Genomic DNA, 72,089 nt, shown 5'->3' with positions numbered 1-72,089 from the left:
ACTGTGTAGATAATTCCATGTTTATACAGATAACGGTGTAGATATTTCTATGTTTATACATATCGTGATATAGATATTTCTATGTTTACACAGATAGGGTTGTAGATATTTCCATGTTTACAGAGATAGCGGTGTAGGTATTTCCATATTTGCTCTGATTGCGGTGTAGAAATTTCCATCTTTACACAGACAGCGTAGTATATATTTCATGTTTACACTGATAGCAGTGTAGATATTTCCATATTTACATAGATAGTGTTATAGATATTTCCATGTTTATACAGATAGCGATGTAGATATTTCCATGTTTATAAAGATATCGGTGTAGATATTTCCATGTTTATAGAGATAGCGGTCTGGATGTTTCCATGTTTATACAGAAAGCGGTGTAGATATTTCCATGTTTATGCAGATAGCGTTGTAGATATTTCCATGTTTAAACAGATAGCGGTGTAGGTTTTTCCATGTTTATACAGATATCGTTGGAGATATTTTCATGTTTATACAGATAGCGGTGGAGATATTTCCATGTTTATACAGATGGCATTGTAGATATTTCCAAGTTTATACAGATAGCGGTGTAGATATTACCATGTTTATACAGATAGCGGTGTAAATATTTCCTTGTTTATACGGATAGCGGTGAAGGTATTTCCATGTTTACCCAGACAGCGGTGTGGCTATTTCCATGTTTATACAGATAGCAGTGTAGATATTTCCACATTTATAGAGATAGCCGTGTAAAGATTTCCAAGTTTATGTAGACAACGGTGTAGATATTTGCATGTTTATGGATACAGCGGTGTAGATATTTCCATGTTTTTAGAGACAGCGGTGTAGGTATTTCCATATTTATACACATAGCAGTGTAGATATTTCCATGTTTATAGAGACAGCGGTGTAGATATTTGCATGTTTATACAGACAGCGATGTAGATATTTCTATGTTTATAGAGATAGTGGTGTAGATATTTTCAGGTTTATACAGACAGTGGTGTAGATATTTCCATGTTTATAGAGATAGTGGTGTAGATATATCCACGTTTATACAGATAGCAGTGTAAATATTTCCATGTTTGTACAGATAGTCGTGTAAATATTTCCATGTTTATACACATAGCGGTGTAGATATTTCCATGTTTATAGAGATAACGGTGGGGATATTTCCATGTTTATACAGAAAGCGGTGTAGATATTTCCATGTTCATGTAGATAGCGGTGTAGATATTTCCATGTTTAAACAGATATCGGTGAAGATATTTCCATGTTTATACAGATATCGTTGGAGATATTTCAATGTTTATACAGATAGCTCTGTAGATATTTCCTTGTTTATACAGATAACGGTGAAGGTATTTCCATGTTTACACAGACAGTGGTGTGGCTATTTCCATGTTTATACAGATAGCAGTGTAGATATTTCCATGTTTATAGAGATGGCTGTGTAGATATTTCCATGTTTATAGAGATAGCCATGAAGATATTTCCATGTTTACACAGATAGGGGTGTAGACATTTCCATGTTTATAGAGATAGTGGTGGAGATATTTCCATGTTTATACAGATTGCGGTGGAGATATATACATGTTTATACAGACTGTGGTGTATATATTTCCAGGTTTTACAGATAGCGGTACAGATATTTCCATTTTTATACAGATAGGGGTGGAGATATTTCCATGTTTATAGAGATAGTGGTGTAGATATTTCCATGTTTATATAGATAGCGGTGTAGATAATTCCATGTTTATACAGATAGCGGTGTTGATATTTCCATGTTTACACAGAGAGCGGTGTAGCTATTTCCATCTTTGCACAGATTGTGGTGTAGATATTTCCAGGTTTACACAGATAGTCGTGTAGATATTTCCATCTTTGCACAGATTGCGGTGTAGATATTTCCATCTTTTCATAGATAGCGGTGTAGATATTTCTATGTTTATGCAGATGGAGGTGTAGATATTTCCATGTTTATAGAGACGGCTGTGTAGATATTTCCATGATTATCCTGATGGCAGTGTAGATATTTCCATGTTTATACAGATAGTGGTGTAGATATTTCCGTGTTTATACAGATGACTGTGAAGGTATTTCCGTGTTTATACAGATGGCGGTGTAGATAATTCCATGTTTATAGCGATAGCCAAGTAGATATTTCCAAGTTTATGCAGATAACGGTGTAGACATTTCCAAGTTTATAGAGATAGCGGTGTAGATATTTCCGTATTTATGCAGATAGCGCTGTAGATATTTCCATGTTTATACAGATAGCGGTGTAAATATTTCCATGTTTATACAGATAGCGGTGTAGATATTTCCATAATTGCACAGATTGCGGTGTAGATATTTCCAACTTTACACTGATGGTGGTGTACAGATTTCCATGTTTACACAGATAGCTGTGTAGATATTTCCATGTTTACACAGATAGTGTTGTAGATAATTCCATGTTTATACAGATAGAGGTGTAGATATTCCCATGTTTATAAAGATAGCGGTGTAGATATTTCCATGTATATAGAGATAGCGGTGAAGATATTTCCAATGTTTATACAGATAGTGATGTAGATATTTCCATGTTTATACAGATAGCAGTGTAGATATTTCCATGTTTATACAGATAGCAGTGTAGATATTTCCATGTTTATACAGATAGCGGTGTAGATATTTCCATGTTTATAGAGATAGCAGTGGAGATACTTCCATGTTGATACAGATAGCGTTGTAAATATTTCCATGTTCATAGAGATAGCAGTGTAAATATTTCCATGTTTACAAAGAAAACGGTTTAAATGTTTACACATTTACAGAGATAGCGGTGTAGATATTTCCATGTTTATACAGAAATTGGAGTAGATATTTCCACGTTTACAGAGATAGCAGTGTAGATATTTCCACGTTTATACAGATAGCGGTGTAGATATGCCCACATTTATAGAGATAGCGGTGTAGATATTTCCAAGTTTATACATATAGCGGTGTATATATTTCCATGTTTACAGAGACACCGGTGTAGATATTTCCACGTTTATAGAGATAGCGGTGTAGATATTTCCATGTTTATAGAGACAGCGGTGTAGATATTTCCACATTTATAGAGAGCGCCGTGTAGAGATTTCCAAGTTTATGTAGACAACGGTGTAGATATTTGCATGTTTATAGATACAGCGGTGTAGATATTTTCATGTTTTTAGAGACAGCGGTGTAGATATTTCCATGTTTACACACATAGCAGTGTAGATATTTCCATGTTTATAGACACAGCGGTGTAGATATTTGCATGTTTATACAGATATTGCTGTAGATATTTCCATGTTTATACAGACAGCGGTGTAGATATTTCTATGTTTATAGAGATAGCGGTGAAGATATTTTCAGGTTTATACAGACAGTGGTGTAGATATTTCCATGTTTATAGAGATAGCGGTGTAGATATATCCACGTTTATACAGATATTGGTGTAAATATTTCCATGTTTATACAGAAAGTGGTGTAAATATTTCCATGTTTATACATATAGCGGTTTGGATATTTCCATGTTTATAGAGATAGCGGTGGGGATATTCCCATGTTTATACAGAAAGCGGTGTAGATATTTCCATGTTCATGTAGATAGCGGTGTAGATATTTCGATGTTTAAACAGATATCGGTGTAGATATTTCCATGTTTATACAGATATCGTTGGAGATATTTCAATGTTTATACAGATAGCTCTGTAGCTATTTCCTTGTTTATACAGATAACAGTGAAGGTATTTCCATGTTTACACAGACAGTGGTGTGGCTATTTCCATGTTTATACAGATAGCAGTGTAGATATTTCCATGTTTATAGAGATGGCTGTGTAGATATTTCCATGTTTATACAGATGGCTGTGTAGGTATTTCTATGTTTATACAGATGTCTGTGTAGATATTTCCATGTTTATAGAGATAGCCATGAAGATATTTCCATGTTTACACAGATAGCGGTGTAGACATTTCCATGTTTATAGAGATAGTGGTGGAGATATTTCCATGTTTATAAAGATAGCCATGAAGGTATTTCAATTTTAACACATATAGGGGTGAAGAAATTTCCATGTTTATAAAGATAGCCATGAAGGTATTTCAATTTTAACACATATAGGGGTGTAGACATTTCCATGTTTATAGAGATAGTGGTGGAGATATTTCCATGTTTATTCAGATAGCGCTGGAGATATATCCATGTTTATACAGACTGCGGTGTTTATATTTCCAGGTTTTACAGATAGCGGTGCAGATATTTGCATTTTTATACAGATAGCAGGGGAGATATTTCCATGTTTATAGAGATAGAGGTGTAGATATTTCCATATTTATACAGATAGCGGTGTAGATATTTACACGTTTATTCAGATGTAGGTGTAGATATTTCCCTGTTTATACAGATGGCGGCGTAGAGATTTCCATGTTTATACAGATAGCGGTGTAGATATTTCCATGTTGACACAGAGAGCGGTGTAGCTATTTCCATCTTTGCACAGATTGCGGTGTAGATATTTCCAGGTTTACACAGATAGACGTGTAGATATTTCCATCTTTGCACAGATTGCGGTGTAGTTATTTCCATCTTTTCACAGATGGCGGTGTAGATATTTCCATGTTTATACAGATGGAGGTGTAGATATTTCCATGTTTATAGAGACGGCTGTGTAGATATTTCCATGATTATCCTGATGGCAGTGTAGATATTTCCATGTTTATACAGATAGTGGTGTAGATATTTCCGTGTTTATACAGATGACTGTGAAGGTATTTCCGTGTTTATACAGATGGCAGTGTAGATAATTCCATGTTTATAGAGATAGCCAAGTAGATATTTCCAAGTTTATGCAAATAACGGTGTAGACATTTCCAAGTTTTTAGAGATAGCGGTGTAGATATTTCCATATTTATGCCGATAGCGCTGTAGATATTTCCATGTTTATACAGATAGCGGTGTAGATATTTCCATGATTGCACAGATTGCGGTGTAGATATTTCCATCTTTACACGGATGGTGGTGTACAGATATCCATGTGTACACAGATAGCTGTGTAGGTATTTCCATGTTTACACAGATAGTGTTGTAGATAATTCCATGATTATACAGATAGAGGTGTAGAAATTCCCATGTTTATAATGATAGCGGTGTAGATATTTCCATGTTTATAGAGATAGCAGTGGAGATATTTCCATGTTTATACAGATAGCAGTGGAGATACTTAAATGTTTATACAGATAGTGGTGTTGTTATTTCCATGTTTATACAGATACCGGTGTAGATATTTCCATGTTTATACAGATAGCAGTGGAGATACTTCCATGTTTATACAGATAGCGTTGTAAATATTTCCATGTTCATAGAGATAGCAGTGTAAATATTTCCATGTTTACACAGATAACGGTTTAAATGCTTACACATTTACAGAGATAGCGGTGTAGATATTTCCATGTTTATACAGAAATTGGAGTAGATATTTCCACGTTTACAGAGATAGCAGCGTAGATATTTCCACGTTTATACAGATAGCGGGGTAGATATTCCCACGTTTATAGAGATACCGGTGTAGATATTTCCAAGTTTATACATATAGCGGTGTAGATATTTCCATGTTTACACAGACACCGGTGTAGATATTTCCACGTTTATAGAGATAGCGGTGTAGATATTTCCATGTTTATAGAGAGAGCGGTGTAGAAATTTCCACATTTATAGAGATAGCCGTGTAGAGATTTCCATGTTTATGTAGACAACGGTGTAGATATTTGCATGTTTATAGGTACAGCGGTGTAGATATTTCCATGTTTTTAGCGACAGCGGTGTAGATATTTGCATGTTTATACACATAGCAGTGTAGATATTTCCATGTTTATAGAGACAGCGGTGTAGATATTTGCATGTGTATACAGATATTGCTGTAGATATTTCCATGTTTATACAGACAGCGGTGTAGATATTTCTATGTTTATAGAGATAGCGGTGTAGATATTTTCAGGTTTATACAGACAGTGGTGTAGATATTTCCATGTATATAGAGATAGCGGTGTAGATATATCCACGTTTATACAGATAGCGGTGTAAATATTTCCATGTTTATACAGATAGTGGTGTAAATATTTCCATGTTTATACAGATAGCGGTGTAGATATTTCCATGTATATAGAGATAGCGGTGGGGATATTTCCATGTTTATACAGAAAGCGGTGTAGATATTTCCATGTTCATGTAGATAGAGGTATAGATATTTCCATGTTTAAACAGATATCGGTGTAGATAGTTCCATGTTTATACAGATATCGGTGTAGTTATTTCCAGGTTTATACAGATATCGTTGGAAATATTTCAATGTTTATACAGATAGCTCTGTAGATATTTCCTTGTTTATACAGATAATGGTGAAGGTATTTCCATGTTTACACAGACAGTGGTGTGGTTATTTCCATGTTTATACAGATAGCAGTGTAGATATTTCCATGTTTATAGAGATGGCTGTGTAGATATTTCCATGTTTATACAGATGGCTTTGTAGATATTTCCATGTTTATACAGATGACTGTGTAGGTATTTCCATGTTTATACAGATGACTGTGTAGGTATTTCCATGTTTATACAGATGTCTGTGTAGATATTTCCATGTTTATAGAGATAGCCATGAAGATATTTCCATGTTTACACAGATAGGGGTGTAGACATTTCCGTGTTTATAGAGATAGTGGTGGAGATATTTCCATGTTTATACAGATAGCGGTGGAGATATTTCCATGTTTATAGAGATAGCAGTGTAGATATTTACATGTTTATTCAGATGTAGGTGTAGATATCTCCCTGTTTACAGATGGCGGCGTAGATATTTCCATGTTTATACAGATAGCGGTGTAGATATTTCCATGTTTATACAGACAGCGGTGTAGATATTTCCATGTTTACACAGAGAGCCGTGTAGCTATTTCCATCTTTGCACAGATTGCGGTGTAGATATTTCCAGGTTTACACAAATATCGGTGTAGATATTTCCATGTTTATACAGATACCGTTGGAGATATTTCAATGTTTATACAGATAGCTCTGTAGATATTTCCTTGTTTATACAGATAACGGTGAAGGTATTTCCATGTTTACACAGACAGTGGTGTGGCTATTTCCATGTTTATACAGATAGCAGTGTAGATATTTCCATGTTTATAGCGATGGCTGTATAGATATTTCCATGTTGATACAGATGTCTGTGTAGATATTTCCATGTTTATACAGATGTCTGTGTAGATATTTCCACGTTTATAGAGATGACTGTGTAGGTATTTCCATGTTTATACCGATGTCTGTGTAGATATTTCCATGTTTACACAGACAGCTGTGTAGATGTCACCAGGTTTATAGAGATGAATGTGTAGGTATCTCCATGTTTATACAGATTGCGGTGTAGATATTTCCATGTTTTTACAGATGGCGGTGTAGATTTTTCCATGTATATACAGATAGCGGTGTTGATATTTCCATGCTTATAGAGACAGTGGTATAGATATTACCATGTTTACACAGATAGCAGTTTAGTTATTTCCATCTTTGCACAGATTGCGATGTAGATATTTCTATCCTTACAAAGATAGCGGTGTCGAAATTTCCTCTTTCACACACATTGCCGTGTAGATATTTCCATGTTTACACAGATAGTGGTGTAGATGTTTCCATGTTTATACAGATAACTGTGTAGGTATTTCCATATTTATACAGATGACAGTGTAGATATTTGTATGTTTATACAGATGGCGGTGCAGATATTTTCATGTTTGTAAAGATGGCGGTGTAGATATTTCCATGTTTATGCAGGTGGCGGTGTAGATATTTCCATGTTTATGGAGATGGCGGTGTAGATATTTCTGTGTTTATAGAGATAGCGGTGTAGATATTTCCATGTGTATAAAGATGGCGGTGTACGTATTTCCATGTTTATAGAAATAGTGGTGCAGATATTTCCATGTTTATACAGATAGCGGTGTAGAGATTTCCACGTTTATAGAGATAGTGGTGTTGGTATGTCCATTTTTATACGGATAACGTTGTAGATATTTCCAGGTTTACACAGCTCGCGGTGTAGATAATTCCATCTATATACAGATGAAAGTGTAGGTATTTACCTGTTTATGCAGATAGCCGTGTAGATATTTCCATGTTTACACAGATGGATGTGTAGATATTTCCATGTTTATACAGATGACTGTGTAGATATTTCCATGTTTTCACAGATGGTGGTGTAGATATTTCCATGTTTATACAGAGAGCAGTGCAGGTATTTACATCTTTATAGAGATAGCGGTGTAGATATTTCCATTTTTGCACAGATTGCGGTGTAGGTATTTTCATCTTTACATAGATAGCGGTGTAGATATTTCCATGTTTACACAGATAGCTGTCTGGATATTTCCATGATTACACTGATAGCTTTGTAGATATTTCCATGTTTATACAGATAGCGGTGTAGATATTTCCATTTTTATAGAGGTCGCAGTGCAGATATTTCCATGTTTATACAGATAGTGGTGGAGATATTTCCATGTTTATACAGATAGCGGTGGAGATATTTCCATCTTTATACAGATAGCAGTGTAGATATATCTATGTTTATACAGATAGCGGTTTAGATATTTCCATTTTACACAGATGGTGGTGTAGATAGTTCATTGTTTATGGAGATGGCGGTGTAGATATTTCCATGTTTATAAATGTGTCAGTGTAGATATTTCTAGGTTTATAGAGATGGCGGTGTAGATATTTCCATGTTTATAGAGATAGCTGTGTAAATATTTCCATCTGTATAGAGATAGCGGTGTAGTTATTTCCATGTTTATGCAGATGGCTGTGTACATATTCCCATGTTTATACATATGGCGGCATAGATATTTCCATGTTTATATAGATAGCGGTGTATATATTTCCATATTTATAGAAATAGCAGTGTAGATATTTCCATGTTTATTCAGAGGGCGGTATAGGTATTTCCATGTTTATACAGACAGCGGTGTATTTATTTCCATGTTTATACAGAGAGACTTGTAGATATTTGCATGTTTAAACAGATCGTGGTGTTGATATTTCCACGTTTATACAGATAGTGGTGTTGGTATTTCCATGTTTATACAGATAGCAGTGTAGATATTTCCATGTTTATACAGCTCGGGGTGCAGGTATTTCCATCTTTATACAGACGGCAGTGTAGATATTTCCATCTTTACACAGATGGCGGTGTAGATAGTTCCATGTTTATGGAGATGGCGGTGTAGATATTTTCATGTTTATAGAGATGGCAGTGTAGATATTTCCATGTTTATAGAGTTTGTGGTGTAGATATTTCCATGTTTATAGAGATTGCAGTGTAGGTATTTCCATGTGTATAGAGATAGTGGTGCAGATGTTTCCATGTTTATACTGATGGCTATGTAGACATTTCCATGTGTATACAGACGGCAGTGTAGATATTTCCATGTTTATAGAGATGGTGGTGTAGATATTTCCATGTATATACAGATGACTGTGTAGATATTTCCATGTTTACAGATGGCAGTGTAGATATTTCCATGTTTATAGAGATGGTGGTGTATATATTTCCATGTATATACAGTTGACTGTGTAGATATTTCCATTTTTATACAGATAGCGGTGTAGATATTTCCATATATAAACAGAGAGCGGTGGTGATATTTCCATGTTAATACAGAGAGCGATGTAGATATTTCCAAGTTTATACAGATTGCTTTGTATGTATTTCCATGTTTATAGACGTAGCGGTGTAGGTATTTCCATGTTTATACAGATGGCTGTGTAGATATTTCCAAGTGTATACATGGCAGTGTAGATATTTCCATGTTTACGCAGATGGAGGTGTAGATGTTTCCATGTTTATAGAGATAGCGGTGGAGATATTTCCATGTGTATAAAGATGGCGGTGTACGTATTTCCATGTTTATAGAAATAGTGGTGCAGATATTTCCATGTTTATACAGATAGCGGTGTAGAGATTTCCACGTTTATAGAGATAGTGGTGTTGGTATGTCCATTTTTATACGGATAACGTTGTAGATATTTCCAGGTTTACACAGCTCGCGGTGTAGATAATTCCATCTATATACAGATGAAAGTGTAGGTATTTACCTGTTTATGCAGATGGCCGTGTAGATATTTCCATGTTTACACAGATGGATGTGTAGATATTTCCATGTTTATACAGATGACTGTGTAGATATTTCCATGTTTTCACAGATGGTGGTGTAGATATTTCCATGTTTATACAGAGAGCAGTGCAGGTATTTACATCTTTATAGAGATAGCGGTGTAGATATTTCCATTTTTGCACAGATTGCGGTGTAGGTATTTTCATCTTTACATAGATAGCGGTGTAGATATTTCCATGTTTACACAGATAGCTGTCTGGATATTTCCATGATTACACTGATAGCTTTGTAGATATTTCCATGTTTATACAGATAGCGGTGTAGATATTTCCATTTTTATAGAGGTCGCAGTGCAGATATTTCCATGTTTATACAGATAGTGGTGGAGATATTTCCATGTTTATACAGATAGCGGTGGAGATATTTCCATCTTTATACAGATAGCAGTGTAGATATATCTATGTTTATACAGATAGCGGTTTAGATATTTCCATTTTACACAGATGGTGGTGTAGATAGTTCATTGTTTATGGAGATGGCGGTGTAGATATTTCCATGTTTATAAATGTGTCAGTGTAGATATTTCTAGGTTTATAGAGATGGCGGTGTAGATATTTCCATGTTTATAGAGATAGCTGTGTAAATATTTCCATCTGTATAGAGATAGCGGTGTAGTTATTTCCATGTTTATGCAGATGGCTGTGTACATATTCCCATGTTTATACATATGGCGGCATAGATATTTCCATGTTTATATAGATAGCGGTGTATATATTTCCATATTTATAGAAATAGCAGTGTAGATATTTCCATGTTTATTCAGAGGGCGGTATAGGTATTTCCATGTTTATACAGACAGCGGTGTATTTATTTCCATGTTTATACAGAGAGACTTGTAGATATTTGCATGTTTAAACAGATCGTGGTGTTGATATTTCCACGTTTATACAGATAGTGGTGTTGGTATTTCCATGTTTATACAGATAGCAGTGTAGATATTTCCATGTTTATACAGCTCGGGGTGCAGGTATTTCCATCTTTATACAGACGGCAGTGTAGATATTTCCATCTTTACACAGATGGCGGTGTAGATAGTTCCATGTTTATGGAGATGGCGGTGTAGATATTTTCATGTTTATAGAGATGGCAGTGTAGATATTTCCATGTTTATAGAGTTTGTGGTGTAGATATTTCCATGTTTATAGAGATTGCAGTGTAGGTATTTCCATGTGTATAGAGATAGTGGTGCAGATGTTTCCATGTTTATACTGATGGCTATGTAGACATTTCCATGTGTATACAGACGGCAGTGTAGATATTTCCATGTTTATAGAGATGGTGGTGTAGATATTTCCATGTATATACAGATGACTGTGTAGATATTTCCATGTTTACAGATGGCAGTGTAGATATTTCCATGTTTATAGAGATGGTGGTGTATATATTTCCATGTATATACAGTTGACTGTGTAGATATTTCCATTTTTATACAGATAGCGGTGTAGATATTTCCATATATAAACAGAGAGCGGTGGTGATATTTCCATGTTAATACAGAGAGCGATGTAGATATTTCCAAGTTTATACAGATTGCTTTGTATGTATTTCCATGTTTATAGACGTAGCGGTGTAGGTATTTCCATGTTTATACAGATGGCTGTGTAGATATTTCCAAGTGTATACATGGCAGTGTAGATATTTCCATGTTTACGCAGATGGAGGTGTAGATGTTTCCATGTTTATAGAGATAGCGGTGGAGATATTTCCATGTTTATACAGATGGATGTGTAGATGTTTCCATGTGTATACACATGGCAATGTAGATATTTCAATGTTTATAGAGATGGTAGTGTAGATATTTCCATGTTTACAGAGTTAGCAGTGTAGATATTTCCATCTTTAAAAAGATTGCGGTATATATCTTTCCATCATTACACAGATTGCGGGTTAGATATTTCCAAGTTTACACAGATAGCTGTGTAGATATTTCCATGATTACACAGATACCGTTGTAGGTATTTCCACGTTTATACACAGAGCCGTGTAGATATTTCCAGGTTTATAGAGATAGCGGTGTAGATATTTCCATATTTATGGAGATGGCGGTTAAGATATTTCCATATTTTTACTGATAGTGGTGTAGATATTTTCATGTTTATACAGATAGCGATGTTCACATTTCCATGTTTATACAGATAGCGGTGAAGATATTTCCATGTTTATACAGATAGCAGAGTAGTTATGTCCATGTTTACACAGATAGCAGTGTAGATATATCCATGTTTACACAGATAGTGTTGCAGATATTTCCATGTTTATACAGATGCCTTTGTAGATATTTGGATGTTTATACAGATGGCGGAGTAGATGTTTCCATGTTTATATAGATGGTGGTGTAGATATTACCATGTTTATACAGACAGCGGTGGAGATATTTCCATGTTTATACAGATCGTGGTGAAGATATTCCATGTTTATACAGATCACGGTGTAGATATTTCCATGCTTATACAGATCGCAGTGTAGATATTACCATGTTTACACAGATAGCGGTGTAGATATTTCCATGTTTATGCAGATACAGGTGTAGATATTTCCATGTTTATACAGATGGCGGTGTAGATATTTCCATGTTTATAGTGATGGCGGTGTAGATATTTCCATGTTTATAGAGATAGCGGTGTAGATATATCCATGTTCATAGATATAGCAGTGAGGATATTTCCATGTTTATGCAGATAGCGGTGTAGATATTTCCATTTTTATAGAGATAGCAGTTTAGATATTTCACATTTATACAGATAGCGGTGTAGATGTTTCCATGTTTATACAGATTGCGGTGTAGATATTTCCATGTTTATACAGATAGCGGTGTAGATATTTCCACGTTTATACAGATGGTGGTGTAGATATTTCCATCTTTCTACAAATGGCAGTGTAGATATTTCCATGTTTATAGAGATGGCGGTGTAGATATTTCCATGTTTATATAGATGGCTGTGTAGATATTTTCTTGTTTATGTAGATGCTGGTGTAGATATCTCCATGTTTAAAGGGATGGCGGCGTATATATTTCCAAGTTCATGGAGATAGCGGTGTAGATATTTCCATGTTTATAGAGATAGCGGTGAAGTTATTTCCATGTTTATAGAGATAGCGGTGTAGATATTTCCATGTTTCTACAGATGACTGTGTAGATATTTCCATGTTTGTACAGATGGCAGTGAAGATATTTCCATGTTTATAGAGATAGCGGTGTAGATATTTTCATGTTTATACAGATTGCGGTGGAGATATGTCCATGTTTGTAAGGATAGCAATGGGGATATTTCCACGATAATACACATAGCGGTGTAGATATTTCCATGTTTATACAGATAGCGGTGGAGATATTTCCATGTTTATACAGATGGCTGTGCCGATATTTTCATGTTTATACAGAGTTCTCTGTAGATATTTCCATGTTTATATAGATGACAGTGTAGATATTTCCAGGTTTATACAGATGAGTGTTTAGATGTTTCCATGTTAATACAGATGGCGGTGTAGATATTTCCATGTTTATAGAGATACCGGTGTAGATATTCCCATGTTTATAGAGATAGCGGTGTAAATATATCCATATTTATACAGATAGTGGTGTAGATATTTCCATGTTTATACAGATAGCCTTGTAGATATTTCCATCTTTATTCAGAGAGTGCTGTACATATTTCCATGTTTATACAGATCACTGTGTATATATTTCCATGTTTATACAGATAACGTTGTAGTTATTTCCATCTTTATACAAACAGTGGTGTAGTTATTTCCATGTTCCTACAAATGACTGTGTAGTTATTTCCATGTTTATACAGATGGCTGTGTAGATATTTCCATATTTATAGAGATAGCAGTTTAGATATTTCCAAGTTTATACAGATAGCGGTGTAGATATTTCCATGTTTATACAGATTGCGGTGTAGATATTTTCATGTTTATATAGATAGCGGTGTAGATATTTCCACGTTTATACAGATGGTGGTGTAGATATTTCCATGTTTCTACAAATGTCAGTGTAGATATTTCCATGTTTATAGAGATGGCGGTGTAGATATTTCCATGTTTATATAGATGGCAGTGTAGATATTTTCTTGTTTATGTAGATGGTGGTGTAGATATCTCCATGTTTAAAGGGATGGCAGTGTATATATTTCCAAGTTCATGGAGATAGCGGTGTAGATATTTCCATGTTTATAGAGATAGCGGTGAAGTTATTTCCATGTTTATAGAGACGGCGGTGTAGATATTTCCATGTTTCTACAGATGACTGTGTAGATATTTCCATGTTTGTACAGATGGCATTGAAGATATTTCCATGTTTATAGAGATAGCGGTGTAGATATTTTCATGTTTATACAGATTGCGGTGTAGATATTTCCATGTTTATACAGATAGTGGTGTTGTTATTTCCATGTTTATACAGATAGCGGTGTATATATTTCCATGTTTATACAGCTCACGGTGTAGATATTTCCATCTTTATACAGATGGCAGTTGAGATTTTTCCATGTTTATACTAATAGGGGTTTAGATATTTCCAAGTTTATACTGATAGCGGTGTAGCTATATTCAAGTTTATACAGATAGCGGTGTAGATATTTCCATGTTTATACAGATTGCGGTTTAGGTATTTCCATGTTTATAAAAATGGCGGTGCAGATATTTCTATGTTTATGGAGATAGCCGTGTAGATAATTCCATGTTTATAGATATGGCGGTGTTGGTGTTTCCATGATTATAGAGATAGAGGTGTAGATATTTCCATGTTTATACAGATAGCTGTGTAGATATTTCCATATGTATACTGATGGCAGTGTAGATATTTCCATGTTTATACAGATGGAGGTGTAGATATTTCCATGTTTATACAGATGACACTGTAGATATTTTCATGTTTTTAAAGATGGCGGTGTAGATATTTCCATGTTTACACCGATAGCTGTGTGGCCATTTCTATGCTTAAACAGATAGCAGTGTAGATAGTTATATCTTTATAGAAATGTCTGTGTAGGTATTTCTATGTTTATGCAGATGGCAGTGTAGATATTTCCAAGTTTATACAGATAGTGGTGTAGATATTTCCATGTTTATACAGATGACTTTGTAGGTATTTCCATGCTTATATAGACGGCAGTGTAGATATTTCCATGTTTATACATATAGCTGTGTAGATATTTCCATGTTTATACAGATCGTGGTGTAGATATTTCCATGTTTATAGAGATAGCGGTGTAAATATTGCATGTTTACAGACATAGCCATGTAGATATGTCCAAGTTTATACAGATGGTTGTGTAGATATTTCCATGGGTATACAGATGGCAGTGTAGATATTTCCATGTTTATACAGATGGACCTGTAGGTATTTCCATGTTTATACAGATGACTGTGTAGATATTTCCAAGTTTTTACAGATGGCAGTGTAGATATTTCCATGTTTATACAGATAGCGGTGTAGATATTTCCATGTTTATAGAGATGGCTTTGTAAATATTTCCAGGGTTATAGAGATGGCAGTGTAGATATTTCTATGTTTATACAGATGGCAGTGTTGATATTTCCATGTTTATACAGATAGTGCTGTAGGTATTTCCATGTTTATACAGATAGCGGTGTAGATATTTCCATGTTTATACAGATAGCGTTGTTGGTATTTCCATGTTTATACAGATAGCCGTGGCGATATCTCCATGTATATACAGATCGCAGTGTAGATATTTCCATCTTTATACAGATGGCAGTGTAGATATTTCCACGTTTCTACAGATAGAGGTCTAGATATTTCCATGTTTACACAGATGTCCTTGTAAATAGTTACATGTGTATGGAGATGGCGGTATAGATATTTTCATGTTTACAGAGATGGTTACAGAGATGGCGGCGCAGATATTTCTATGGATATGTAGATGGCGGTGTAAATATTTCCATGTTTATACCGATAGCGGTGTTGGTATTTCCACGTTTATACAGATAGCGATGAAGATATTTCCTTGTTTATACAGCTCGCGGTGCAGATATTTATATCTTTATACAGATGGCATTGTAGATATTTCCTTATTCACACAGATGGCGGTGTAGATATTTCCATGCTTATAGAGATAGCAGTGTAGGTATTTACATGTTTATACAGATGGCTGTGTGGATATTTCCATGTGTATTCAGATGGCATTGTAGATATTTCCATGTTTATACAGATGACTGTATAGGTATTTCCATGTTTTTACAGATGGCAGTGCAGATATTTCCATGTTTATAGAGATAGCGATGTAGATATTTCCATGTTTGTACAGATGGCAGTGTTGATATTTCCATCTATACACAGAGGGCCGTGTAGATATTTCCATGTTTATACAGATGGCGGCGTATATACTTCCATGGACATGCAGATGGCGGAGTAGATATTTCCATGTTTATACAGATAGCGGTGTAGATATTTCCACGTTTACACAGATGGTATTGTAGATATTTCCGTGTTTATACACATGGCGGTGTAGATACTTCCATCTTTATGGAGATGGTAGTGTAGATATTTTCATGTTTATAGAGATGGCGGTGTAGATATTTCCATATTTATAGAGATAGCGGTGTAGATATTTCCATCTTTCTACAGATGGCAGTGTAGATATTTCCATGTTTATACAGATGGCGGTGTAGACATTTCCATATTTACAGATGAGTGTGTAGATATTTCCATGTGTATACAGATGGTATTGTAGGTATTTCCATGTTTATACAGATGGTGGTGTAGATATTTCCATGTTTATTCAGATGACTGAGTAGATATTTCCATGTTTTTACAGATGGCAGTGTAGATATTACAATGTTTGTAGAGATGGTGCTGTAGATATTTCCATGTTTATACAGATAACGGTGGAGATATTTCCATGTTTATAGAGACAGCAGTGGAGATATTTCCATGTTTATACACATAGCGGTGTACATATTTCCATGTTTATAGAGACAGCGGTGTAGGTATTTCCATGCTTATACAGATAGCAGTGCAGATATTTCCATGTTTATACAGATGCCTATACAGATAACTCCATATTCATACAGGGTGCTGTGTAGATATTTCTATGTTTATACAGGCGGCAGTGTAGATATTTCCATGTTCCTACACATGACTGTGTAGGTATTTCCATGTTTATACAGATGGCTTTGTAGATATTTCCATGTCTATAGAGATAGCGGTGCAGATACTTCCATGTTTATTCAGATAGCTGTGTATATATTTCCATGTTTATACAGATAGCGGTGTAGTTATTTCCATGTTTATATAGATAGCAGTGTAGATATTTCCATGTATGTACACATGACTGTGTAGATATTTCCATGTTTATACAGACGACGGTGTAGATATTTCCATGTTTAAACAGATAACTTTGTAAGTATTTCCATGTTTATACAGATGGCGGTGTAGATATTTCGATGTTTATAGAGATAGCAGTGGAGATATTTCAATGTTTATACAGATAGCGGTGTAGATATTTCCATGTTTATACAGATCGTGGTGTAGATATTTCCATCTTTGTAGAGATGGCGGTGTAGATATTTCAATGTTCATAGAGATAGCGGTGTTGATTTTTCCATGTTTAGAGAGATAGCGGTGTGGTTATTTCCATGTTTATACAGATAGCTGTGTAGATATTTCCATGTATATACAGATGGCTGTGTAGATATTTCCATGTTTTTACAGATGGCTGTGTAGGTATTTCCATGTTTATTCAGATGACTTTGTAGTTATTTCCATGTTTATACAGATGGCAGTGTAGATATTTCCATGTTTATAGAGATAGCTGTGTACATATTTCCATTTTTATACAGATAGCGGTGTAGATATTTCCATGTTTATACAGATCGTGTTGTAGATATTTCCATGTTTATACAGATCGCGGTGTAGATATTTCCATGTTTATACAGATAGCGGTGTAGGTATTTACATGTTTTTACAGATATCGGTGTAGATATATCCATGTGTACACAGATTGCGGTGTAGATATTTTCATCTTTCTACAGATGGCATTGTATATATTTCCATGTTTATACAAATGGCGGTGTAGATATTTCCATGTTTATACAGATCGCGGTGTAGATATTTCCATGTTTATACAGATCGCGGTGTAGATATTTCCATGTTTATACAGATAGCGGTGTAGATATTTCCATGTTTATATAGATAGCGATTTACATATTTCCATGTTTATAGAGATAGCGGTGTAGGTATTTCCATGTTTATAGAGATAGCGGTATAGGTATTTCCATGTTTATAGACATTGCGGTGTAGGTATTTCCATGCTTATATAGATGGCGTTGAAGATATTTCTATGTTTATACCAATAGCGGTGTTGGTATTTCCACGTTTATACAGATAGCGATGTAGATATTTCCATGTTTATACAGCTCACGGTGCAGATATTTATATCTTTATACAGAAGGCATTGTATTCATTTCCTTATTCACACAGATGGCGGTGTAGATGTTTCCACGTTTATACAGATGGCGGAGTAGTTAGTTCCATATTTATGGAGATGGCAGTGTAGATATTTTCATGTTTATAGAGATGGCAGTGTAGATATTTCCATGTTTATAGAGATAGCAGTGTAGATATTTACATGTTTATACAGATGGCTGTGTTGATATTTCCATGTGTATACAGAAGGCATTGTAGATATTTCCATGTTTATACAGATGACTCTATACTTATTTCCATGTTTTTTCAGATGGCAGTGCAGATATTTCCATGTTTATAGAGATAGCGGTGTAGATATTTCCATGTTTGTTCAGATGGCGGTGTTGATATTTCCATCTATACACAGATGGCCGTGTAGATATTTCCATGTTTATACAGATGGCGGCATAGATATTTCCATGGACATGCTGATGGCTGTGTAGATATTACCATGTTTATGCAGATAGCGGTGTAGATATTTCCATGTTTACACAGAGGGTGGTGTAGATATTTCCGTGTTCATACACATGGCGGAGTAGATACTTCCATCTTTACGGAGATGGCAGTGTAGATATTTTCATGTTTATAGAGATGGAGGTGTAGATATTTCCATATTTATAGAGATAGCCGTGAAGATATTTCCATCTTTCCACAGATGGCAGTGTGGTTATTTCCATGTTTATACAGATGGCGGTGTAGATATTTCCATATTTATACAGATGTCTGTGTAGATATTTCCATGTGTATACAGATGGTATTGTAGGTATCTCCATGTTTATACAGATGGTGGTGCAGATATTTCCATGTTTATTCAGATGACTGCCTAGATATTTCCATGTTTTTACAGACGGCCGTGTAGATATTTCAATGTTTATAGAGATGGCGCTGTAGATATTTCCATGTTTATACAGATAACGGTGGAGATATGTCCATGTTTATACAGACAGCAGTGGAGATATTTCCATGTTTATACACATAGCGGTGTACATATTTCCATGTTTATAGAGACAGCGGTGTAGGTATTTCCATGTTTATAAAGATAGCGGTGCAGATATTTCCATGTTTATACAGATGACTATGCAGATATTTCCATATTTATACAGAGGGCTGTGTAGATATTTCTGTGTTTATACAGATGGCAGTGTAGATATTTAAATGTTCCTACACATGACTGTGTAGGTATTTCCATGTTTATACAGATGGCTTTGTAGTTATTTCCATGTTTATAGAGGTAGCGGTGTAGACATTTCAACGTTTATACAGATAGCGATGAAGATATTTTCATATTAATAAAGATAGCGGTGTAGATATTTCCATGTTTACATAGATACCGGTGTAGATATTTCCATTTTTGCACAGATACGGTGTAGATATTTCCATATTTATACAGATGTCTGTGTAGATATTTCCATGTGTATACAAATGGTATTGTAGGTATTTCCATGTTTATACAGATGGTGGTGCAGATATTTCCATGTTTATTCAGATGAGTGCCTAGATATTTCCATGTTTTTACAGACGGCAGTGTAGATATTTCAATGTTTATAGAGATGGCGCTGTAGATATTTCCATGTTTATACAGATAACGGTGGAGATTTGTCCATGTTTATACAAACAGCAGTGGAGATATTTCCATGTTTATACACATAGCGGTGTACATATTTCCATGTTTATAGAGACAGCGGTGTAGCTATTTCCATGTTTATACAGATAGCGGTGCTGATATTTCCATGTTTATACAGATGACTATGCAGATATTTACATATTGATACAGAGGGCTGTGTAGATATTTCTGTGTTTATAAAGATGGCAGTGTAGATATTTGAATGTTCCTACACATGACTGTGTAGGTATTTCCATGTTTATACAGATGGTGGTGTGGATATTTCCATGTTTACACAGATAGCGGTGTAGATATTTCCGTGTTTATAGAGATATCTTTGTAGATATTTCCATGTGTATACTGATGGCAGTGTAGGTATTTCCATGTTTATTCAGATGGCAGTGTACATATTTCGATGTTTATAAAGAAGGCGGTGTAGTTTTTTCCATGTTTATAGAGATGGCAGTGTGGATATTTTCAAGTTTATAGAGATGGCGGTGCAGATATTTTTCTTATTTATAGAGATGGTGGTGTAGGTATTTCCATGTTTACAGAGATAGCGGTGTAGATATTTCCAAATTTATACAGATAGCGGTGTAGATATTTTTATGTTTATACAGATAGCCGTGTATATATTTACATGTTTATACAGATGGCAGTGTAGATATTTCCATGTTATACAGATCGCAGTGTAGATATTTCCATGTTTATACAGATAGCGGTGTAGATATTTCCAGGTTTTCACATAAGCAGTGTTGAAATTGCCATGTTTATACAGATGGTATTGGAGATATTTCCATGTTTATACAGATGCCAGTGTAGATATTTCCACGTTTATACAGATAACGTTGAAGATATTTCCACGTACATACACATATCGGTGTAGATATTTGCACGTTTATACAGATAGCGGTGTAGATATTTCCTTCTTTATACAGATAGCTGTGTAGATATTTCCATGTTTACATTGATAGCGTTGGAGATATTTCCATGTTCATACAGATAGCGGTGTAGATATTTAGATGTTTATTCAGATATTGGTGTAGATATTTCCATGTTTATGCAGATGGCGGTGTAGATATTTCCATGTTTATGCAGATGGCGGTGTAGATATTTCCAAGTTTATAGAAATGGCGGTGTAGATATTTCCGTGTTTATACAGATAGCGGTGTAGATATTTCAATTTTTATACGGATCGCGGGGTTTTTATTTCCATGTTTATAGGGATAGCGGTGTAGATATTTCCAAGTTTATACAGATAGCTCTGTAGTTATTTCCATGTTTATACAGATAGCAGTGTAGATATTTACATGTTTATAGAGATGGTTTTGTAGATATTTCCATATTTATACAGATAGCATTGTAGATATTTCCATGTTGAAACAGACAGCATTGTAGATATTTCCATGTTTACAGAGATAGCGGTGTAGATATTTCCAGGTTTACACAGATTGCTGTGTAGATATTTCCGTGTTTACTCAGATAGCGTTGTAGATATTTCCATGTGTTTACAGATGGCGGTGTAGATATTTCCATGATTATACAGGTAGCGGTGTGGCTATTTCCGTGTTTATACAGATAGCGGTGTAGGTATTTCCATGTTTATAGATATAGCGGTGGAGATATTTCCATGTTGATACAGATGGCTGTGTAGATAATTTCATGTGTATAAAGATGGCTGTGTAGATATTTCCATGCTTATACAGATGGTAGTGTAGATATTTCCATGTTTATACAGATAGTGGTGTAGATATTTCCATGTTTATACAGATGGCTGTGTATATATTTCCATGTTTATTCAGATGATAGTGTAGATATTTCCATGTTTATACAGATAGTGGTGTAGATATTTCCATGTTTATACAGGTGACAGTGTAGGTATTTCCATGTTTATACAGTTGGCGGTCTAGATATTTCCATGTTTATAGAGATAGCCATGTAGATATTTCCATGTTTGTACAGATAGCGGTGTACACATTTCCATGTTTATAGAGATAGCAGTGTAGTTATTTCCATATTTATACAGATAGCGGTGTAGATATTTCCATGTTTATAAAGATAGCGGTGTAGAAATTTCCATGTTTGTACCGATAGCAGTGTAGATATTTCCATGTTTATACAGATCATGATGTAGATATTTCCATGTTTATACAGATAGTGGTGTAGATATTTCCATGTTTATACAGATAGCGGTGTAGATATTTCCATCTTTACTGAGATAGCGGTGTATATAGTTCCATATTTACACATATTGCGGTGTAGATATTTCCATCTTTACACAGATTGCGGTGTACATATTTCCATGTTTACACGGATAGCTGTGTATATATTTCCATGTTTACACAGAGAGTGTTATAGATATTTATATGTTTATACAGATAGCGGTGTAGATATTTCCATGTTTATAACGATAGCCGTGTAGATATTACGATGTTTACAGAGATGGCGGTGTAGATATTTCCATGTTTATACAGATAGCAGTGTAGATATTTCCATGTTTATACAGATAGCAGTGTAGATATTTCCATGTTTGTACAGATTGCGGTGTATATATTTCCATATTTATAGAGATAGCGGTGTAGATATTTCCATATTCGCAGAGATCGCAGAGTAGATATTTCCATGTTTATACAGATAGCGGTGAAGTTATTTCCATGTTTATAGAGATAGCGGTGAAGGTATTTCCATGTTTATAGAGATAGCGGTGTAGATAATTCCATGTTTATACAGATGGCTGTGTAGATATTTCCATGTGTGTAAAGATGGCAGTGTAGATATTGCCATGTGTATACAGATGGAGGTGTACATATTTCCATGTTTGTACTGATGAATGTGTAGATAATTCCATGTTTTTACAGATAGCGGTGTGGATATTTCCATGTTTATACAGATAGCGTTGTAGAGATTTCCTACTTTAGAAAGATTCCGGAGTAGATATTTCCATGTTTACACAGATAGCGTTGTAGATAATTGCATGTTTATACAGATATCGGTGTAGATATTTCCATGTTTATACAGGTAGCGGTGTAGATGTTTCCATGTTTATACAGAAACCGGTGGAGAGATTTCCATGTTTATACAGATCGTGGTGTAGATATTTCCATGTTTATACAGATACCAGTGGAGATAATTCCATGTTTATACAGATAGCTGTGGAGATATTACCATGTTTATACTGATGGCGGTGTAGTTATTTCCACGTTTTCACAGATGGCGCTGTAGAGATTTCCATGTTTATACAGATGACTCTGTTGTTATTTCCATGTTTATACAGAAGGCGGTTTAGGTATTTCCATATTTATAGAGTTAGCCTTGTAGATATTTCCATGTTTATACAGATAGTGGTGTAGACATTTCCATGTTTATAGAGATAGCGGTGTAGATATTTCCATATTTATACATATCTCGGTGTAGATATTTGCATGTTTATACAGTTAGCGGTGTAGGAATTTCCATGTTTATACAGATAGCAGTGTAGATATTTCCATTTTTATACAGATCGTGGTGTAGATGTTTCCATGATTATACAGATAGCAGTGTAGATATTTCCATGTTTATACAAGTAGCGGTGTAGATATTTCCAAGTTTATAGAGATCGCGGTGTAGACATTTCCATGTTTCCACAGATGGCAGAGTAGATATTTCTATGTTTATACAGACGGCGGCATACTTATTTCGATGTTTATACAGATGGCGGTGTAGATATTTCCATGTTTATGCATATGGCGGTGTAGATATTTCCATGTTTATAGAAATGGCGGTGTAGATATTTATATGTTTGTAGAGATACTGGTGTAGGTATTTCCATGTTTATAGAGATGGCGGTGTAGGTATTTCTTTGTTTATAGAGATACTGGTGTAGATAATTCCTTGTTTATAGAGAAGGCAGTGCAGGTATTTCCATGATTATAGAGATAGTGGTGTAGATATTTCCATGTTTATACAGATAGCGGTATAGGTATTTCCATGTTGATACAGATAGCAGTATTGGTATTTCCATGTTTATACAGATAGCGGTGTAGATATTTCCATGTTTATACTACTCGCGGTGTAGATATTTCCATCTTTATACAGATAGCAGTGTAGATATGTCCATGTTTATACAGATAGCGGTTTAGATATTTCCATTTTAAACAGATGGTGGTGTAGATAGTTCCATGTTTATGGAGATGTCGGTGTAGATATTTCCATGTTTATAAATATGTCAGTGTAGATATTTCCAGGTTTATAGAGATGGCGGTGTAGATATTTCCATGTTTATAGAGATAGCTGTGTAATTATTTCCATCTGTATAGAGATATCGGTGTAGTTATTTCCATGTTTATGCAGATGGCTGTGTAGATATTTCCATGTTTATACAGATGGCAGCATCTGTATATCTATATCCATGTTTATAGAGACAGCAGTGTATATATTTCCATAATTATATAGATAGCAGTGTAGATATTTCCATGTTTATTCAGAGTGCGATATAGATATTTCCTTGTTTATACAGACAGTGGTGTATTTATTTCCATGTTTATACCGAGAGACTTGTAGATATTTCCATGTTTATACAGATCGTGGTTTTGATATTTCCACGTTTATACAGATAGTGGTGTTGGTATTTCCCTGTTTATACAGATAGCAGTGTAGATATTTCCATGTTTATACAGCTCGGGGTGCAGATATTTACATCTTTATACAGACGGCAATGTAGATATTTCCATGTTTTCACAGATGGCGGTGTAGATAGTTCCATGTTTATGGAGATGGTGGTGTAGATATTTCCATGTATATACAGATGAATGTGTAGATATTTCCATGTTTACTGATGGCATTGTAGATATTTCCATGTTTATAGAGATGGTGGTGTAGATATTTCCATGTATATACAGTTGACTGTGTAGATATTTCCATTTTTATACAGATAGCGGTGTAGATATTTCCATATATAAACAGATAGCGGTGGTGATATTTCCATGTTTATACAGAGAGCAATGTAGATATTTCCATGTTTATACAGATTGCTTTGTAGGTATTTCCATGTTTATAGAGGTAGCGGTGTAGATATTTCCATGTTTATACAGATGGCTGTGTAGATACTTCCAAGTGTATACAAAGCAGTGTAGATATTCCCATGATTATGCAGATGGAGGTGTAGATATTTCCATGTTTATAGAGATAGCAGTGGAGATATTTCCATGTTTATACAGATGGATGTGCAGATATTGCCATGTGTATACACATAGCAGTGTAGATATTTCAATGTTTATAGAGATGGTGGTGTACATATTTCCATATTTATACACTTGACTTTGTAGATATTTGTATGTTTATACAGATGGCAGAGTAGATATTTCCATGTTTATAGAGATAACGGTGAAGAATTTCAATGTTTATACAGATAGCAGTGTAGATATTTCCATGTTTATGGAGATAGCGGTGTAGATATTTCCATATTTACACAGATAGCGGTTTAGATATTTCCATGTTTATAAAGATCTCGGTGTAGATATTTCCATGTTTATATAGATGGCGGTGTAGATATTTCCATGTTTAAACAGATAGCGTCGTAGATATATCCATGTTTATACATATAGCGGTGTAGATATTTCCATGTTTATACAGATAGCAGTGTAGATATTTCCATGTTTACAGAGTTAGCGGTGTAGATATTTCCACGTTTATACACATAGCAGTGTAGATATTTCCAGGTTTATAGAGATAGCGGTGTAGATATTTCCATATTTATGGAAATGGCGGTGTAGATATTTCCATGTTTTTACAGATAACGATGTTGATATTTCCATGTTTATACAGATAGTAATGTTGACATTTCGATGTTTATACAGATAGCGGTGAAGATATTTCCATCTTTATACAGATAGCAGAGTAGATATTTCCATGTTTACACAGATAGCGATGTCGATATTTCCACGTTTACACAGATAGTGTTGCAGATATTTCCAAGTTTATACAGATAGCCATGTAGATATTTCCATGTTTATACAGATGGCGGTGTAGATATTTCCATGTTTATGCAGATGGCGGTGTAGATATTTCCAAGTTTATAGAGATGGCGGTGTAGATATTTCGATGTTTATAGAGATAGCTGTGTAGGTATTTCCATGTTTATAGTGATAGCAGTGTAGTTATTTCCAGGTTTATACAGATAGCGGTGTAGATATTTCCATGTTTATATGGATAGCGGTGTTGGTATTTCCATGTTTATTGGGATAGCAGTGTAGATAATTCCATGTTTATACAGATAGCGGTGTAAGTATTTCCGTGTTTATACAGATAGCGATGGAGATATTTAAATGTTTATACTGATGTCTGTGTAGAGATTTCCATGTTTATACAGATGGTAGTGTAGATATTTCCATGTTTATACAGATGGTGATATAGATATTTCCATGTTTATACAGATGACGGTGTAGGTATTTCCATTTTTATACAGATGTCGGTGTCGATATTTTCATGTTTATAGGCATGCCGGTGTAGATATTTACATGTTTATACAGATAGCGGTGCAGACATTTCCATGTTTATAGAGATAGCGGTGTAGATATTTCCATGTTTACAGAGATAGCGGTGTAGATATTTCCATCTTTGCACAGATTGCGGTGTAGATATTTCCATCTTTACACAGATATCGGTGTAGATATTTCCAAGTTTACACAGATAGCTGTGTAGATATTTCCATGTTTAAACTAATAGTTTTGTAGATATTTCCATGTTTATAGAGACAGCGGAGTAGTTATTTCCATGTTTATACAGACAGCGGTATAGATAATTCCATGTTTATACAGATAACGGTGTTCGCATTTCCATGTTTATACAGACAGTGGTGGTGATATTTCCTTGTTTATACAGATCGTGGTGTAGATATTTCCATGTTTATACAGATAGCGGTGTAGATATTTCCATGTGTAGAAAGATAGCGATGTAGATATTTCCCTATTTATACAGATGGCGGTGTAGATATGTCCATATTTATACAGATGGCAGTGTAGATATTTCCATGTTTATGCAGATGGCGGTGTAAGTATTTCCATGTTTACAGAGATAGCGGTGTAGATATTTCCATGTTTATACATATAGTGGTGTAGATATTTCCATGTTTACAAATAGCGGTGTTGGTATGTGCATGTTTATACAGATAGCGGTCTAGATATTTCCATGTTTATACAGCTCGCGGTGTAGAAATTTCCATCTTTATACAGTTGCCATTGTAGATATTTCCATGTTTATTCAGATAGCGGTGTAGATATTTCCATATTTGTAGAGATGGCGATGTAGATAGTTCCATGTTTATGGAAATGACAGTTTAGATATTTTCATGTTTACAGAGATGGCGGTGTAGATATTTCCATGTTTATAGAGATAGCGGTGTAGGTATTTCCGTGTTTATTCAGATGGCGGTGTAGATATTTCCATGTTTATACAGGTAGCGGTGTAGATATTTCCATGTTTATACAGATAGCTGTGTACATATTTCCTTGTGTGTACAGATTGCAGTATAGAAATTTCTATGTTTATAGAGATGGTAGTGTAGATGTTTCAATGTTTATTCAGATGACTGTGTAATGATTTCCATCTTTATACAGACTGCGGTATAGTTCTTTCCATGTTTATGCAGAAAACGGTGTAGATATTTCGATGTTTGCAGAGATAGCGGTGTTGATATTTCCATCTTTGCCCAGAATGCGGTGTAGATATTTCCATCTTTACACAGATAGTGGTGTAGATATTTCCAAGTTTACACAGAGAGCTGTGTAGTTATTTCCATTTTTCCGTAGATAGCATTTTAGTTATTTCCATGTTTACACAGATAGCGGTGGAGATATTTTCATGTTTAAACAGATAGCGATGTAGATATTTCCATGTTTATACAGATAGCGGTGTAGATATTTCCATGTTTATGGAGATAGCGGTGTAGATATTTCCATGTTTATAGAGATGGCTGTGTAGATATTTCCATGTATATACAAATGGCAGTGTAGATATTTCCATGTTTATAGAAACGGTGGTGAAGATATTTCCATGTTTATACAGATGACTGTGTAGATATTTGCATGTTAATACAGATAGCGGTGTAGATATTTTTATGTTTATACAGATAGCGGTGTAGTAATTTCCATATTTATAGAGATAGCGGTGTAGATATTTCCATGTTTATACTGATGTCCGTGTAGATATTTCCATGTGTGTACAGATGGCAGTGTAGATATTTCCATGTATATACAGATGACTGTGTAGATATTTCCAGGTTTTTACAGATGGCGGTTTAGATATTTCCATGTTTATACAGATGGCAGCGTAGGTATTTCCATGTTTATACAGATAGTTGTGTAGATATATCCATGTTTATGCAGATGACTGTGTAGGTATTTCCATGTTGATACAGACGCCGGTGTAGATATTTCCATGTTTATAGAGATAGCCATGTAGATATTTCCATGTTTATACAGCTAGCGGTGGAGACATTTCCATGTTTATAGAAATAGCCGTGTAGTTATTTCCATATTTGTACAGATAGCGGTGTAGATATTTCCATGTTTATACAGATAGCGGTGTAGATATTTCCATGTTTATGCAGACTGCGGTGTAGGCATTTCCATGTTTATAGAGAGAGCGGTGTAGATATTTCCATGTTTATACAGATGGCTGTGTAGATATTTCCATGTGTATACAGATGGCAGTGTAGATATTTCCTTGTTTATACACATGGAGGTGTAGATATTTCCATGTTTATACATACAGCGGTGTGACTATTTCCATGTTCATATAGATAGCTTTGTAGATATTTCCATGTTTATAAAAATGGCTGTGTAGATATTTCCATGTTCATAGAGATTGCTGTTAAGATATTTCCATGTTTATACAGATGGTTGTGTAGATACTTCCAAGTTTATACAGATGGCATTGTAGATATTTCCATGTTTAAACAGATAGTGGTGTAGATATTTCCACGTTTATAGACATAGCCATGTGGATATTTCCATGTATATACAGATAGCAGTGTAGATATTTTGATGTTTTTAGAGATAGTGGTGTAGATATTTCTATATTTATACAAATAGCAGTGTACATATCTCCATGTTTATACAGATAACAGTGCAGATATTTCCATGTTTATACCGATAGCTGTGTAGATATTTCCATGTGTATACAGATAGCGGTGAAGATATTTCCATGTTTACAGAGATAGCGCGGTAGATATTGCCATATTTGCACAGATTTCCGTGTAGATATTTCCATCTTCACACAGACTGCGGTGAACATATTTCCATGTTTACACAGATAGCTGTGTAGTTATTTCCATGTTTACACAGATAGTGTTGTAGACATTTCCATGTTTATACAGATAGCGGTGTAGATATTTCCATGCTTATAAACATAGCGGTGTAGATATTTCCATGTTTATAAAAATAGCGGTGGAGATATTTCCATCTTTATACAGATAGTGATGTATATATTTCCATGTTTATACAGATAGCGGTGTAGGTATTTCCATGTTTATACAGATAGCGTTGTAGATATTTCCATGTTTATACAGATATCGGTGTAGATATTTCCATGTTTATACAGATAGCGTTGGAGATATTTCCATGTTTATACAGATAGCGTTGTAGGTATTTCCATGTTTATACAGTTAGCGGTGTAGATGTTTCTTTGTTTATACTGATCGTGGTGTAGATATTTCCATGTTTATACAGATAGTGGAGTATATATTTCCATGTTTATACAGATACCGGTGTAGATATTTCCATGTTTACAGGGATAGCGGTGTATGTATTTCCATATTTGCACAGACTGCGGTGAAGATATTCCCATCTTTACACAGATAGCGGTTTACATATTTCCATGTTTACACAGATAGCTTTGTAGATACTTCCATATTTACACAGAGAGCGTGGTAGATATTCCCATGTTTATACAGATAGCTGTGTAGATATTTCCATGTTTATAAAGATAGTGTTGTAGATATTTCCATGTTTATAGAGATAGCAGTGGAGATATTTCCATGTTTATACAGATAGCGATGTAGATATTTTCATGTTTATACAGATAACGGTGTAGATACATCCATGTTTATCCAGATCGATTTGTAGGTATTTCCATGTTTATACAGATAGCAGTGTAGATATTTCCATGTTTATACAAATAGCGGTGGAGATATTTCCATTTTTATACAGATAGTGGTGGAGAAATTTCCATGTTTATACAGATAGCGGTGTAGATATTTCCAAGTTTATATAGAGATAGCGGTGTAGATATTTCCATGTTTATACAGATAGCGGTGTAGATATTTCCATGTTTTTACAGATGGCGTTGTAGTTATTTTCATGTTTATACAGATAGCGGTGTGGCTATTACCGTGTTTATACAGATAACAGTGTAGATATTTCCATGTTTATAGAGATGGATGTGTAGATATTTCCATGTTTGTACAGATGGCTGTGTAGATATTTCCATGTTTATACAGATGGCAGTGTAGATATTTCCATGTTTATACAGATGGCAGTGTAGATATTTCCATGTTTATTCAGATGGCAGTGTTGGTATTTCCATGTTTATAAAGATAGTGGTGTAGATTTTTCCATGTTTATAAAGATGACTGTGTAGGTATTTCCATGTTTATACAGATGGCGGTGTAGATATTTCCATGTTTATGGAGATAGCCATGTAGATATTTCCATGTTTATACAGATAGCAGTGCAGGTATTTCTGTGTTTATACAGATAGCGTTGGAGATATTTCCGTGTTTATACAGATATCGTTGGAGATATTTCCATGTTTATACAGATGGCAGTGTAGATATTTCCATGTTTATACAGATAGTGGTGTAGATGTTTCCATGTTTATACAGATGACTGTGTAGTTATTTCCATGTTTATAGAGATGGCGGTGTAGATATTTCCATGTTTATAGAGATAGCCCTGTAGATATTTCCATGTTTATACAGATAGCTGTGTAGGCATTTCCATGTTTATAGAGATAGCGTTGTAGATATTGCAATATTTATAGAGATAGCGGTGTAGATATTTCCATGTTTATACAGATAGCGGTGTAGATATTTCCATGTTTATACAGATAACGGGGTAGATACTTCCATGTTTACAGAGATAGCGTAGTAGATATTTTGATATTTGTACAGATTGTGGTGTACATATTTTCATCTTTACACAGATAGTGGTGTACATATTTCCTTGTTTACACAGATAGCTTTGTAGATATTTCCATGTTTACACTGATATTGTTGTAGGCATTCCCATGTTTATACAGATTGCGGTAAAGATATTTCCATGTTTGTAAAGATAGCGGTGTAGATATTTCCATGTTTATACAGATACTGGTGTAGATATTTCCATGTTTATGCAATCGACGGTGTAGATATTTCCATGTTTATACAGATGGCGGTGTAGATATTTCCATGTTTCTAGAGATAGCCAAGTAGTTATTTCAACGTTTATACAGCTAGCGGTGTAGATATTTCCATGTTTATAGAGATAGCAGTGTAGATATTTCCATATTTTTAAAGATAGCAGTGTAGATACTTCCATGTTTATACAGATTGCGGTGTAGATGTTTCCATGTTTATACAGATTGTGGTGTGGGTATTTCCATGTTTATGGAGATAGCGGTGTAGATATTTCCATGTTTATACAGATGGCTCTGTGGATATTTCCATGTGTATACAGATGACGGTGTAGATATTTCCATGTTTATACACATGGAGATGTAGATAATTCCAAGTTTTTACAGATGATTGTGTAGATATTTCCATGTTTTTACAGACGGAGGTGTAGATATTTCCATGTTTATACAGATAGCGTTGTGGCTATTTCCATGTTTATACAGATAGCTCTGTAGATATTTAAATGTTTATGGAGATGGCTGTTTAGACATTTCCATGTTTATACAGATGGCTCTGTAGATATTTCCATGTTTATACAGATGGCATTGTAGATATTTCCATGTTTATACAGATAATGGTGTAGATTTTTCCATGTTTATACACATGACTGTGTAGGTATTTCCATGTGTATACAGATGGCGGTGTAGATATTTCCATGTTTATAGAGATAGCCTTGCAGATATTTCCACGTTTATACAGATAGCAGTGCAGATATTTCCATTTTTATACAGATAGCAGTGTAGATATTTCCATGTTTACAGAGATAGCGGTGTAGATTTTTCCATGTTTACAGATATAGCGGTGTAGATATTTCCATATTTGCGCATATTGCAGTGTAGATATTTCCATCTTTACACACATAGCGGTGTAAATATTTCCATAGTTACACAGATAGCTTTGAAGATATTCCCATGTTTACACAGATAGTGTTGTACGTATTTCCGTGTTTATACAGGTAGCGGTGTAGATATTTCCATGTTTACAATGATAACGATGTAGATATTTCCATGTTTATAGAGATAGCGCTGGGGATATTTCCATGTTTACAGATAGCGATGTAGATATTTCCATTTTTATACAGATAGTGGTGTAGATATTTCCATGTTTATACAGATAGCGGTGTTGATTTTTCCATGTTTATACAGATAACGGTGTAGATATTTTCATGTTTATACAGATGACTGTGTAGGTGTTCCCATGTTCATAAAGGTGGCGGTGTAGATATTTCCATGTTTATAGATATAGCCATGTATATATTTCCATGTTTATACAGATAGCGCTGTAGACATTTCCATGTTTATAGAGATAGCTGTGTAAATATTTCCATATTTATACAATAGCTGTGTAGGTATTTCCATTTTTATACAGGTAGAGGTGTATATATTTCATTGTTTATGCAGATCTCGGTGTAGATATTTCCATCTTTCTACAGATGGCACTGTAGATGTTTCTATGTTTACAGAGATGGCGGTGTAGATATTTCCATGTTTATAGTGACGGTGGTGTATTTATTTCCATGTTTTTGCTGATGGTGGTGTAGATATTTCCATGTTTATAGAGATGGCGTTTTAGATATTTCTATGTTTATAGTGATAGCAGTGTAGATATTTCCATGTTTATACAGAAGGCGGTGTAGGTATTTCCATGTGTATACAGATAGCGGTGTAGATATTTCCATGTTTATACAGATAGCGGTGTAAATATTTCCATGTTTATACGGATAGTGGTGTAGATATTTCCATGTTTATGCAATCGAATGTGTAGTTATTTCCATGTTTGTACAGATGGCAGTGTAGATATTTCCATGTTTCTAGAGATAGCCAAGTAGATATTTCCATGTTTATACAGCTAGCAGTGTAGATATTTCCATGTTTCTGGAGATAGCGGTGTAGATATTTCCATATTTTTACCGATAGCGGTGTAGATACTTCCATGTTTATACAGATAGTTGTGTAGATATTTCCACGTTTATACAGATTGCGGTGTAGGTATTTCCATGTTTATGGAGATAGCGTTGTAGATATTTCCGTGTTTATACAGATGGCTGTGTAGATATTTCCATGTGTATACAGATGGCAGTGTAAATATTTCCATGTTTATACACATGGAGGTGTAGATATTTCCATGTTTATACAGATGACTGTGTAGATATTTCCATGTTTTTACAGATGGCGGTGTATATATTTCCATGTTTATGCAGATAGCGGTGTGGCTATTTCCATGTTTATACAGATAGCAATGTAAATATTTCCATGTTTATAGAGATGGCTGTGTAGATATTTCCATGCTTATACAGATGGCTGTGTAGATATTTCCATGTTTATACAAATGGCAGTGTAGATATTTCCAGGTTTATACAGATAGTGGTGTAGATATTTCCATGTTTATAAAGATGACTGTGTAGGTATTTCCATGTTTATACAGATGGCGGGGTCGATATTTCCATGTTTATGGACATAGCCATGTAGATATTTCCATGTTTATGCAGATAGCAGTGCAGATATTTCCGTGTTTACACAGATAGCGGTGTAGATATTTGCATGTTTACAGAGATAGCTGTGTAGATATTTCCATAATTGCACATATTGCCGGGTAGATATTTCCATCTTTACACAGATAGCGGTGTACATATTTCCATGTTTACACAGATAGCTGTGAAGGTATTCCCATGTTTACACAGATAGTGTTGTAGATATTTCCATGTTTATACAGGTAGCGGTGTAGATATTTCCATGTTTACAAAGATAACGGTGTAGATATTTCCATGTTTATAGAGATAGCGCTGGAGTTATTTCCATGTTTATACTGATAGCGACGTAGATATTTCCAAGTTTATACAGATAGCGGTGTAGATATTTCCATGTTTATACAGATAGCGGTGGAGATAATACCATGTTTATAAAGATAGCGTTGTAGATATTTCCATGTTTATACAGATAGCGGTGTAGATATTTCCATGTTTATACAGATAACGGGGTAGATTTTTCCATGTTTAGAGAGATAGCGTGGTATATATTTTGATATTTGCACAGATTGCGGTGTACATATTTTCATCTTTACACAGATAGTGGTGTACATATTTCCATGTTTACACAGATAGCTGTGTAGATATTTCCATGTTTACACAGATATTGTTGTAGATATTCCCATGTTTTTAAAGATAGCGGTGTAGATATTTCCATGTTTATAAAGAAAGCGGTGTAGATATTTCCACGTTTATACAGATAGCGGTGTAGATATTTCCATGTTTACATAGATATTGTTGTAGATATTTCCATGTTTATACAGATAGCGTTGTAGGTATTTCAATATTTATAGAGATAGCGGTGTAGATATTTCCATGTTTATGCAGATAGTGGTGTAGGTATTTCATTGTTTATACAGAAAGCGGTGTAGACCATTCCATGTTTATACAGATCGTGGTATAAATATTTCCATGTTTCTGGAGATAGCGGTGTAGATATTTCCATATTTTTACCGATAGCGGTGTAGATACTTCCATGTTTATACAGATAGTTGTGTAGATATTTCCACGTTTATACAGATTGCGGTGTAGGTATTTCCATGTTTATGGAGATAGCGTTGTAGATATTTCCGTGTTTATACAGATGGCTGTGTAGATATTTCCATGTGTATACAGATGGCAGTGTAGATATTTCCATGTTTATACACATGGAGGTGTAGATATTTCCATGTTTATACAGATGACTGTGTAGATATTTCCATGTTTTTACAGATGGCGGTGTATATATTTCCATGTTTATGCAGATAGCGGTGTGGCTATTTCCATGTTTATACAGATAGCAATGTAAATATTTCCATGTTTATAGAGATGGCTGTGTAGATATTTCCATGCTTATACAGATGGCTGTGTAGATATTTCCATGTTTATACAAATGGCAGTGTAGATATTTCCAGGTTTATACAGATAGTGGTGTAGATATTTCCATGTTTATAAAGATGACTGTGTAGGTATTTCCATGTTTATACAGATGGCGGGGTCGATATTTCCATGTTTATGGACATAGCCATGTAGATATTTCCATGTTTATGCAGATAGCAGTGCAGATATTTCCGTGTTTACACAGATAGCGGTGTAGATATTTGCATGTTTACAGAGATAGCTGTGTAGATATTTCCATAATTGCGCATATTGCCGGGTAGATATTTCCATCTTTACACAGATAGCGGTGTACATATTTCCATGTTTACACAGATAGCTGTGAAGGTATTCCCATGTTTACACAGATAGTGTTGTAGATATTTCCATGTTTATACAGGTAGCGGTGTAGATATTTCCATGTTTACAAAGATAACGGTGTAGATATTTCCATGTTTATAGAGATAGCGCTGGAGTTATTTCCATGTTTATACTGATAGCGACGTAGATATTTCCAAGTTTATACAGATAGCGGTGTAGATATTTCCATGTTTATACAGATAGCGGTGGAGATAATACCATGTTTATACAGATAGCGTTGTAGATATTTCCATGTTTATACAGATAGCGGTGTAGATATTTTCATGTTTATACAGATAACGGGGTAGATTTTTCCATGTTTAGAGAGATAGCGTGGTATATATTTTGATATTTGCACAGATTGCGGTGTACATATTTTCATCTTTACACAGATAGTGGTGTACATATTTCCATGTTTACACAGATAGCTGTGTAGATATTTCCATGTTTACACAGATATTGTTGTAGATATTCCCATGTTTTTAAAGATAGCGGTGTAGATATTTCCATGTTTATAAAGAAAGCGGTGTAGATATTTCCACGTTTATACAGATAGCGGTGTAGATATTTCCATGTTTACATAGATATTGTTGTAGATATTTCCATGTTTATACAGATAGCGTTGTAGGTATTTCAATATTTATAGAGATAGCGGTGTAGATATTTCCATGTTTATGCAGATAGTGGTGTAGGTATTTCATTGTTTATACAGAAAGCGGTGTAGACCATTCCATGTTTATACAGATCGTGGTATAAATATTTCCATGTTTCTGGAGATAGCGGTGTAGATATTTCCATATTTTTACCGATAGCGGTGTAGATACTTCCATGTTTATACAGATAGTTGTGTAGATATTTCCACGTTTATACAGATTGCGGTGTAGGTATTTCCATGTTTATGGAGATAGCGTTGTAGATATTTCCGTGTTTATACAGATGGCTGTGTAGATATTTCCATGTGTATACAGATGGCAGTGTAGATATTTCCATGTTTATACACATGGAGGTGTAGATATTTCCATGTTTATACAGATGACTGTGTAGATATTTCCATGTTTTTACAGATGGCGGTGTATATATTTCCATGTTTATGCAGATAGCGGTGTGGCTATTTCCATGTTTATACAGATAGCAATGTAAATATTTCCATGTTTATAGAGATGGCTGTGTAGATATTTCCATGCTTATACAGATGGCTGTGTAGATATTTCCATGTTTATACAAATGGCAGTGTAGATATTTCCAGGTTTATACAGATAGTGGTGTAGATATTTCCATGTTTATAAAGATGACTGTGTAGGTATTTCCATGTTTATACAGATGGCGGGGTCGATATTTCCATGTTTATGGACATAGCCATGTAGATATTTCCATGTTTATGCAGATAGCAGTGCAGATATTTCCGTGTTTTCACAGATAGCGGTGTAGATATTTGCATGTTTACAGAGATAGCTGTGTAGATATTTCCATAATTGCGCATATTGCCGGGTAGATATTTCCATCTTTACACAGATAGCGGTGTACATATTTCCATGTTTACACAGATAGCTGTGAAGGTATTCCCATGTTTACACAGATAGTGTTGTAGATATTTCCATGTTTATACAGGTAGCGGTGTAGATATTTCCATGATTACAAAGATAACGGTGTAGATATTTCCATGTTTATAGAGATAGCGCTGGAGTTATTTCCATGTTTATACTGATAGCGACGTAGATATTTCCAAGTTTATACAGATAGCGGTGTAGATATTTCCATGTTTATACAGATAGCGGTGGAGATAATACCATGTTTATACAGATAGCGTTGTAGATATTTCCATGTTTATACAGATAGCGGTGTAGATATTTCCATGTTTATACAGATAACGGGGTAGATTTTTCCATGTTTAGAGAGATAGCGTGGTATATATTTTGATATTTGCACAGATTGCGGTGTACATATTTTCATCTTTACACAGATAGTGGTGTACATATTTCCATGTTTACACAGATAGCTGTGTAGATATTTCCATGTTTACACAGATATTGTTGTAGATATTCCCATGTTTTTAAAGATAGCGGTGTAGATATTTCCATGTTTATAAAGAAAGCGGTGTAGATATTTCCACGTTTATACAGATAGCGGTGTAGATATTTCCATGTTTACATAGATATTGTTGTAGATATTTCCATGTTTATACAGATAGCGTTGTAGGTATTTCAATATTTATAGAGATAGCGGTGTAGATATTTCCATGTTTATGCAGATAGTGGTGTAGGTATTTCATTGTTTATACAGAAAGCGGTGTAGACCATTCCATGTTTATACAGATCGTGGTATAAATATTTCCATGTTTATAGAGATAGCGGTGTAGATATTTCCATGTTTATGAAGATAACGGGGTAGATATTTCCATGTTTACAGAGATAGCGGTGTAGATATTTTGATATTTGCACAGATTGGGGTGTACATATTTTCATCTTTACACAGATAGCGTTGTATATATTTCCATGTCTACCCAAATAGCTTTGTAGATATTTCCATGTTTACACAGATATTGTTGTAGATATTTCCACGTTTAAATAGATAGCGGTGTAGATATTTCCACGTTTTACAGATAGCGGTGTAGATATTTACATGTGTATGCAGATAGCGGTGTAGATATTTCCATCTTTGCACAGATTGCGGTGTGGATATTTCCATCTTTACACAGATAGCTGTGTAGATATTTCCAAGTTTACACAGATAGCTGTGTAGGTATTTCCATGTTTACACAGATAGCATTGTAGATATTTCCATGTTTATACAGATAGCGGTGTTGGTATTTCCATGTTTTTACAGAGAGCGGTGTAGATATTTCCAAGTTTATACAGCTCGCGGTGTAGGTATTTCCATCTTTATACAGATTGCGGTGTAGATATTTCCATCTTTATGCAGATAGTGGTGCAGATATTTCCATGTTTACAGAGATAGCGGTGTAGATATTTGCAACCTTCCACAGATTGTAGTATAGATATTTCCATCTTTACACAGATAGTTATGTATATATTTCCAAGTTTACACAGATAGCTGTGTAGATATTTCCATATTTACACAGATAGCGTTGTAGACATTTCCATGTTTATAGAGATAGCGGTGTGGATATTTCCATATTTATTCAGATAGCGGTGTAGATATCTCCATGTTCATACAGGAAGAGGTGTAGATATCTCCATTTTTATACACATCAAGGTGTAGATATTTCCATTTTTCTACAGATGGCAGTGTAGATATTTCTACGTTTATACAGATGGCGGTGTAGATATTTCCATCTTTACACAGATCGCGGTGTAGATATTTCCAAGCTTATGCAGATGGCGGTGTAGATATTTCCATGATTACTGAGATTGCGTTGTAGATATTTCTGTGTTTATAGAGATAGTGGTGTAGATATTTCCATGTTTATAGAGATGGCGGTGTAGGTATTTCCATGTTTATAGAGATAGTGGGGTAGATATTTCCATGTTTACAGTCAGCGCTGTAGATATTTCCATGATTATACAGATAGTGGTGTTGGTGTTTCCATGTTTATACACATAGCTTTGTAGATATTTCCATGTTTATACAGCTCGCGGTGTAGATATTTCCATCTTTATACAGATGGCAGTGTAGTTATTTCCATGTTTCTACAGATGGTGTTGTAGATATTTCCATGATTATAGAGATGGTTTTGTAGATACTTCCATGTCTATAGAGATGGTGTTGTAGATATTTCCATGTATATACAGATGACTGTGCAGATATGTCCATGTTTCCACAGATCGCGGTTTAGATATTTCCATGATTATAGAGATAGTGGTGTAGATATTTCCATGTTTATACAGATAGCGGTGCAGATATTTCCATGTTTCTAGAGATAGCGTTGTATATATTTCCATCTTTGCACAGATTGTGGTGAAGATATTTCCATGTTTACACAGATAACGGTGTAGATATTCCCATGTTTACACAGATAGCGTTGTAGACATTTCCATGTTTAAACAGATAGCGGTGTAGATAATTCCATGTTTATAGATATAGCTGTGTAGATGTTTCAATGTTTATACAGATAGCGGTGGAGTTATTTCCTTGTTTATACAGATAGCGGTGTAGATATTTCCATGCTTATAGAGATACCGGTGTAGATATATCCATGTTTATAGTGTTAGCGGTGTAGATATTTCCATGTTTATTTAGATGGTGGTGTAGATATTTCCACGTTTTTACAGTTGGCGGTGTAGATATTTCCATGTTTATACAGATAGCAGTGTAGATATTTCCATGTTTATACAGAGAGTGGTGTAGATATTACCATGTTTACACAGAGAGCGGTGTAGATATTTCCATCTTTGCAGAGATTGCGGTGTAGATATTTCCTACTTTACAAAGATAGCGGTGTAGGTATTTCCACCTTTGCACAGATTGCAGTGTAGATATTTCCATCTTTACACAGATAGCAGTGTAGATATTTCAATGTTTACACAGATAGCGGTGTAGATATTTCCATGTTTACACAGATAGCGTTGTAGATATTTGCATGTTTATACAGATAGCGGTGTAGATATTTCCATGTTTAAGAAGATAGCTGTGTAGATGTTTCTATGTTTATACAGAAAGCGGTGGAGATATTTCCATGTTTATACAGATCGTGGTGCAGATTTTCCATGATTATACAGATAGCAGTGGAGATAATTCCATGTTTATTCAGATAGCGGTGGAGATATTAGCATGTTTCTACAGATGGCGTTGTAGATATTTCCATGTTTTCACAGATGGCGCTGTAGATATTTCCATGTTTATACAGATGACTGTGTTGTTTTTTCCATGTTTTTACAGAAGGCGGTTTAGGTATTTCCATATTTATAGAGTTAGCCTTGTAGATATTTCCATGTTTAAACAGATACCGGTATAGACATTTCCGTGTTTATAGAGATAGCGGTGTAGACATTTCCATATTTATACAGATCTCGGTGTAGTTATTTCCAAGTTTATACAGTTAGCGGTGTAGATATTTCCATGTTTATAAAGATAGCAATGTAGATATTTCCATTTTTATACAGATCGTGGTGTAGTTGTTTCCATGTTTATATAGATAGCGGTGTAGATATTTCCATGTTTATACAAGTAGCGGTGTACATATTTCCAAGTTTATACAGATCGCGGTGTAGGCATTTCCATGTTTATACAGATGGCGGTTTAGATATTTCCATGTTTATAGAGATGGCGGTGTAGGTATTTATATGTTTATAGAGATAGTGGTGTACATATTTCCATGTTTATAGAGATGGCGGCATGGGTATTTCTATGTTTATAGAGATAATGGTGTAGATAATTCCATGTTTATAGAGATGGCAGTGCAGATATTTCCATGTTTATAGAGATAGTGGTGTAGATATTTCCATGTTTATACAGATAGTGGTTTAGATATTTCCATGTTGATACAGATAGCAGTGTTGGCATTTCCATGTTTATACAGATAGCGGTGTAGATATTTCCATGTTTATACTGCTCGCAGTGTAGATATTTCCATCTTTATACAGATGGCGGTGTAGGTATTTCCATGTTTATACTGCTCGCAGTGTAGATATTTCCATCTTTATACAGATGGCAGTGTAGATATGTCCATGTTTATACAGATAGCGGTTTATATATTTCCATTTTTGCACAGATGGTGGTGCAGATAGTTCCATGTTTATGGAGATGGCGGTGTAGATATTTTCATGTTTATAAATATGTCAGTATAGATATTTCCAGGTTTATAGAGATGGCGGTGTTGATATTTCCATGTTTATAGAGATAGCTGTGTAATTATTTCCATCTGTATAGAGATAGCGGTGTAGTTATTTCCTTGTTTATGCAGATGGCTCTGTATATATTTCCATGTTTAAACAGATGGCAGTCTAGGTATTTCCATGTTTATAGAGATGGTGGTGCAGATATTTCCATGTTTACACAGATGACTGTGTAGATATTTCCATGTCTATACAGATGGCGGCATAGAAATTTCCATGTTTATAGAGATAGCTGTGTATATATTTCCATATTGATAGAGATAGCAGTTTAGATATTTCCATGTTTATTCAGAGGGCGGTATAGATATTTCCATGTTTATACAGATAGCGGTGTATTTATTTCCATGTTTATACAGAGAGACTTGCAGATATTTCCATGTTTATACAGCTCGGGATGCAGATATTTCCATCTTTATACAGACGGCAGTGTAGATATTTCCATGTTTATACAGATAGTGGTGTAGATAGTTCCATGTTTATGGAGATGGCGGTGTAGATATTTTCATGTTTATAGAGATGGCGGTGTAGATATTTCCATGTTTATTCAGAGGGCGGTATAGATATTTCCATGTTTATACAGATAGCGGTGTATTTATTTCCATGTTTATACAGAGAGACTTGTAGATATTTCCATGTTTATACAGCTCGGGATGCAGATATTTCCATCTTTATACAGACGGCAGTGTAGATATTTCCATGTTTATACAGATAGTGGTGGAGATATTTCCCTGTTTATACAGATGGCGATGTAGATATTTCCATGTTTATAGAGATAGCGGTGTAGATATTTCCATGTTTATACAGATGGCTGTGTAGATATTTCCATGTGTGTACCGATGGCAGTGTAGATATTTCCATGTTTATACAGATGGCGCTGTAGATATTTCCATGTTTATACAGATGGCAGTGAAGATATTTCCATGTTTATACAGATGGCAGTGTAGATATTTCCATGTTTATACAGATAGCGGTGTAGATATTTCCATGTTTACAGAGATAGCGGTGTAGATATTTCCATCTTTGCACAGATTGCGGTGTAAGTATTGCCAAATTTACACAGATGGCGGTGTAGATATTTCCAAGTTTACACAGATAGCTGTGTAGATATTTCCATGTTTACAGAGATACCATTGTAGATATTTCCATGTTTATACAGATTGCGGTGTAGTTATTTCCATGTTGATAGAGATAGCGGTGTAGATATTTCCATGTTTATACAGCTAGTGGTGTACAAATTCCCATGTTTATTCAGATCGCTTTGTAGACATTTCCATTTTTCTACAGATGTCAGTGTAGATATTTCCAAGTTTATATAGATGGCAGTGTAGATATTTCCATCTTTATACAGATGTCTGTGTAGATATTTCCACGTTTATGCAGATGGCGGTGTAGATATTTCCATGTTTATACAGATGGCGGTGTAGATATTTCCATGTTTATACAGATGGCAGTGAAGATATTTCCATATTTATACAGATAGTGGTGTAGTTATTTCCATGTTTATACAGATTGCGGTGTAGATACATCCATGTTTCTGAATATGGCGGTGTAGATATTTTCATGTTTATAGAGATGGAGGTGTAGATATTTCCATGTATATAGAGATAGCAGTGTAGATATTTTCATGTTTATAGAGAATGCGGTGTAGGTATTTCGATGTTTATACAGATGGCAGTGTAGATATTTCCATGTTTATACAGATATCGGTGTAGATATTTCCATGTTTATAGAGATAGCGGTGTAGGCATTTCCATCTTTGCACAGATTGCGGTGTAGTTATTTCCATGTTGATAGAGATAGCGGTGTAGTTATTTCCATGTTGATACAGATAGCGGTGTAGATATTTCCATGTTTATACAAGTAGCGGTGTAGAAATTCCCATGTTTATACAGATCGCTTTGTAGACATATCCATCTTTCTACAGATGTCAGTGTAGATATTTCCAAGTTTATACAGATGGCAGTGTAGATATTTCCATGTTTATACAGATGTCTGTGTAGATATTTACATGTTTATGCAGATGGCGGTGTAGATATTTCCATGTTTACAGAGATGGCGGTGTAGTTATTTCTATGTTTATAGAGATAGCGGTGTAAATATCTCCATGTTTATAGACATGGTGGTGTAAGTATTTTCATGTTTATAGAGATAGCGCTGTAGATATTTTCATGTGTATACAGATAACGGTGTTGGTATTTCCATGTTTATACAGATAGCGGTGTAGATATTTCCATGTTTATACAGCTCGCGGTGTAGATATTTCCATCTTTATACAGATGGCAGTGTAGATATTTCAATGTTTATACAGATAGCGGTGTAGATATTTCCATGTCTATAGATATAGCGGTGTAGGTATTTCCATATTTATACAGATTGCGGTGTAGATATTTCCATATTTATACAGATGGCGTTGTAGATATTTCCATGTTTTTACAGATGGCAGTGAAGATATTTCCATGTTTATACAGATAGTGGTGTAGATATTTCCATGTTTATACAGATGGCGGTGTAGATACATCCATGTTTCTGAAGACGGCGTTGTAGATATTTTCATGTTTATAGAGATGGCGGTGTTGATATTTCCATGTTTATACAGATGTCTGTGTAGATAATTCCATGTTTATGCAGATAGAGGTGTAGATATTTCCATGTTTATAGAGATGGCGGTCTAGTTATTTCTAAGTTTATAGAGATTGCGGTGTAAATATTTCCATGTTTATAGAGATGGTGGTGTAAGTATTTTCATGTTTATAGAGATAGCGGTGTAGATATTTCCATATATATACAGATAGCGGTGTTGGTATTTCCATGTTTATACAGATAGCGGTGTAGATATTTCAATGTTTATACAGCTCGCTATGTAGATATTTCCATCTTTATACAGATGGCGGTGTAGATACATCCATGTTTCTGAAGATGGCGGTGTAGATATTTTCATGTTTATAGAGATGGAGGTGTAGATATTTCCATGTATATACAGATAGCAATGTAGTTATTTTCATGTTTATAGAGAAAGCGTAGTAGGTATTAACATGTTTATAGAGACAGCGGTGTAGATATTTCCATATTTATACAGATAGCCGTGTTGGTATTTCCATGTTTATACAGATGGCAGTGTAGATATTTCCTTGTTTACACAGACAGTGGTGTAGATATTTCCATGTTTATACAGTTACCGGTGTAGATATTTCCATGTTTACAGAGATAGCGGTGTAAATATTTCCATCATTGCACAGATTGCAGTGTAGGTATTTCCATGTTTACGCAGATAGCTGTGTAGATATTTCCAAGTTTACACAGATAGCTGTGTAGATATTTCCATGTTTACACACATAGCGTGGTAGATATTTAAATGTTTATACAGATAGCGGTGTAGATTTTTTCATGTTTATACAGATAGCGGTGGAGATATTTCCATGTTTATAGAGACTGCGGTATAGACATTTCCATATTTATACAGATAGCGGTGTAGATATTTCCATGTTTATAGAGATAGCGGTGTAGATATTTCCATCTTTGCACAGATTGCTGTGTAGATATTTCCATTTTTACACAGATAGCTGGGTAGATATTTCCAAGTTTACACAGATAGCTGTGTAGATATTTCCATGTTTACACAGATAGCATTGTATATATTTACATGTTTATACAGATAGCATTGTTTCCTTATTCATACAGATTGTGGTGTAGATATTTCCATCTTTATACAGATTGCGGTGTAGATATTTCCCTGTTTATACAGATGGCAGTGAAGATATTTCCATGTTTATACAGATAGTGGTGTAGATATTTCCATGTTTATACAGATTTCGGTGTAGATACATCCATGTTGCTGAAGATGGCGTTGTAGGTATTTTCATGTTTATAGAGATGGCGGTGTAGATATTTCCATGTTTATACAGATGTCTGTGTAGATATTTCCATGTATATAGAGATAGCAGTGTAGCTATTTTCATGTTTATACAGAAAGCGGTGTAGGTATTTCCATGTTTATACAGATGGCAGTGTAGATATTTCCATGTTTATACAGATATCGGTGCAGATATTTCCATGTTTACAGAGATAGCCGTGTAGGTATTTCCATCGTTGCACAGATTGCAGTGTAGGTATTGCCAAATTTACACAGATAGCGGTGTAGATATTTCCAAGTTTACACAGACATGTGAGTAGATATTTCCATGTTTACAGAGATAGCATTGTAGATACTTCCATGTTTATACAGATTGCGGTGTAGTTATTTCCATGTTGATACAGATAGCACTATAGATATTTCCATGTTTATACAGGTAGCGGTGTAGAAATTCCCATGTTTATACAGATCGCTTTGTAGACATTTCCATCATTCTACAGATGTCAGTGTAGATATTTCCAAGTTTATACAGATGGCCGTGTAGATATTTCCATGTTTATACAGATATCTGTGTAGATATTTCCATGCTGATTCAGATGGCGGTGTAGATATTTCCATGTTTATAGAGATGGCTGTGTAGTTATTTCTATGTTTATAGCGATAGCGGTGTAAATATCTTCATGTTTATAGAGATGGTGTTGTAAGTATTTTCATGTTTATAGAGATAGCGTTTTAGATATTTCCATGTTTATACAGATAACGGTGTTGGTATTTCCATGTTTATACAGATAGCGGTGTAGTTATTTCCATGTTTATACAGCTCGCGGTGTAGATATTTCCATCTTTATACAGATGGCAGGGTAGATATTTCCATGTTTATACTGATAGCGGTGTAGATATTTCCATGTCTATCGAGATAGTGGTGTAGGTATTTCCATATTTATACAGATTGCGGTGTAGATATTTCCATCTTTATACAGATGGCGGTGTAGATATTTCCATGTTTATACAGATGGCAGTGAAGATATTTCCATGTTTATACAGATAGTGGTGTAGATATTTCCATGTTTATACAGATGGCGGTGTAGATACATCCATGTTTCTGAAGATGGCGGTGTAGGTATTTTCATGTTTATAGAGATGGCGGTTTATATATTTCCATGTTTATACAGACGTCTGTGTAGATATTTCCAGGTTTATGCAGATAGCGGTGTAGTTATTTCCATGTTTATAGAGATGGCGGTCTAGTAATTTTTAAGTTTATAGAGATAGCGGTGTAAATATTTCTATCTTTATAGAGATGCTGGTGTAAGTATTTTCATGTTTATAGAGATAGCGGTGTAGATATTTACATGTTTATACAGATAGCGGTGTTGGTATTTCCATGTTTATACAGATAGCGGTGTAGATATTTCCATGTTTATACAGCTCGCGGTGTAGATATTTCCATCTTTATACACATGGCAGTGTAGATATTTCCATGTTTATACAGATAGCGGTGTAGATATTTCCATGTCTATAGAGATAGCGGTGTAGTTATTTCCATATTTATACAGATTGTGGTGTAGATATTTCCATCTTTATACAGATGGCGGTGTATATATTTCCATGTTTATACAGATGGCAGTGAAGATATTTCCATGTTTATACAGATCGTGGTGTAGATATTTCCATGTTTATATAGATAGCGGTGTAGATACATCCATGTTTCTGAAGATGGCGGTGTAGATATTTTCATGTTTATAGAGATTGAGGTGTAGATATTTCCATGTATATAGAGATAGCTGTGTAGGTATTTTCATGTTTATAGAGAAAGCGGTGTAGTTATTTCCATGTTTATAGAGATAGCGGTGTAGATATTTCCATATTTATACAGATAGCGCTGTAGGTATTTCCATGTTTATACAGATTGCGGTGTAGTTATTTTCATGTTGATACAGATAGCGGTGTAGATATTTCCATGTTTATACAAGTAGCGGTGTAGAAATTCCCATGTTTATACAGATCGCATTGTAGACATATCCATCTTTCTACAGATGTCAGTGTAGATATTTCCAAATTTATACAGATGGCAGTGTAGATATTTCCTTGTTTATACAGATGTCTGTGTAGATATTTCCATGTTCATGCAGATGGCGGTGTAGATATTTCCATGTTTACAGAGATGGCGGTGTAGTTATTTCTATGTTTATAGAGATAGCGGTGTAAATATCTCCATGTTTATAGAGATGGTGGTGTAATTATTTTCATGTTTATAGAGATAGCGCTGTAGATATTTCCATGTTTATACAGATAACGGTGTTGGTATTTCCATGTTTATACAGATAGCGGTGTAGATATTTCCATGTTTATACAGCTCACGGTGTAGGTATTTCCATCTTTATACAGATGGCAGTGTAGATATTTCCATGTTTATACAGATAGCGGTGTAGATATTTCCATGTCTATAGAGATAGCGGAGTAGGTATTTCCATATTTATACAGATTGCGGTTTAGATATTTCCATCTTTATACAGATGGCGGTGTAGATATTTCCATGTTTATACAGATGGCAGTGAAGATATTTCCATGTTTATACAGATAGTCGTGTAGATATTTCCATGTTTATACATATGGCGGTGTAGATATATCCATGTTTCTGAAGATGACGGTGTAGATATTTTCATGTTTATAGAGATGGCGGTGTAGATATTTCCATGTTTCTACAGATGTCTGTGTAGGTAATTCCATGTTTATGCAGATAGCGGTGAAGATATTTCCATGTTTATAGAGATGGCGGTCTAGTTATTTCTAAGTTTATAGAGATAGCGGTGTAAATATTTCCATGTTTATAGAGATGGTGGTGTAAGTATTTTCATGTTTATAGAGATAGCGGTGTAGATATTTCCATATTTATACAGATAGCGGTTTCGGTATTTCCATGTTTATACAGATAGCGGTGTAGATATTTCTATGTTTATACAGCTCGCGGCGTAGATATTTCCATCTTTATACAGATGGCAGTGTAGATATTTTCATGTTTATACAGATAGCGGTGTAGATATTTCCTTGTCTATAGAGATAGCGGGGTAGTTATTTCCATATTTATACAGATTGCGGTGTAGATATTTCCATCTTTATACAGATGGCGGTGTAGATATTTCCATGTTTATACAGATGGCAGTGAAGGTATTTCCATGTTTATACAGATAGTGGTGTTGATATTTCCATGTTTATACTGATAGCGGTTTAGATACATCCATGTTTCTGAAGATGGCGGTGTAGATATTTTCATGTTTATACAGATGGAGGTGTAGATATTTCCATGTATATAGAGATAGCAGTGTAGATATTTTCATGTTTATAGAGATAGCGGTGTAGATATTTCCATCTTTGCACAAATTGCTGTGTAGATATTTCCATTTTTACACAGATAGGTGTGTAGATATTTCCAAGTTTACACAGATAGCTGTGTAGATATTTCCATGTTTACACAGATAGCATTGTATATATTTCCATGTTTATACAGATAGCGGTGTAGATATTTCCATGTTTATTCAGATAGCGGTGTTGATATTTCCATGTTTATATAGATGACTGTGTAGGTATTCCCATGTTCATAAAGGTGGCGGTGTAGATATTTCCATGTTTGTAGAGATAGCCAAATATGTATTTCCATTTTTATACAGATAGCGGTGTAGACATTTCCATGTTTATAGAGATACGCATGTAGATGTTTCCATGTTTACATAGATAGCGGTGTAGACATTTCCATGTTCATAGAGATAGCAGTGTAAATATTTCCATATTTATACTGATAGCTTTGTAGGTATTTCCATGTTTATACAGGTAGAGGTGTATATATTTCCATGTATATGCCGATCTCGGTGTAGATATTTCCGTCTTTCTACAGATGGCACTGTAGATGTTTCTATGTTTATAGAGATGGCAGTGTAGATATTTCCATGTTTATAAAGATAGCGGTGAAGATATTTCCGTGTTTATACAGATAGCGGTGTAGGTATTTCCATGTTTACACAGATAGCGGTGTAGATATTTCCAAGTTTATACAGATAGCGGTGTAGATATTTCCATGTTTATACGGATATTGGTGTAGATATTTCCATGTTTATGCAATCGACTGTGTAGGTATTTCCATGTTTGTACAAATGGCGGTGTAGATGTTTCCATGTTTCTAGAGATATCCAAGTAGATATTTCCACGTTTATACAGCTAGCGGTGTAGATATTTCCATGTTTATGGAGATAGCGGTGTAGATATTTCCATATTTTTACCGATAGTGGTGTAGATACTTCCATGTTTATACAGATAGTGGTGTAGATATTTCCATGTTTATACAGATTGCGGTGTAGTTATTTCCATGTTTATGGAGATAGCGGTGTAGATATTTCCGTGTTTATACAGATGGCTGTGTAGATATTTCCATGTGTATACAGATGGCAGTGTAGATATTTCCATGTTTATACACATGGAGGTGTAGATATTTCCATGTTTATACAGATGACTGTGTAGATATTTCCATGTTTTTACAGATGGCGGTGTATATATTTCCATGTTTATGCGGATAGCGGTGTGGCTATTTCCATGTTTATACAGATAGCAATGTAAATATTTCCATGTTTGTAGAGATGGCTTTGTAGATATTTCCATGTTTATACAGATGGCTGTGTAGATATGTCCATGTTTATACAGATGGCAGTGTAGATATTTCCAGGTTTATACTGATAGTGGTGTAGATTTTTCCATGTTTATAAAGATGACTGTGTAGGTATTTCCATGTTCATACAGATGGTAGTGTAGATATTTCCATGTTTATGTAGATAGCCATGTAGATATTTCCAGGTTTATGCAAATAGCAGTGCAGATATTTCCGTGTTTATACAGATAGCGGTGTAGATATTTGCATGTTTACAGAGATAGCTGTGTAGATATTTCCATAATTGCGCATATTGCCGGGTAGATATTTCCATCTTTACACAGATAGCGGTGTACATATTTCCATGTTTACACAGATAGCTGTGAAGGTATTCCCATGTTTACACAGATAGTGTTGTAGATATTTCCATGTTTATACAGGTAGCAGTGTAGATATTTCCATGTTTACAAAGATAAAGGTGTAGATATTTCCATGTTTATAGAGATAGCGCTGGAGATATTTCCATGTTTATACAGATAGTGACGTAGATATTTCCAGGTTTACAGATAGTGTTGTAGATATTTCTATGTTTATACAGATAGCGGTGTAGATATTTCCAAGTTTATACAGATAACGGGGTAGATATTTCCATGTTTACAGAGATAGCGTAGTATATATTTTGATATTTGCACAGATTGCGGTGTACATATTTTCATCTTTACACAGATAGTGGTGTCCATATTTCCATGTTTACACAGATATCTGTGTAGATATTTCCATGTTTACACAGATATTGTTGTAGATATTCCCATGTTTTTACAGATAGCGGTGTAGATATTTCCATGTTTATAAAGAAAGCGGTGTAGATATTTCCATGTTTATACAGATAGCGATGTAGACATTTCCATGTTTACACAGATATTGTTGTAGATATTTCCATGTTTATACAGATAGCGTTGTAGGTATTTCAATATTTATAGAGATAGCGGTGTAGATATTTCCATGTTTATGCAGATAGTGGTGTAGATATTTCCATGTTTATACAGATAGCGGTGTAGACAATTCCATGTTTATACAGATCGTGGTGTAGATATTTCCATGTTTATACAGATAACGGGGTAGATATTTCCATGTTTACAGAGATAGCGGTGTAGATATTTTGATATTTGCACAGATTGGGGTGTACATATTTTCATCTTTACACAGATAGCGTTGTACATATTTCCATGTCTACACAAATAGCTGTGTAGATATTTCCATGTTTACACAGATATTGTTGTAGATATTTCCACGTTTATACAGATAGCGGTGTAGATATTTCCACGTTTTACAGATAGCGGTGTAGATATTTACATGTTTATGCAGATAGCGGTGCAGATATTTCCATGGTTACAGAGATAGCGGTGTAGATATTTCCATCTTTGCAAAGATTGCGGTGTTGATATTTCCATCATTACACAGATAGCTGTGTAGGTATTTCCAAGTTTACACAGATAGCTGTGTAGGTATTTCCATGTTTACACAGATAGCATTGTAGATATTTCCATATTTATACAGATAGCGGTGTTGGTATTTCCATGTTTTTACAGAGACCGGTGTAGATATTTCCAAGTTTATACAGCTCGTGGTGTAGGTATTTCCATTTTTATACAGATTGCGGTGTAGATATTTCCATCTTTATGCAGATAGTGTTGCAGATATTTCCATGTTTACAGAGATAGCGGTGTAGATATTTTGATATTTGCACAGATTGGGGTGAACATATTTTCATCTTTACACAGATAGCGTTGTACATATTTCCATGTCTACACAGACAGCTGTGTACATATTTCCATGTTTACACAGATATTTTTGTAGATATGTCCATGTTTATACAGATAGCAGTGTAGATATTTCCATGTTTATAAAGACAGCGGTGTAGATATTTCCATGTGTATACAGATGGCAGTGTAGATATTTCCATGTTTATACAGATGGAAGTGCAGATATTTCCATGTTTATACAGATAGCAGTGCAGATATTTCCATGTTTAAGGAGACAGCTGTGGAGATATTTCCATGTTTATACAGATGGCAGTGTTGATATTTCCATGTTTATACAGATAGTGGTGTAGATATTTCCACGTTTCACAGATAGCGGTGTAGATATTTACATGTTTATAGAGATAGCAGTGTAGATATTTCCATCTTTGCACAGATTGCGGTGTGGATATTTCCATCTTTACACAGATAGCTGTGTAGAAATTTCCAAGTTTACACAGATAGCTGTGTAGGTATTTCCATGATTAAACAGATAGCATTGTAGGTATTTCCATGTTTATACAGATAGCGGTGTTGGTATTTCCATGTTTTTACAGAGAGCGATGTAGATATTTCCAAGTTTATACAGCTCGCGGTGTAGATATTTCCATCTTTATACAGATGGCAGTGTAGACATTTCCATGTTTATGCAGATAGTGGTGCAGATATTTCCATGTTTACAGAGATAGCGGTGTAGATATTTGCATCTTTCCACAGATTGTGGTGTAGATGTTTCCATCTTTACACAGATAGCTATGTAGATATTTCCAAGTTTACACAGATAGCTGTGTAGATATTTCCATGTTTTCACAGATAGATTTGTAGGTATTTCCATGTTTATACAGATAGCGGTGTAGATGTTTCCATGTTTATACAGATTGTGTTGTAGATATTTCCATGTTTATAGGGATGGCGGTGTAGGTATTTCCATGTTTATAGAGATAGCGGTATAGATACTTCCACGTTTCTACAGATTGCTTTGTAGATATTTCCATGTGTATACAGATGGCAATTTAGATATTTCCATGTTTATAGATATTGTGGTGTAGATATTTCCATGTTTATACAGATGACTGTGTAGATGTTTTCATGTTTATACAGATGTTGGTGTAGTTATTTCCATTTTTAAAGTGATAACAGTGTAGATATTTCCAAGTTTATATAGATAGTGTTGTAGATATTTCCAACTTCATACAGATAGCTGTGTAGATATGTCCATGTTTATACAGATAGCGGTGGAGATATTTCCACGTTTATACCGATATCAATGTAGATATTTCCATGTTTATACAGATAGCGGTGTAGATATTTCCATGTTCATGCAGATGGCGGTGTAGATATTTCCATGTTTATAGAGATGGCCGTGTAGATATTTCTGTGTTTATAGAGATAGCGGTGTAGATATTTCCATGTGTATAAAGATGGCGGTGTAGGTATTTCCATGTTTATAGAGATAGTGGTGAAGATATTTCCGTATTTATACAGATAGCGGTGTAGATATTTCCATGTTTATATAGATAGTGGTGTTGGTATTTCCATCTTTATACAGTTAGCGTTGTAGGTATTTCCATGTTTATACAGATAGCAGTGTAGATATTTCCCTGTTTACAGAGATAGCGGTGTAGATATTTCAATCTTGCACAGATAGCTGTGTAGATATTTCAAAGTTTACACAGATCGCTGTGTAGATATTTCCATGTTTACACAGATAGCGTTGTAGATATTTCCATCTTTATACAGGTAGCGGTGTAGATATTTCAATGTTTATACAGATAACGGTGTTGGTATTTCCATGTTTATACAGATAGCGGTGTAGATATTTCCATGTTTACACAGATAGCGTTGTAGATATTTCCATCTTTACACAGATAGCAGTGTAGATATTTCCATGTTTACACAGATAGCGTTGTAAATATTTCCATGTTTACACAGATAGCGTTGTAGATATTTCCATGTTTACACAGATAGTGGTGTACATATTTCCAAGTTTACACAGATAGCTGTGTAGATATTTCCATGTTTATACAGATAGCGTTGTAGATATTTCATTGTTTATACAGGTAGCGGTTTAGGTATTTCCATGTTGATACAGATACAGGTGTAGGTATTTCCATGTTTATAGAGATAGCGATGGAGATATTTCCATGTTTATACAGATAGCGGTGGTGATAATTCTATGTTTATACAGATAGCGGTGTAGGTATTTCCTTGTTTACACAGACAGCGGTATAGATATTTCCATGTTTATAGAGACAACAGTGAAGATATTTCCATGTTCATACAGATGGCTGTGAAGATATTTCCATGTATATAGATATAGTGGTGCAGATATTTCCATGTTTATAGAGATGGTGGTGTAGATATTTCCATGTTTATGCAGATGACTGGGTAGGTATTTGCATGTTTATACAGATGGTGGCGTAGATATTTCCATGTTTATAGAGATAACGGTGTAGATATTTCCATGTTTATGAAGATATTGGTTTAGATATTTCCATGTTTACAGAGATTGCGGTGTAGATATTTCCGTATTTATACAGATAGCGGTGTAGATATTTCCATGTTTATACAAATGGCGGTGTAGATATTTCCATTTTTATACAGTTGGCGATGTAGATATTTCCTTATTTATAAAGATAGCGGTGTACATATTTCCATGTTTATACACATATCGGTGTAGATATTTCCACGTTTATACAGAGAGCGGTGTAGATATTTCCAAGTTTTTCAGATAGTGGTGTAGATATTTCCATCTTTATACAGATACCGGTGCAGATATTTCCATGTTTTCACAGATATCCTTGAAGATATTTCGATGTTTAAAAAGGTAGAGTTGCAGATATTTCCATGTTTAAAAAGATAGCGGTGCAGATATTTCCATGTTTATACAGATAGCGTTATAGATATTTCCATGTTTATACAGATTTCCGTGTAGATATTTGCATGTTTATACAGATGGTGGTGTAGATATTTCCATGTTTATACATATGACAGTGTAGGTATTTCCATGTTTATACAAATGTCGGTTTAGATATTTTCATGTTTATATCGATAGCGATGTAGATATTTCCATGTTTATACAGAGAGCGGTGTAGACATTTCCATGTTTACAGAGATAGCGGTGTAGATATTTCCATATATATACACATAGCGGTGTAGATTTTTCCAGGTTTATACAGGCAGCGGTGTAGATATTTCCATGTTTATACAGATTGTGGTGTAAATATTTCCATGTTTATAGGGATGGTGGTGTAGGTATTTCCATGTTTATAGCGATAGCAGTGCAGATATTTCCATGTTTATTCAGATAGAGGTGTAGATAATTCCATGTTTACACAGATAGCGGTGTTGGTTTTTCCATGTTTATACAGATAGCGGTGTAGATATTTTCATGTTTATACAGATGGTGGTGTAGGTATTTCCATGTTTATAGAGATAGCAGTGCAGATATTTCCATGTTTATTCAGATAGAGGTGTAGATAATTCCATGTTTACACAGATAGCGGTTTTAGTATTTCCATGTTTATATATATAGCGGTGTAGATATTTTCATGTTTATACAGCTCGCAGTGCAGATATTTCCATCTTTATACAGATGGCAGTGAAGATATTTCCATGTTTATACAGATAGTGGTGTAGATATTTCCCTGTTTACACAGATAGCGTTGTAAATATTACCATGTTTACACAGATAGCGTTGTAGATATTTCCATGCTGACACAGATAGCGGTGTAGATATTTCCAAGTTTACACAGATAGCTCTGTAGATATTTCCATGTTTATAGTGCAAGTGGTGTTGGTATTTCCATGTTTATAGAGATAGCGGTGTAGACATTTCCATATTTATACAGGTAGCGGTGTAGCTATTTCCATGTTTATGCAGATGGCGGTGTAAATATTACCATGTTTCTAAAGATGGCGGTGTAGATATTTCCATCTTTGCACAGATTGCCGTGTAGATATCTCCATTTTTAAACAGATAGCTGAGTAGATATTTCCAAGTTTACACAGATTGCTGTGTAGATATTTCCATGTTTACACAGATAGCGTTGTAGATATTTCCATGTCTATTCAGAGAGCGGTGTAGATATTTCCATGTTTATACAGGTAATGGTGTAGATATTTCCATGTTTATAAAGATAGCGGTGTAGATCTTTCCATATTTATACAGAGAGCGGTGGAGATATTTCCCTGTTTATACAGATATCGATGTAGATATTTCCATGTTTATACAGATAGCGGTGTAGATATTTTCATGTTTATAGAGATAGCGGTGTAGATATTTCCATGTTTCTACAGATAGCGGTACAGATATTTCCATGTTTATACGGAAAGTGGAGGATATATTTCCATGTTTATACAGATAGCGGTGGAGATATTTCCATGTTTCTAGAGATGGTGGTGTAGATATTTCCAAGTTTATGCAGGTAGCGGAGTAGATATTTCCATGTTTATAGAGATAGCGGTTTAGATATGTCCATGTTTATACAGGTAGCGGTGTCGATATTTCCATGTTTACAGAGATATCGGTGTAGATATTTCTATATTTATACAGATAGCGGTTTAGATATTTGTATGTTTATTCAGATGGTGGTGTAGATATTTTCATGTTTATACAGATAGCGGTGTAGACATTTCCATGTTTATAGAGATAGCGGTGCAGGTATTTCCATATTTATACAGATAGCGGAGTAGATATTTCCATGTTTATTCAGATTGTGGTGTAGATATTTCCATGTTTATACAGATTTTGATGTGGATATTTCCATGTTTATACAGATAGCGGTGTAGATATTTCCACGTTTATACAGATATTGGTGTAGATATTTCCATGTTTACAGAGATAGAGGTGTAGATATTTCCATATATGCCCAGATTGCGTTGTAGATATTTCCATCCTCACACAGATTGCGGTGTACATATTTCCATGTTTACACAGACAGCTGTGTAGATATTTCCATGTTTAAACAGATAGCGTTGTAGGTATTTCCATGTTTATAGAGATTGCGGTGTAGATATTTCCATGTTTATACAGATAGCAGTGGAGATATTTCCATGTTTATACAGATAGCGCTGTAGATATTTCCATGTTTATACAGATCTTGGTGTAGATATTTCCATGTTTACAGAGATAGAGGTATAGATATTTCCATATATGCACAGATTGCGTTGTAGATATTTCCATCCTCACACAGATTGCGGTGTACATATTTCCATGTTTACACAGACAGCTGTGTAGATATTTCCATGTTTACACAGATAGCGTTGTAGGTATTTCCATGTTTATAGAGATTGCGGTGTAGATATTTCCATGTTTATACAGATAGCAGTGGAGATATTTCCATGTTTATACAGATAGCGCTGTAGATATTTGCACGTTTATACAGATAGCAGTGTAGATATTTCCATGTTTATACAGATAGCGCTGTAGATATTTCCATGTTTATACTGAGAGCGGTGTAGATATTTCCATGTTTATTCAGAGAGTGGTGGAGATATTTCCATGTTTATACAGATAGCGGTGGAGATATTTCTATGTTTCTAGAGATGGTGGTGTAGATATTTCGAAGTTTATGGAGGTAGCGGTGTAGATATTTCCATCTTTACAGAGATAGCGGTGAAGATATTTCCATATTTATAAAGATAGCGGTGTAGATATTTGTATGTTTATTCAGATGGTGGTGTATATATTTCCACGTTTATACAGTTAGCGGTGTGGCTATTATCATGTGTATTCAGATGGCCGTGTAGTTATATCCATGTTTATACAGATAGTGGAGTATATATTTCCATGTTTATAAAGATAGCAGTGCAGATATTTCCATGTTTATGCAGATAGCGGTGGAGATATTTCCGTGTTTATGCAGATAGCGGTGTTGATATTTTCATGTTTATAGAGATAGCCATGTAGATATTTCCATGTTTATACAGATAGCGTTGTAGACATATCCATGTTTATAGGGATAGCGGTGTGGATATTTCCATATTTATACAGGTAGCGGTGTAGATATTTCCATGTTTATACGGATAGCGGTGTATATATTTCCATGTTTATACGGACAGCGGTGTAGTTATTTCCATGTTTATTCAGATGACTGTGTACATGTTTCCATGTTTATACAGATGGCGGTGCAGATATTTCCATGTTTATACAGATAGCGCTGTAGATATATCCATGTTTATACAGATAGCTGTGTAGATATTTCCATGTTTATAGAGGTAGTGGTGTAGATATTTCCATATTTATACAGATAGCCATGTAGATATTTCCATGTTTATTCAGATGGTGGTGTAGATATTTCCATGTTTATAAAACATAACGGTGTGTCTATTTCCATGTTTATACAGATGGCAGTGTAGATATTTCCATGTGTATACAGATAGCAGTGTAGATATTTCCTTGTCTATACAGATAGCGGTGTAGATATTTCCAAGTTTACACAGATAGCTGTGTAGATATTTCCATGTTTATAGTGAAAGTGGTGTAGGTAATTCCATGTTTATAGAGATAGCAGTATAGACATTTCCAAATTTATACAAGTAGCGGTGTAGATATTTCCATGTTTATACAGATGGCGGTGTAACTATTTCCATGTTTCTGAAGATGGCGGTGTAGATATTTCCTTGTTTATACAGATAGCGGTGTAGATATTTCCATGTTTACAGAGATAGCGGTGTAGATATTTCCATCTTTGCACAGATTGCCGTATAGATATTTCCATTTTTATACAGATAGCTTTGTAGATATTTCCAAGTTTACACAGATTGCTGTGTAGATATTTCCATGTTTACACCGATGTCGGTGTAGATATTTCCATGTGTATACATATAGTGGTGTACATATTTCCTTGTTTACATATGTAGCGGTAAAAATATTTCCATCTTTGCACAGATTGCGATGTAGACATTGAAAACTTTACACAGATAGCGGTGTAGATATTTCCAAGTTTATAGAGATAGTGGTGTAGATATTTCCATGTTTATACAGATGGCTGTGTAGATATTTCCATGTTTATACAGATGTCGGTGTAGATATTTCCATGTGTATACATACAGCGGTGTAGATATTTCCATGTTTACATATATAGCGGTAAAAATATTTCCATCTATGCACAGATTGCGATGTAGACATTGCAAACTTTACACAGATAGCGGTGTAGATATTTCCAAGTTTACACAGATACCTGTGTCGATATTTCCATGTTTACAGAGATAGCATTTTAGATATTTCCATGTTTATACAGATAGCGGTGTAGTTATTTACATGTTGATACAGATAGCGGTGTAGATATTTTCAGGGTTATTCAGGTAGTGGTGAAGCTATTTCCACGTTTATACAGCTAGCGATGTAGATATTTCCACGTTTATTCAGATAGCATTGTAGGTATTTCCACATTTATACAGATAGCGGTTTAGATATTTCCATGTTTATACAGATAGCGGTGTAGATATTTCCACGTTTTACAGATAGCTGTGTAGATATTTCCCTGTTTATACAGATAGCATTGTAGTTATTTCCATGTTGATAAAGATACCGGTGTAGGTATTTCCGTTTTTATAAATATAGCAGTGGAGATATTTCCATGTTTATACAGATAGCGGTGTAAAAATTTCCATGTTTATACAGATAACGGTGTAGATATTTCCACGTTTATACTGATAGCGGTGTAGATATTTCCATGTTTATAGGGACTGCGGAATAGATATTTCCATCTTTGCACAGAATGCTGTGCAGATATTTCCATTTTTACACAGATAGCTGTGTAGATATTTCCAAGTTTACACAGATAGCGGTGTAGATATTTCCATGTTTATAGAGATAGCCGTGTAGATATTTCCATGTTTATACAGATGGCTCGGTAGATATTTCCATGTGTATACAGATGGTGGTGTAGATATTTCCATGTTTATACAGATGGCGCTGTAGATATTTCCATGTTTATAGTGATGGCATTGTAGATATTTCCATGTTTATACAGATAGCGGTGTAGATATTTCCATGTTTACAGAGATAGCTGTGTAGATATTTCCATGTTTACAGAGATAGCATTGTAGATATTTCCATGTTTATACAGATTGCGGTGTAGTTATTTCCATGTTGATACAGATAGCTCTGTAGATATTTCCATGTTTACAGAGATAGCATTGTAGATATTTCCATGTTTATACAGATTGCGGTGTAATTATTTCCATGTTGATACAGATAGCGTTGTAGATATTTCCATGTTTATACAGGTAGCGGTGTAGAAATTCCAATGTTTATACAGATCGCTTTGTAGATATTTCCATCTTTCTACAGATGTCAGAGTTGATATTTCCAAGTTTATACACATGGCAGAGTAGATATTTCCATGTTCATACAGATGTCTGTGTAGATATTTCCATGTTTTTGCAGATGGCGGTGTAGATATTTCCATGTTTATAGAGATGGCGGTGTAATTATTTCTATGTTTAAAGAGATAGCGGTGTAAATGTTTCCATGTTTATAGAGATGGTGGTGTAACTATTTTCATGTTTATAGAGATAGTGGTGTAGATATTTCCATGTTTCTACAGATGACTGTGTAGATATTTCCATATTTTTACAGATGGCCGTGTAGATATTTCCATGTTTATACAGACAGCGGTTTAGCTGTTTCCATGTTTATTCATATAGCGATGTAGATATTTCCATGTTTATAGAGATGGTGGTGTAAATATTTTCAAGTTTATAGAGATAGCGGTGTAGATATTTCCATATTTATATAGATAGCGTTGTAGATATTTCCATGTTTATACACATAGCGGTGTTGATTTTTCCGTGTTTATACAGATAGCGGTGTAGATATATCCATGTTTATACAGACAGCAGTGTAGATATTTCCATGTTTATACAGATAGCGGAGTAGATATTTCAATGTTAATACAGATAACGGTGTAGATATTTCCGTCTTTATACAGATGACTGTGTAGATATTTCCATGTGTTTACAGATGGCAGTGTAGATATTTCCATGTTTATGCAGATAACGGTGTGACTATTTCCAAGTTTATAGAGGTAGCGTTGTAGATATTTCCATGTTTATAGAGATGGCTGTGTAGATATTTCCATGTTTATACTGATGGCATTGTGGATATTTCCACGTTTATACAGATAGTGGTGTAGATGTTTCCATGTTTATACAGATGACTGTGTATCTATTTCCATGTATATACAGATTGCATTGTAGATACTCCCATGTTTATAGAGATAGCGGTGTAGTTATTTCCGTGTTTATACAGATGGCAGTGTAGATATTTTCAGGTTTATACAGAAGGCGGTGTAGACATTTCCATGTTTATAGAGATAGCGGTGTATATATTTCCATATTTATACAGATAGCGGAGTAGATATTTTCACGTTTACACAGATAGTGGTGTAGATATTTCCTTGTTTATACTGATTGTGGTGTAGGTATTTCCATGTTTACAGAGATAGAGGTGTAGATATTTCCATATTTGCACAGATTGCGGTGTAGATATTTCCATCCTCACACAGATTGCGGTGTACATATTTCCATGTTTACACAGACAGCTGTGTAGATATTTCCTTGTTTACACAGATAGTGTCGTAGGTATATCCATGTTTATAGAGATTGCGGTGTAGATACTTCCATGTTTATACTGATAGCGGTGGAGATATTTCCATGTTTATACAGAGAGCAGTGGAGATATTTCCATGTTTATACTGATAGCGGTGTAGTTATTTCCATGTTTATAGAGATAGTGGTGTAGATATTTCCATGTTTATACAGGTAGCGGTGTAGATATTTCCAGGTTTACAGAGATAGCGGTGTAGATACTTCCATATTTATAGAGATAGCGGTGTAGATATCTGTAAGTTTATTCAGATGGCGGTGTAGATATTTCCATGTTTATACAGAGAGCGGTGTAGACATTTCCATGTTTATAGAGATAGCGGTGTAGATATTTCCATATTCATACAGATAACGGAGGAGATATTTCCATGTTTACACAGATTGCGGTGTAGATATATCCATGTTTATACAGATCGTGGTGTAGATATTTCCATGTTTATACAGATAGCGGTGTAGATATTTCCATGATTATACAGCTCGTGGTGTAGATATTTCCATCTTTATACAGATGGCTGTTTACATATTTCCATGTTTATACAGATAGCGGTGTAGATATTTCCATGTCTATAGAGATAGCGGTGTAGATATTTCCATATTTATACAGATTGCGATGTAGATATTTCCATCTTTATACAGATGGCGGTGTACATATTTCCATGTTTATACAGATGGCAGTGAAGATATTCCCATGTTTATACAGATAGAGGTGTAGATATTTCCATGTTTATACAGATGGCGGTGTAGATACATCCATGTTTCAGAAGATGGCGGTGTAGATATTTTCATGCTTATAGAGATGGCGGTGTAGATATATCCATGTTCATACAGATGTCTGTGTAGATATTTATAAGTTTATGCAGATGGTTTAGATATTTCCATGTTTATAGAGATGGCGGTGTAGGTATTTCTATGTTTATAGAGATTGCGGTGTAAATATTTCCATGTTTATAGAGATCGCGGTGTAAGTATTTTCATGTTTATAGAGATAGCGGTGTAGATATTTCCATGTTGATACAGATAGCGGTGTTGGTATTTCCATGTTTATACAGATAGCGGTGTAGATATTTCCATGTTTATACAGCTCGCGGTGTGGATATTTCCATCTTTATACAGATGGCAGTGTAGATATTTCCATGTTTATACAGATAGCGGTTTAGATATTGCCATGTCTATAGAGATATTGGTGTAGGTATTTCCATATTTATACAGATTGCGGTTTAGATATTTCCATCTTTATACAGATGGCGGTGTAGATATTTCCATCTTTATACAGATAGCAGTGAAGATATTTCCATGTATATACAGATAATGGTGTAGATATTTCCATGTTTTTACAGATGGCGGTGTAGATACATCCATGTTTCTGGAGATGGCGTTGTAGATGTTTTCATGTTTATAGAGATGGCGGTGTAGATATTTCCATGTTCATACAGATGACTGTGTAGGTATTTCCATGTTTATACAGATGGCGGTGAAGATATTTCCATGTTTATAAAGATAGCGGTGTAGATATTTCCATGTTTATACAGATGGTGGTGTAGATATTTCCATGTTTATAAAGATGGCAGTGTAGATAATTCCATGTTTATGGAGATGGCGGTGTAGATATTTTCATGTTTGTATACATGGCAGTGTAGATATTTCCATGTTTGTAGAGATTGCGGTGTAGATATCTCCATGTTTATAGAGATAGCGGTGTTGGTATTTCCTTGTTTATAGCGATAGCTGTGTAGATACATCCATGTTTATACATATGGCTGTGTAGGTATTTCCATGTCTATACAGATGGCTGTGTAGATATTTGTATGTTTACACAAATGGCGGTGAAGATATTTCCATATTTATTCAGATAGCGGTGTAGTTATTTCCATGTTTATACAGATAACGGTGTAGATATATCCATGTTTATACAGATGGCTATGTAGATATTTCCATGTTTATACAGATAGTGGTGTAGATATTTCCATGTTTACAGAGATAGAGGTGTAGATATTTCCATCTTTGCACAGATTGCGGTGTAGATATTTCTATCTTTACACAGATAGCGGTGTAGATATTTTCATATATATACAGATCGTGGTGCAGATATTTCCATCTTTCCACAGATGACAGTGTAGATATTTCCATGTTCATGCAGATGGCGGTGTAGATATTTCCATGTTTATAGAGATGGCGGTGTAGATATTTCTATGTTTATAGAGATAGCGGTGTAGATATTTCTATGTGTATAGAGATGGCGGTGTTGGTATTTCCATGTTTATAGATATAGTTGTGTAGATATTTCCATGTTTATACAGATAGCAGTGTAGCTATTTCCATGTTTATACAGATAGCGGTGTTGGTATTTCCATGTGTATACAACTAGCGTTGTAGATATTTCCATGTTTATACAGGTCGCGGTGTAGATATTTCCATCTTTATAGTGATAGCGGTTTAGATATTTCCATGTTTATGCAGATGGCGGTGTAGATATTTCCATGTTTATTCAGATATCGATTTAGATATTTCCATATTTATACAGATATCTGTGTTGTTATTTCCATGCTTATACAGATAGCGGTGTAAATATTTTCATGTTTATAGAGATGCTGGTGTAGATATTTCCATGTTTATACAGATGACTGTGTAGATATTTCCATGTATATACAGACGGCGGATTAGATATTTCCATGTTTATACAGATAAAGGTTGAGAAATTTCCTTGTTTATACAAATCGTGGTGTAGATATTTCTATGTTTATAAAGAGAGCCGTGTAGATATTTCCATGTTTATACAGGTAGCAGTGTACATATATCCATTTTTATACAGATCGTTGTGTAGATATTTCCATTTTCCTCAGATGGCAGTTTAGATATTTCTATGTTTATACAGATGGAAGTGTAGAAATTTCCATGTTTATACAGACAGCAGTGTAGATATTTCCATGTTCATTCAGAAGGCGGTGTAAATATTTCCATGTTTACAGAGATGGCGGTGTAGATATTTCTATGTTTATAGAGATAGCGGTGTAGGTATTTCCATGTTTATAATGACAGTGGTGTAGGTATTTCCATGTTTATAGAGATAGTGGTGTAGATATTTCCATGTTTATTCAGATAGCGTAGAAGTTATTTCCATGTTTATACAGATGGCGGTGTAGATAGTTTCATGTTTATGGAGATGGCCGTGTAGATATTTTCACGTTTATAGAGATGGCGGTGTAGATATTTCCATGTTTATAGAGATAGCGTTGTAGATATTTCCATGTTTATACAGATGGCGGTGTAGATATTTACATGCTTATACAGATGGCAGTGTAGATATATCCATGTTTATACAGATAGCGGTGGATATATTTCCATATTTTTAAATATAGCGTTGTAGATATTTCCATGTTTATACAGATAACGGTGTAGCTATATCCATGTTTATACAGATAGCGGTGTAGATATTTCCATGATTATACAGATAGTGGTGTTGGTATTTCCATGTTTATACAACTAGCATTGTAGATATTTCCATGTTTATACAGCTCGCGGTGTTGTTATTTCCATCTTTATAGAGATGGCAGTGTAGATAATTCCATGTTTTTACTGATAGCGGTGTAGATGCTTCCGTGTTTATACAGATGTTGGTGTAGTTATTTCCATGCTTATGGAGATCACGGTGCAGATATTTTCAGGTTTATAGAGATGGCGGTGTAGAGATTTTCAGGTTTATAGAGATAGCGATGTAGATATTTCCATGTTTATACAGATAACGGTGAAGACATTTCCATGTTTACAGAGACGGCTCTGTAGATATTTCCATATTTATACAGATAGCGATGTAGGTATTTCCATGTTTATAGTGATAGTGGTATAGATATTTCCATGTTTATACTGATAGCGGTGCAGATATTTCCAAGTTTATACGGATAGCGGTGTTGTTATTTCCATGTTTATACAGATTGTGGTTTAGATATTTCCATCTTTATACAGCTCGCGGTGTAGATATTTCCATCTTTATACAAACGGCAGTGTTGATATTTGAATGTTTATAAAGATAGGGGTGTAGATATTTCCATTTTTATTTAGATAGCTGTGTAGATATTTCCATGTTTATGCAGGTTGTGGTGTAGAAATTTCCATGTTTATACAGATCGTGGTGTAGATACTTCCATCTTTCCACAGATGGCAGAGTGGATATTTCCATGTTTATACACATGGCATTGTAGATATTTCCGTGTTTACACATATAGTGTTGTAGATATTTCCATATTTATGCAGATAGAGGTGTAGATATTTCCACGTTTATACAGATAGCGGTGTAGATATTTCCACGTTTATACAGGTAGCGGTGTAGATATTTCCACGTTTTACAGATAGTTTTGTAGATATTTCCATGCTTATACAGATGGCGGTGTAGATATTTCCATGTTTATGCAGACAGCGGTGCAGATATTTCTATGTTTATGCAGATGGTGGTGTAGATATTTCCAAGTTTATAGAATGGTGGCATAGATATTTCCGCGTTTATAGAGATAGCGGTGTAGATATTTCCATGTTTATAGAGATAGCGGTATAGGTATTTCCATGTGTGTAGTGATAGCGGTGCAGATATTTATATGTTTATTCAGATAGCGGTGTAGATGTTTCCAAGTTTATACAGATGGCATTGTGGATATTTCCACGTTTATACAGATAGTGGTGTAGATGTTTCCATGTTTATACAGATGACTGTGTATCTATTTCCATGTATATACAGATTGCATTGTAGATACTCCCATGTTTATAGAGATAGCGGTGTAGTTATTTCCGTGTTTATACAGATGGCAGTGTAGATATTTTCAGGTTTATACAGAAGGCGGTGTAGACATTTCCATGTTTATAGAGATAGCGGTGTATATATTTCCATATTTATACAGATAGCGGAGTAGATATTTTCACGTTTACACAGATAGTGGTGTAGATATTTCCTTGTTTATACTGATTGTGGTGTAGGTATTTCCATGTTTACAGAGATAGAGGTGTAGATATTTCCATATTTGCACAGATTGCGGTGTAGATATTTCCATCCTCACACAGATTGCGGTGTACATATTTCCATGTTTACACAGACAGCTGTGTAGATATTTCCTTGTTTACACAGATAGTGTCGTAGGTATATCCATGTTTATAGAGATTGCGGTGTAGATATTTCCATGTTTATACTGATAGCGGTGGAGATATTTCCATGTTTATACAGAGAGCAGTGGAGATATTTCCATGTTTATACTGATAGCGGTGTAGTTATTTCCATGTTTATACAGGTAGCGGTGTAGATATTTCCAGGTTTACAGAGATAGCGGTGTAGATACTTCCATATTTATAGAGATAGCGGTGTAGATATCTGTAAGTTTATTCAGATGGCGGTGTAGATATTTCCATGTTTATACAGAGAGCGGTGTAGACATTTCCATGTTTATAGAGATAGCGGTGTAGATATTTCCATATTTATACAGATAACGGAGGAGATATTTCCATGTTTACACAGATTGCGGTGTAGATATATCCATGTTTATACAGATCGTGGTGTAGATATTTCCATGTTTATACAGATAGCGGTGTAGATATTTCCATGATTATACAGCTCGTGGTGTAGATATTTCCATCTTTATACAGATGGCTGTTTACATATTTCCATGTTTATACAGATAGCGGTGTAGATATTTCCATGTCTATAGAGATAGCGGTGTAGATATTTCCATATTTATACAGATTGCGATGTAGATATTTCCATCTTTATACAGATGGCGGTGTACATATTTCCATGTTTATACAGATGGCAGTGAAGATATTCCCATGTTTATACAGATAGAGGTGTAGATATTTCCATGTTTATACAGATGGCGGTGTAGATACATCCATGTTTCAGAAGATGGCGGTGTAGATATTTTCATGCTTATAGAGATGGCGGTGTAGATATATCCATGTTCATACAGATGTCTGTGTAGATATTTATAAGTTTATGCAGATGGTGTAGATATTTCCATGTTTATAGAGATGGCGGTGTAGGTATTTCTATGTTTATAGAGATTGCGGTGTAAATATTTCCATGTTTATAGAGATCGCGGTGTAAGTATTTTCATGTTTATAGAGATAGCGGTGTAGATATTTCCATGTTGATACAGATAGCGGTGTTGGTATTTCCATGTTTATACAGATAGCGGTGTAGATATTTCCATGTTTATACAGCTCGCGGTGTGGATATTTCCATCTTTATACAGATGGCAGTGTAGATATTTCCATGTTTATACAGATAGCGGTTTAGATATTGCCATGTCTATAGAGATAGTGGTGTAGGTATTTCCATATTTATACAGATTGCGGTTTAGATATTTCCATCTTTATACAGATGGCGGTGTAGATATTTCCATCTTTATACAGATAGCAGTGAAGATATTTCCATGTATATACAGATAATGGTGTAGATATTTCCATGTTTTTACAGATGGTGGTGTAGATACATCCATGTTTCTGGAGATGGCGTTGTAGATGTTTTCATGTTTATAGAGATGGCGGTGTAGATATTTCCATGTTCATACAGATGACTGTGTAGGTATTTCCATGTTTATACAGATGGCGGTGAAGATATTTCCATGTTTATAAAGATAGCGGTGTAGATATTTCCATGTTTATACAGATGGTGGTGTAGATATTTCCATGTTTATAAAGATGGCGGTGTAGATAATTCCATGTTTATGGAGATGGCGGTGTAGATATTTTCATGTTTGTATACATGGCAGTGTAGATATTTCCATGTTTGTAGAGATTGCGGTGTAGATATCTCCATGTTTATAGAGATAGCGGTGTTGGTATTTCCTTGTTTATAGCGATAGCTGTGTAGATACATCCATGTTTATACATATGGCTGTGTAGGTATTTCCATGTCTATACAGATGGCTGTGTAGATATTTGTATGTTTACACAAATGGCGGTGAAGATATTTCCATATTTATTCAGATAGCGGTGTAGTTATTTCCATGTTTATACAGATAACGGTGTAGATATATCCATGTTTATACAGATGGCTATGTAGATATTTCCATGTTTATACAGATAGTGGTGTAGATATTTCCATGTTTACAGAGATAGAGGTGTAGATATTTCCATCTTTGCACAGATTGCGGTGTAGATATTTCTATCTTTACACAGATAGCGGTGTAGATATTTTCATATATATACAGATCGTGGTGCAGATATTTCCATCTTTCCACAGATGACAGTGTAGATATTTCCATGTTCATGCAGATGGCGGTGTAGATATTTCCATGTTTATAGAGATGGCGGTGTAGATATTTCTATGTTTATAGAGATAGCGGTGTAGATATTTCTATGTGTATAGAGATGGCGGTGTTGGTATTTCCATGTTTATAGATATAGTTGTGTAGATATTTCCATGTTTATACAGATAGCAGTGTAGCTATTTCCATGTTTATACAGATAGCGGTGTTGGTATTTCCATGTGTATACAACTAGCGTTGTAGATATTTCCATGTTTATACAGGTCGCGGTGTAGATATTTCCATCTTTATAGTGATAGCGGTTTAGATATTTCCATGTTTATGCAGATGGCGGTGTAGATATTTCCATGTTTATTCAGATATCGATTTAGATATTTCCATATTTATACAGATATCTGTGTTGTTATTTCCATGCTTATACAGATAGCGGTGTAAATATTTTCATGTTTATAGAGATGCTGGTGTAGATATTTCCATGTTTATACAGATGACTGTGTAGATATTTCCATGTATATACAGACGGCGGATTAGATATTTCCATGTTTATACAGATAAAGGTTGAGAAATTTCCTTGTTTATACAAATCGTGGTGTAGATATTTCTATGTTTATAAAGAGAGCCGTGTAGATATTTCCATGTTTATACAGGTAGCAGTGTACATATATCCATTTTTATACAGATCGTTGTGTAGATATTTCCATTTTCCTCAGATGGCAGTTTAGATATTTCTATGTTTATACAGATGGAAGTGTAGAAATTTCCATGTTTATACAGACAGCAGTGTAGATATTTCCATGTTCATTCAGAAGGCGGTGTAAATATTTCCATGTTTACAGAGATGGCGGTGTAGATATTTCTATGTTTATAGAGATAGCGGTGTAGGTATTTCCATGTTTATAATGACAGTGGTGTAGGTATTTCCATGTTTATAGAGATAGTGGTGTAGATATTTCCATGTTTATTCAGATAGCGTAGAAGTTATTTCCATGTTTATACAGATGGCGGTGTAGATAGTTTCATGTTTATGGAGATGGCCGTGTAGATATTTTCACGTTTATAGAGATGGCGGTGTAGATATTTCCATGTTTATAGAGATAGCGTTGTAGATATTTCCATGTTTATACAGATGGCGGTGTAGATATTTACATGCTTATACAGATGGCAGTGTAGATATATCCATGTTTATACAGATAGCGGTGGATATATTTCCATATTTTTAAATATAGCGTTGTAGATATTTCCATGTTTATACAGATAACGGTGTAGCTATATCCATGTTTATACAGATAGCGGTGTAGATATTTCCATGATTATACAGATAGTGGTGTTGGTATTTCCATGTTTATACAACTAGCATTGTAGATATTTCCATGTTTATACAGCTCGCGGTGTTGTTATTTCCATCTTTATAGAGATGGCAGTGTAGATAATTCCATGTTTTTACTGATAGCGGTGTAGATGCTTCCGTGTTTATACAGATGTTGGTGTAGTTATTTCCATGCTTATGGAGATCACGGTGCAGATATTTTCAGGTTTATAGAGATGGCGGTGTAGAGATTTTCAGGTTTATAGAGATAGCGATGTAGATATTTCCATGTTTCTACAGATAACGGTGAAGACATTTCCATGTTTACAGAGACGGCTCTGTAGATATTTCCATATTTATACAGATAGCGATGTAGGTATTTCCATGTTTATAGTGATAGTGGTATAGATATTTCCATATTTATACTGATAGCGGTGCAGATATTTCCAAGTTTATACGGATAGCGGTGTTGTTATTTCCATGTTTATACAGATTGTGGTTTAGATATTTCCATCTTTATACAGCTCGCGGTGTAGATATTTCCATCTTTATACAAACGGCAGTGTTGATATTTGAATGTTTATAAAGATAGGGGTGTAGATATTTCCATTTTTATTCAGATAGCTGTGTAGATATTTCCATGTTTATGCAGGTTGTGGTGTAGAAATTTCCATGTTTATACAGATCGTGGTGTAGATACTTCCATCTTTCCACAGATGGCAGAGTGGATATTTCCATGTTTATACACATGGCATTGTAGATATTTCCGTGTTTACACATATAGTGTTGTAGATATTTCCATATTTATGCAGATAGAGGTGTAGATATTTCCACGTTTATACAGATAGCGGTGTAGATATTTCCACGTTTATACAGGTAGCGGTGTAGATATTTCCACGTTTTACAGATAGTTTTGTAGATATTTCCATGCTTATACAGATGGCGGTGTAGATATTTCCATGTTTATGCAGACAGCGGTGCAGATATTTCTATGTTTATGCAGATGGTGGTGTAGATATTTCCAAGTTTATAGAATGGTGGCATAGATATTTCCGCGTTTATAGAGATAGCGGTGTAGATATTTCCATGTTTATAGAGATAGCGGTATAGGTATTTCCATGTGTGTAGTGATAGCGGTGCAGATATTTATATGTTTATTCAGATAGCGGTGTAGATGTTTCCAAGTTTATACAGATGGCAGTGTAGATATTTCCATGTTAATAGAGATACTGGTGTAGATATTTCCATGTTTACGCATATGACTGTGTATTTATTTCCATGTTTATTCAGATGTCGGTGTAGATATTTTCAGGTTTGTAGAGATAGCGATGTAGATATTTCCATGTATATACAGACAGCGGGGTAGACATTTCCATGTTTACAGAGAGAGCGGTGTAGATATTTCCATATTTACACAGATAGTGGTGTAGATATTTCCATGTTTATACAGATGGCGGTGTAGATAGTTCCATGTTTATGAAGATGGCGGTGTAGATATTTTCATGTTTATAGAGATTGCGGTGTAGATATGTTCATGTTCATAGTAATAACAGTGTAAATATTTCCATGTTTATACAGATGGCTGTGTAGATATTTCCAAGTGTATAAAGAGGCAGTGTAGTTATTTCCATGTTTATAGAGATGGTGAAGTAGATATTTCCATGTTTATACAGATGACTGTGTAGATATTTCCATGTTTATACAGATGGCGGTGTAGATATTTCCATGTTTATACAGATAGCGGTGTAGATATTTCCATGTTTACAGAGATAGCATTGTAGATATATCCATCTTTGCAGAGATTACGGTACAGATATTTCCATCTTTACACAGATAGCAGTGTAGATATTTCCAAGTTTACACAGATAGCTGTGTAGATATTTCCATGTATCCACATATAGCGTTGTAAGTATTTCCATGTTTACACAGATAGC

This window comes from Pan paniscus, chromosome 6 (genome assembly GCF_029289425.2).
Source record: "Pan paniscus chromosome 6, NHGRI_mPanPan1-v2.0_pri, whole genome shotgun sequence".
Lineage (NCBI taxonomy): Eukaryota > Metazoa > Chordata > Mammalia > Primates > Hominidae > Pan > Pan paniscus.
Note: the sequence above shows the minus strand (reverse complement) of the source record.